Raw genomic sequence first — 70,083 nt, forward strand, 5'->3', positions numbered from 1 at the left:
GTGACCTTCCAAAAGTGGACACTGACAAGCCTCAACTCTCTGGAGCTATAAAGCCGCTTCCAGCTTATTGTTTTGGTTTTCCAGTATCGGACTTTACTGTTTCAGTCGCGTCCGGCCGCAGCAGGTAGCTCTGATGTGGTAAGGTATTTGTAATTGTCTTATGTAAATCCTCTGGCTGCCAATAAAACAACTTATGAAGTAAATAAGATAAACGCACTGCATGCTAACTAACTGGTGAACATCGTGGAGAGATATTTTCCTCAGGAGTTGGTGGTAAGGACCAAAACAGAGGGTGAATATTGTTGCTACATATCTGCTGGATGTGTAAATAAGTAACAGTTTTGCTATATCACCATATCAACTTTTAAAGTGGTCTAATCTGTGCAGGCGTAAGTGCATACAAATATTTGTATAGCAATGCAGGCACACATACCATGTTTACACCTCTAATGTCAACCTAACGCTGAAGCGTTGTGTCAAAGAGTGTGGGAGAAATTGCACTGATCATGCAGAATGTAATCGTATTAACTTCCCTTATGTTTGATCTTGTTGAATCTGATCATGTAACCTTTGATTGAATTAATCGTGGCATGATTACCTAAACTAAGGAATTGTTGCCCACGTTTATGTCATCAGAAGTGGATCAGAAGGCTAATAAACAAACGCATCCAAGAGACCAACTAAACGATACAACAGGATGGGGATGATCGAGCCAAGTTAAACAGAGAGAGAACGACATCCCCTCAGGGTGCACATTTTGACCGTACCCTTGTCCTGTGTGCCATCCTCTGTGCATTAAAAGTGGGATTTGTTGTCTGAGTGGGATTACAAGAGCAGTTATTTATCTGTATAATGATATGATAAGATTTCACCACCTTTTTTGAGTTTTATTATGTTCCTTTTCGAGATCAGTTCTAGTCATTTGTGCGCATTTTCACTTTTCCCTCTCGTCTCTGCTCTCCTCCGTCAGGCTTCACCACACTGACATACCTTCGTGTCCATGCCCAGAAGCACCATGGGCAGGAGTGGAAAGACAGTCCAGGGGGCTTCGGCACAACCTCTGGTGGCATACTCGTCTGCCACCTATGCGGCATCCACTGCAAGACACCCACCCAGCTCCAGGGGCACATGGGCACCCATGGCAACAACCAGGGTGCCCCCAGCCCCATCACCACCAATGTGGCTGCCAGCAGCTCTGTCTCCCTCAGCAACATGGTGACAGCGCCGACTGTGTATGTCACCGGTAACACGGTGGTGGACCTGCTCGTCACAGACTGCTCGAGCATTGCAGCTCCACAATCCCACAGTTAACAGTAGAGAGCTCAGCAATAATAACCTCAGTCTCTTAACAGAGGGCAAGGTTGGAGACGGTTACAGTTGCGCGTAGATGCTGATCCGGTTTCAGTTTTGTAATATCCCCACTTATAGGTATGGTTAGGATTAAAAAGTGGGGGAGATTAACTCCAGTCGGCATTCAAGGGCAGTTTTCCCTCAGAGCTGCAGAGCTGGAGCATCAGTGAAAAGGAAGCTGTATTAATAGAGCAGTGAAGTCATGGAAAGAGGGACCTTTGTGGCGGCAGCAGGTTCATTGACACTCATGACAAACATGGATGTGTTGTCCAATTATTCCTGAATGCCCTTGTGCATTTAAGACTCCAATGAAACTGTGGTATTGTGGGCGTCTACTGTATTACTCTCCCCTCTCTGCCCTCTCTCTCTGTCCCTCCCCTCGACCCTGGCATTGGCTGCTCTCTGCAAGTGCACCAAGTACTGTATATCTCACACCAGCTCTGATCTTACCTCCATTTTTGCAGCTCACTTTCTAAGAATCCAAATGGCTTGCGTTAAGAAGTAGTAGGGAGAGAATAGCTTTCAGAAAACGTAACGAAGAAACCAGTAGAAAGGAGAGTTGTGTGTTTTTGGTTGTGTGTGTGTGTGTGTCTGTGCGCGCAAGTCAGGGGCTCTGCTAGCATGTTAGCTTGTTTGTTCACAAAACTAAAACCATTTGATTTTGCAAAGCTGTAATGCCAGGTTATTAAGTCTCTAGAGGGCTGTTTATTGATCAGGATGGAAGGCCATATGTGTTTTGGTCAGTATGGAAATGTGGGATGTACTTCTTCATTTGTTTTCCTAAAGGTACAGAGATAAGAATAGTTATGTTCAGGAATGTCAAGCACCTTAAGTCGTTATTGTTTGAGATTTCTTGGATTTTCTTGCTCTGAGTCTTCCTCTCTTGGTCTGGCCATTTAAAAGAAAGAAAAAAGAAGAAGAAAAGAAACAACTGCTAATCAACACGACAGCTTTTGACATGGCAATTCTTGTAGTCAAAAGCTACCTTTTGCATGAAATTAGGCTCAGTCATGCTTATTGTTAGGGAGCTGTCATGACAAAAGAAATATTTCGCAGTTCCACCAAGTTAGTTGGCTGTAAACAATAATATTTATAAAAGTCTTGATTTTATTCTGAATATTTTAACATTGTTGGCCATTCATTTGATTGTAACTGTCATTGCCATAGTCCTTTTTGTTTTCTCTATATACCAGTCCAATGAGTGAAACTTATGCATTAGATTTAGTCAATTAACTCTGTATAGCACATAATGCCCTGAAAGCAAGTCATTATCGATCTACATTAATCATGTGAAGAATGGTCACTTGTCAATTGGATAGCTTTGGTTGCTTTGAGTTCTATTGTGAGTGATGTGGTGTTGAGAAAGGGCTTGTAAAGTCATAAGTACAATGGGAGTTGGACAACACCACTTGGTATGCTGTAAACAACAAATCCTGGTTTTGTACTGGAGTGCTTTTTCCGTTTTGTGTTAATGTTAGCTTAAAATTTGTAGAGTTGTTTCTTTCTTCCTTTTCTTCCTTTTTCTCCTTTGGAAATGTGTTCTTCCTGTTGAGAAAATTAGTGATTTATTAAAACATTAATTTGAGTTTTTTTCCATCACACTAAGAAAAAGATATTACCTCTACTCTAGGATTCTGTACAGCTCTTGTGATACATCTTAATGCCTTATCGTACTCAACTGCATTTTAATTCTTTTATGATGAAATATTTCAAATCTTAGTCATGGATTCATTAAGAATATTAATGGGATGTATTTATATTTATATTTTTATATTTCTCAACAGTATGCATGTCTAAAAGGTTGTTAGAGCAAAAAAAAATCGATGATGCTTAATACAGTCATAAATATGTTATTTTGTAGATGAAGTAGAGATCATGTTATTATTTTGTAATTTTGACAATTTAAAGTAAAAAGAGTAAATGGGCTTTGTTTTGTGTGCTGATCTGTTCATCTACTACACTGCAATGTTTGTCTAAGCTGTCATTAGTAACACTTAATAAGGGTACAAAACAAATGCTTCAGTAATGCACAATTAACACATGACTCATGACGATTCAATGTGTGCAATAACGCAGGATGTATCATGGATTGATGGTGCACACCAGTAAGAAATTATCAAGTCCCTGGGAGTGTATTTTATTATCTGAGGCATCAATGAAAGTTAACTCGGTTCTTTTATATGCCACCAAACAAGTATCCAGTTCACCAGAAAAGTGAATTCCAGACCCGTGCATTTGATCAGCATCTCTGAAAGCAGAACAGCTTTTCTCATAGAAATAGGAAGCTGTTTTCATCAAACTGGTAATCGGATGCAAATGTGCAATTTGCTGCATAACCCAGTGACAGATGGAAGCAAAACCATCCTGAAACATATCAACACTGTTCGTGGAAACATTCCCATGACGACGTGACTTCATATTGACATAATTCTTCTATCATAATCTTCAATGTGCTCAATAGATTCTGAGAAATCAAGAAATGCCTGACAAAGGAATCTTGCTATTCAGAAGATTTAGTGTGGACAGAGTGTAGGATCAGTTTTGTTGTTACTTATTCCCTTGTTACTTATTGAACCTGTCTAGATAAAAGTGTGCAAATATCCCCTTTCCTGTGTACCCAATGATGTATTTCCCTATAAATTACTTTAATATAGCATAGAAGAGAACTAATTATATTCATTGGCAGAAGCCAAAATACAGTGCAACAGTGAAATAAGAAAGAATGAAGTCGGTACTCCAAAACAAGTTAATTCTAACATGCATACTAACATTATTACATTGCTTTAAAACAATCATCTTACTACATTTACTTTCCTTTGCATTTTAAAGAAAAATATTTTCAGTTGGAGTAGAGCTTTTGATAGTTTTGTAATTTATGGCAAATTGACCAAGTGTTTCATTAAATTTACATTGAAGACAAAGCTGCTCTTATTCCAACCTCAGAGCTGTATGTCTGGCTGGTACTAAAACTGGAACATTGCTCTCAATTTGTCTTGCTGACTTCTGACGTCATTATAATTAATACATTTTGTAGGATCTTAAACGGACCAGCGGTGGAAGAGGATGAAGACACAATCGTGTGCAACCTTTGCTCTATACTTTAAAAGTTATATCTTCCAAGTTTGTGTACTGAATTGATGATTTTTGTTTCCATATTTTTGTACTGATTAAGGTTTTACTACTCTCCTGCACAAGCTTTGAGTAAACCATTAGTTATGGACACAGTACAGTAAATGGTGTGGATTATACACAGTTCATAGGACCATGTAGTATATGGCAGACCAAAAGGAGATATCCTACTAAATTTGAAGAGTTTCTCCCTAATCTACTTATTGTACTCTTTTATAGATTATTCCAGTTGTAGAAACAGTATACGTTGCTGTTACAGTTTAACTCAAAGGACAGAGCAGGGTAATCAATGCAAAACCTAAACAGTGTTGCATTGATTGGCATGCAATCTGGCAGCCTACAACTATATCAAGGTTTGCGATGCTGTAAAATGTCAGAAGAATGAGCATTCACACATACCAAGCATCTCTGATAATGTGCAGATAAGGACTGATGATTGATCAGTTTATGTGCAAATGCTGGTCCATTCAAAGGTCAAATAACCAACTTGGTCAAAGACAAACACGTACATGAGTCTTTACAGACACAACTGGCATTAATGGTAAGTGGCTGCCTTTAATTATTGTAATAGTTGAATGGTTCTATGAATTAAATACACAAATACAGAATAATCTTGTTGGATGTAATTTTTTTTATTTTGTAAGTGGTCTGATTGGATATTGCAAATTGTGAACACAGCTTGAATAGATGCCCTCCTTGTGGGGAATCAATTCAATGTTTCCCTGTGTAGAAAACGATGAAAACCCAGTGTACAAAATGCAGTGAAGTGACTGGTGCAAATCCCTCGTCATGACGCGAGCTGCTGTCTGGACCTGTAGGAAAGAGCTTGCGCAGCAGTCCACCGCGTTGAGTCAACTGCGAGCCCGAGACAGCGGCTTCTCTGGTCTGCTGCTGCGAGACAGACGAGATGATATAGCGACTGGGACGAGCTAACGTTACCGTGACACTTGGATCAGACCGTGGCGTTGTGTTTTTTCGACCCTTTTTACTTGGCTATTTGCTCAAGCTTGCTTGAAGCAGGCCAGTCACCAATGCTCTCATTGAGCCACCCTCCCATAGATGTCAATCTAACTTGCTGCAAGCTAGCGTTAGCTCGCTGCTGCTATCCGTCAGACACTGAAGTGGCCACATAAACATGCGGATCATCGAGGCGGAGACCCCGGGGACATCTCTAACGTTAGACTCTTTGTGGAGGACGCGAGTTTTCGACTAGCCGCCGATTGGACTCTGCAAAATCTTTGTGTAAATGTTGCTTAATATATATATATTTTTAAATTCTGAACATGTGTAGTTAGCTTGACTCCAATCTGTAAGCCATGGTTAGCTTCCACGCTGTCGGTTAGCTTAGTTGCTAACCGCTACAAACAAATAACAAGCTAACTGAACAGTTTGACGTTACCAGCGACAAAACGTGTGCCACGTTACATTCAGTTATCAGTTATTGTTCATCGGGTGTTATCGTCGTGCTAACTACAGGTAGTGGGTCAAAAGACAATGGTTGTTAACTATGCGGTGACCAGCTGCTATATTTCGGGAGATGCTAACGTTCCTCGCGTCATTGTTAGCGGTTATAAAGCAGGTGGTCACCTCAGGGAGGGATCGTCTCTGTTCACTGCTAATGTTACATCTCACGGTTCAAACGATTGGCCCAGTTTTCTCGACACAACTTGATAACCCCCCAACATTAAAGCTCGTAAATTGGCGTTACTTAAGTTTTCTGGTGTTCTTTATTTTCTTTTTTTGTATAGCTTGGATAGCCGGTGTGTTTTAATGGAAAGCGTTCTGTTTAACGTTAGCTCGCTAAGTGAGCGTTGGTTCAGGCATCAGGTCAATTTGACGTGTGGTCTCGCAGCACAATTTAGACAAAGTTGCTTACGTTAACTTTAACGTTTAACAGTTTGCAGATCCGCGTCAATGCCAGAGTAGTTTAGCAGTCCGTCAACCTACAGTCGGTCTCAATCCCCCTCCGTGTTTAGCTAACGCTGCCGGTCAAAAGTCTATTCCACACAGGTAACATTAGCTCCCGCTGTTGCCTGGAACTATGAGCACCAGCAGTCAATTCTTATGTCGATAGTTTAAAAAAGAAAAGAAGCGCAATGCGTATTTTGCTAATGCATTTCGACTTATTATTGAGTCAGCTAGTCTGGTGTAAGAATACTGCATGGAACGATCACATGGCTGCCCTATGAATCCATGGGGGAGTGAATAAGGCGTACAATGTCAGCCGATAGACAGAGCAGCATGCTGCACAAAAGGGCCTTCTTTCTATCTGTTATCCTGCTCCGGCACTCAGCATTCATATGGTCTCCCTGCTTTGGATCCTGGGCACCGTTCCGTTTCACAATATATTGCCACATATGCTGGACTTTGATTATAAGCTTTGTTTGTTTGTCTTAGTGCTGCTAATGTAGAGACATGGGAGTTGCCACGAGTTATATCAATATGCATTGTTTGTTCACTGTTTGATGTTGTGTGTGTTTCAGAGAGGGGGAAAGAGCCACAGAACTCAAGGACCAGATTGCCCGTTGAACTTTTTGCCTCGGGCAGATTGCCAGGGACCATGCTGACCATTCTAGCTGCTGGGTCTGTGTTCTTTCCAGGCCTTTTCCTTCTGTCCAAACAATGCCTAAGGTCGATCCCAGCTCTGAGATGGAGCGAAGGAGATGCAGTCATTGTATCTGCCAGGTTAGACCTTCTTAAACTTGTTTCTACTTAAATGACAACATTGTTCCTCCAAACACTCCAGTAGTGGTGCTTCTACTCCAGTGCCATCCAAGGTTTTCTTCAATACATAAGCTCATGTGCAGTTTATTTGTATTACTCAAGTATGGCAGGTTGTTGCAGCTGCACTCCAAGATCTTTTATAAGGGCTCTACTTTTTTAACTAAATAGTCTAAACTCTTTCACTGCATTGGCTAATGAGAAATACATTATTTGTAATTATTTTGCCATTTTCTGCTCCCAGGTTGGTTTCATCCATTCAGGCAGTCATGGCTTCTTCAGCTGGCTACATCATTGCTTCTTCCTGCGAGGACATCCTGGAGGACCAGTAAGAAATGCTCACTAGAATATATTCCATACCATTTGACCAGTGTATCTTGTCTTTAGAAAGATAAATATACACTGTATTCATCCCCAGGGGGACATTTATTTCTAGTAGCAGCAAACAAGGTTACAATATATACAGTTAAATAAAATAGCAGCGCAGATCAGGACCTATTAAATTTAAGAAAGATAGAAAAAGAAAAAAAATGCTAAGTGTATATACAGTGTTTATAAGTAAGTATAAAGTGAAAGCGGTGATTAAATTAAATTTGAGGAGGATCTGGCCAGAGGTGATTTGTTAAAGTCTAATGCATGAAACAAATCAACTTTCAGGATTTATACTTTCCAAGGCTTTAAGATGTGTCATTCAGGGGCCCTCTGTGTAATGCATCAGCCACAAATGTTTACCAAATATTGATATTAATAAAGGTATAAGGAGTTTTACATTTTTCTCATTAAACGCCTCTGTTTGAGGGAATTATTTGCTTACACTGTTATCTATTCTTTCCTTTCTGTTTTTAAAATCCGGCCTCTCCTCTTCTCTACACAGGCATTGGCTGACTAGCTCTTACATCATGTTTGCTGTTCCCTACTTCGTGTATGACATCTACGCAATGTTCATGTGCTACTGGTACAAGCTTCGGGTCAAAGGGCATGAGGAGGCCTCGGCAGCACCTCAGCACATGAGCACAGCATTGACCAGCTACTTGCGTCGCGAGTTCCTCATGGTGCTGCACCATGTTGTCATGGTCACCGCCTGCTTCCCCGTTTCTGTGGTAACTGTCACATAGTACTCTTTTCTTTTGGGCTGAGATTTGAGTCAGGCAAGGGAGAAGTATAGCACTGAAATATCTCTTGCAGTATATCACTGTTGCATTCTGCACTCACCATGAGTGCTTGTAGAGACGATACAAATCCATCCACCAGTTTGTCTGGCTCTGGGAAAGTAGAAATTACATCTCCAATGTTTTACTTGTTCCTTCTAGCTAGAGATTTATTTATTGAAGGAATGAATATTGTTCAAATCCACAAAGGAACAAAGCTGTAATTGCGTTCTCAAAAAAGAATCAACCTCTTTTTTCCTCTAGTTTTGGCGACAAGGAAAGGGAGATTATTTCCAGGGTGTATTGTTCATGGCTGAGCTCAGCACTCCATCTGTCTGCTTAGGAAAAATACTCATCCAGGTAAGTGTCTTGGTTTACCCTCAAAGACGGTTTTCGGTGTGTTGTTGCATGTGCATGTGTCACACTAAAGTTCCACTACACTCTTTACTCCCACCCACCACCCCCCCATTTTCATTCAACGGAGAATATATTTTCCGGTCATTCCCAGCATGCAGCTTGTTCATGTCTATCGGCTCCTGTTGACTGTCTTACATGAACAGCACTGTCAGAAACACCAGACATTAATTGGTTACACGGTTTGCTTGAATACACGTTGTAGCACCCCCCCTGTATTTGTTTTAGGTTTATGTGTATAATGTTTCAGTGTCCAGATAAAGGGTTTCCCTCCACTGCTTTCTGCTTGTACCCCATCTGAGGCTCCCGCAGCTGTTAGCCTCTGAATATAGCCCCTAGTATTTTGACTGGATATTTAGCAGATACAATATCAGCGTGTCCTTCTACACTCTTATCACTCAACACCCTGCCCCCTCCCTTCCCTAGCAACAGTGCATGTGGCTGTTTGATAAACAATAACTGGCTAAAAGCTGTGGCCTCGTAGAGCCGTCGTCTTGTACCTAAAGAATAAAACAATAGGGTGAGTATTGATGGGATGCCATGTGTAATTCTAGGATATGCGACTTGTGAATGGGATAGAGGAAAACCTCTTTTCTAAAGGTGTGTAAGGTTGTGCTCAGTGTTATCTCACTGAAGCAGGTTGAATGTTCAAGATGAAAGTTAATTAATCAGCTGGAAACAAATGGGAATGTAAAACAACAGAAGCACTGCTTTAGTAACACACTGTCCTACTGCCTCCTCTAGAAATCAGTGTCCAACCAGCGACATGGCATACGGTGCCCTCCATCGCTACCTGTTCAGTCCATGCAGATATTATTAACAAATATAACAATGTTCGTATTAACAATAAAACAATGGCAAATAAGATTAACACCGTCAGCTTTCACCAAACTGTACTGCTTGCTTTTCTTTCTCCCTCTCTTCTGACCTCTCCCTCTGCTTTTCTCTGCTCTCAGTACAAACAGCAACACACTCTCCTGCACAAAGTGAATGGGGCTCTTATGCTGATCACTTTTTTCATCTGTCGAGTCCTCCTCTTCCCTTACCTCTACTACGCCTATGGAAGGTATGTCTGTCTTTCCATCTCTGTTTTCTCATGTTCTGCTGTCTCGCTCAGCTTGGGTCGGTAACTTGCACAGCCACATGATCTCTATCTAATAGCTTACGGATACAAGACTCAAAACGCGTGTTTAAAATCACATTTATGTCTTTGGATCCAGGTACGCGTCAATTCCCTTCCACATGGTTCCCCTGTCGGTGCCCTGGCACTGTAACCTTGGTGCTGCTCTGCTCATGGCTCCCCAGCTCTATTGGTTCTCCCTAATTTGCAGGGGCGCCCTGCGACTATTCACGGGCTCCTCCCGCTCTCAGAGACCAGGTGCGGCCACAGGCCCAGCCAAGGAGAGGCAGACGGATGGAAACGCACGGCCCCAGCCGGCCAACGGCTACAGTACGTGCGCCTCAGAGCCTGAGCTGGCCACTCACTGAGAAGAGTGGAGGGGAGGGAAGAAAGGCGAATGTACCAATGAGTATGTAAAGGAAAGAAAGCTGTGAGGGAGAAGTGAGACTTGAACCAAGTAGCAATATGAAGAGAGCTACAGACAACGGCCTCAACAAATTGCTGAAATGTTTGTGGCCAGCAATCAAGCTCCTAACAGCGAAATGATTTGGTTGCTGGCCTTCAAGCACTTCAGCTTCTCAGTTTGTAGGAAACAAGTGGAGTGTTAATGCACTCAGTATTTAAAGATGTCATCTGGTACTGTGACAGATAGGAACATGCACTGACCTGAGGAATTTGCCTGGATGTATAGCAAGCATAGGTGGCTATTTCCCTCATGTAGATCAAATTCAGTCCTCTCTGCCTCACGGTATAGGAAGAGTAGGAAAATAGGAATGTATTATATTGTATGTTAGTACATTTGCTGTAGATGGAAGGCCTATTTCAGTTTAGTAATGAAGAAGACCTTCAAAAAAGAAAAAATCCCGGCTAAGCAGTATTTTGACTTGTTAGTGTTTAATATCTGTATCCTCTATGTAGTCACTGTCACTCTAACAAAATGTAACCAACCTGCAGGCTGACTCATCTTTAGAAGGGAGATAATCTCATAAGACTGTATTCTGCTGCCTTATCCCTTTTCCCCATTCTTTGGCGTTTCTTTAGGTTTTTTTAAAAACATTTTTTATCCTCGGAGAAGAAGGAAGAGGCTTCGTCGGACAGAACATTTTTATGGGTGTACATAACCGATGTAAAAATGTCCTTATTTCCAATTCAGTATTAAGTCAATTTTGGGTTTTATTTATTATTTATTAGGTTTTGTCTCAATTCTACATCTGATGTTTTTACAGGTGTTTTTGAACAATGGAATTTCAGCATTAACACAAAACATTTCACTGTTTGCCCCAAACGTTCTGGCAGTGCTTCTTGTTTCAGAATAGATATGACTTCATTCCATTTAATAGTATCACAAAGTGTGTTTAGCATACAAGGAGGTGATGCACAGTAGCAGTCACTTTTTAAAATGTTTTTTTTTTTTTTTAGATTGGTGCGGATATAAATCTAAAAATATCCATTTCATTGGCTGGAATATTTCACTAAGGGATCCATAAGATTTGAGCATTTATAGCTTTGTCAGAGGACTTTTCAATTTTGCCATTTGAAGGGAAACAAAAGTGAACAATAATCTTGTAGGGAAGCGTTCCCTTATGATAGACATGCAGCACATTTGTCCGTGGCAACTTCATTTGATGTCCCTCATTTACCATTATTTAGTTCATGAATTGTTTCAAGCCTTTCTGATTTTATGAAACACTGCCTTTTATTTGAGCCACTGGTTCTATGAACCTCCGATGAACTAACTGGCTAGTTTTATCATTTTAAGTTTGTTTAAAGCAGCTTCACTGTCCTAGAAATGGGTAAATAAAAATAAATAAAACAAAGCTCAGAAACTATCAAGACAGGGCAGCGTGTGCCAAAACATCTGGACAACTGGGCATGTTGAACATCCATTCCCATTCCATGAACTCCTACGGTACTGCTTCTTGACAAGACTAAACATTTCAACTGATGTACTGTATATTCCACAAAATGCTCGTTATTTATTTGTACTTATTTATTTATTTATTTGGTTTGTGGTTTTGAATGCATATTTATGCATACATATACTATATGCTTCTGAGCCTTATGTGAAGGCTGTATTGTTACTCCAACTTAGCTAAAATATACTTCTCTGTCCTGATCCTGCCTCGAGTCTTTTTTATAGTTAGGTTTTGTTGAAATTTACCAAATTACATTTATAAGATCATTAACCTGATTTGAACATCACAGCCCATCAGAAAAAAAGAAAGTGAACCACTAGAGGGAGCCAGAATCCATGCATTGGTGTAATATTGCTGCTTTTCTAGCAGTTAGTCTCAGTTTTGGGGAGTCAGCTTATCACTCTTATCACAATGTAAACATCTTAATAGTAGAAAATCTCCCTTTGATATTTCTGTGTAGCATTGTGGGACATTTAGGTAAATGACACGGCTGCTTTATTTGCAATATTGTTTTTTTATTTTTAATATATGGTTTCTACATAAATGTGATAATATATTTTACTCTGCTTTGTATGTAGTATACATCTGTATCTTGTTATTTTTTCCATAAAGGTTTACAATCTTCAGTATATCAAAATATCACTATGATCGCAATAGTGATTATATATATATATATATATATATATATATATATATATATATATATATAATCATCACCCATCCTTACTGAACGCTGATTACAACAGTTAACATTATCCAGGGTTAAAATGTTTATTGCCAACATACAAAACACATACAAAACATACAAAACTTGTTTGATAAAAAAAAATTCAAGTTTTGAGAGCCTGGAAGGCACTTGGCCCCATTTGCCTGTGAGCAAGTCCTCATCTATTGATACTTCAGTATCTCCTCTGTCTCGGGGAGAAGATGGTGTTGGGGTTGCTGTCTCGTTCCCTCTCCTTCTCCCGCTCCTTCTGGCTGTTTGGAGACAGAGCCTCCTCCAGCTTCTTTTCACTCTTGAAGAGATCTCGACCCGTTCGCATGATGTGCTCCTCAATTTTGCGGTGGCGTTTCATGTCGGACAGCACCTTGTCTAGCCGAGCTTCCCTTTTCACAGAGGAGCGGGCTGAAGATCCTGGAAGATAAGGAGGAAAAAAAAAAACGTCACTTTTACTGTGCTTTCAGAATATAATGGAAGAGCCAAGTGAAGTCAAAACTATTCGTTGACTTTGCTTATATGGCTCATGGTTTAAAAAAAATCAGATCTCTGTGGTTATTACCTGGTGTTCTGCGTCTGTTCACAAAGGCATTTTTTGGAGTGGCTTGCATTTGCTCTTCATCAAAGTCAAACTCAGTTGGAGCTGGAGGCCTGTAAAAATAACAGTAATGAGGTTTCACATTACCTATACACAAACCCAAAATCCTAAAATGAATGAGAAATAGGTATGCTAACCTGCAGTCTCTCTCCTCCCTCCCTCTTTCCTTTGTTGCCTCTTCCTCGTCTTCTCTTTCAGGTGATGGGGTACGATCAGGAGTAGGGGGCCTCCTAGGAAGGGGCATAAAGTTCAATTCCAGCATCTCCCCTTTAGAGAGGAGCTCATAGAGTCTTTTGATCTCGGCAGGCGGGGGCATCCAGTTTTTGGGGTCCTCCATTTCCTCGTCACTGTATGCAAGCTCCCATTCACTGTCCACTCCTGCAGCCTGCTTCCCCTCTCCACCATCCAGCCCTGTGTCTGCCTGAGGCGCATCCTTGTGTACTTCTCTTTCCACTGCATCTGAGGAGGCAGCACAAATGAGCACAAAGTCAGTTGAACAAAAGCAGAATTATGTCACTTCAGTATCACATGATATGTAGTTCCTTCTTTTCATTGGTACTACAGTTAAAGTACACTCTGATACGGTACATACAACTCTATACAGTATTGACCTTGGGTAAAACTAAAAACAAAGGTCACAACAAGAGTTATTGCACATATTTTGAACACAGACTCAGACTAAAGACTTTGTCCCCATATGATAAAATGTCTTACCTACTACTGAGTGTGCTTTCAAGCTGTGTGGTTTGTATTTCTTAATGGAGTTACCCGTTTCATCCCTGGTGGTCGTATCCTCTCCTGTGGCCGCTGTCATCTCCGTGTCCTGTTCGTGTGTGTTGCCCTCTTCCTCTTTGCCGACTGCAGGTTTCTCCGAGTCGCTCACACCCAGAGCCTCGATGCCCTCTCTCAGGGAAGAGTCTGTGGCCTCAGTCTGCATCCTTCCGACTGATGCTGAGGAACTTAGGAGTCACAGATCTGCGAAACACAAGCATGAATTATGAACAGATACATGTCAGTACACATAAAAGTCATCGGTGAGTGAGGGGGGGCATCTTTGAAGAGTGGTATCATGCCCACACCTTTGCAGAATGGAAAGCTAATGAACAAAGCAACACACTAAACGTAATATATTTATTTGACTTAACTATGTAACGTTAGCTAACGCCAGGCCTAACCGTCAGCTATTTCTGAATAGCAACTTACAATAAGATAAGATACGTGCTTTAAATGGTCATTACCGAACGTCCGATTTGTCGTGGATCACCGGTGTTGCCAAATGATCGGATTATCTTTCTGTGAGAATACAATCACCAAAGCTCTCCATGAGACTTTTTAGACAGAATACACGATTATACAGAGATGTAAACATAGCGCCATTTTGGGCTGAGTGACGATCGGCTTGGTTCGGTCAAACCGCGCATTCCCGTGGATTAAACACCATGCGGATGGTCCGCCGCGAGCACGCGTGTGTCGTAGCGATCTACTGTTGGGACTACTTCCTGCGCAGTGCGCAGTCGCACACAGGGCTGAGTGCGTGTCGGCCGAAATTTGATTAAACATATTTCGCTTCACTATTCGCGTTAGCGCCTCAATTAAAATGGTGTTTGTATATATATATATATATATATATATATATATATATAAATATGTGTGTATGCCATATCGTTGACTAAAATGTTCGATGCGTCGTATAAAAGAGGACGCTGGACGTCAAACAGAAGCCGCTGTGAGAGAGAGTTCTGATTGGTCAGCCGTCGTTTCCGGTTGCAGGGCTCCTCATTTGAAAAGTGTTCTGTTAACTTCTGCGGGTTGACGTTACGTTTCGGGGTCTCGGTCGCCATTGTTAAAAGATTTCTTCTGCAACGTTGCCTCAAGATACATTTCGATAACAAGGAGTCCGTAAATAATATTGGTAAGCACAGACGAAACGGTCGTGTGACACTCAGCGACGTTACTAGTGTCAGTTAGACGAGTAACGTTATTTGTGAGAAACAAGAGTGACGTAAACTATTTACACTGTCGTTATTAGAGCCACACTTACTACGCCAATGCTTTGTTTGACGAATAATGAAATGTTATTAAAATCTCCCTGTAAGCACCTTTGTTAATTCTCTGCTACACAGGTAAACAGCGTCACTTGGTCTGTGCAATTATGTAACGCGTGTCCTTTTTTGTTTATTAGTCGGTGAATCATGCCTCAGCGTGTGGCGGTGTCCGATGGAGCAAACAAGAAGACGTCCAGGGTTCGGGTAGCGGTTCGTCTGCGACCCTTCATGGGCAACCAAGATGAGAACGACGAGGGTCCGTGTGTTAAAGGCCTGGACTCTCAGAACCTGGAAATCATCAACTGGAGAAACGCGACAGAAACCGTCAAATACCAGTCAGTGTCCTCGGCCCTCCCCGTTCTCTGTTCTCATTTATTCTCGTTGATCTCTGTAATTATTGTCCCAACAGTTTTGACGCTTTTCACGGTGAGCAAACTACACAGCAAGAGGTGTTCCTGTCGGTGAAGCCCATTCTGCCACACATACTGAATGGACAAAATGCCTGTGTCTTTGCCTATGGACCAACAGGAGCTGGTACGTCACTGCGTTGTTGGTTTTGTTAAATTGTTCTATTGTTTACTTCGTTGAATATTGATTCTAAGATTATAATCAAGGCTCGTCCATTCTCCAATGTCACTAAAGATTGATCTTAATGGTATAAATGTATGTGAAATTAATAGTGGGCTTTTAGAGGGGTATACATTGTGTGAAATACAGTTTGTTAATTCACCAGTCAAAATACTTCGATTTAAGATGTTTTATTAATCTCTACGATGTCGATGTGGACACAGTTTGCTCTTAAAATTAACTCTTTTTTTGTATATGAATTGCGCCGTTTCTAAATGGCATTTATTGCTCACTAACTCACGACAATCTCTCTTTTTTTTCTTTTTTTATAGGTAAGACCCACACCATGATGGGCAGTTCAGATCAGCCAGGTGTGATCCCTCGAGCTGTTCGCGAGGTCTGCAAGCTTGTCAAAGCTAAGGATGACAATGAAGGATGGGACTATAGCATTGGCATGTCTTATTTGGAAATTTACAATGAAAAGGTATAAATGGTTTGAAGTATAGTGTGACCCGGTAGTGTCATGCTTTCTGTCCAGGTACAATAGTTTAATGTTGTAAAAGAGTGAAACAAGGTTTTGGACACTTTACAACCTTTTTTTTTTTTATCCACTTAGTTGCTTGTCCAATATTTGATGGTACATTTCTTTCCTGTTATGAAGCATCAGTTTTTTTTAGTCAAGTGCTTTTCTTTCTTTTTTTTCATGTTTGACAATGCGTAATCTGTGTCCCTCAGGTGCTCGATCTTCTATCGCCGAGCTCCCTGGATTTACCAATCAGAGAGGACAAGGACAAGAACATCCTTATCCCTGGCCTCACTCACACAACCATCTCCTGCTTCTCAGATTTTGATAAACAATTTGTCCCTGCCAGCCTCAATCGTACGACAGCTTCTACCAAACTAAACCAGCGCTCCAGCCGCAGCCATGCTGTCCTCCTCATCAAGGTTTGAAATTTAATCTGATTAACTCAAAGTAAAGACCATTCGTTCATTTACTGTTTTTTTCTTCTGAAGATCTGTGGTATTAAATGCACTGGTTGTCTCATCTTTGTGACTTTGGTCAAGGAAAAACAAATCTCGTTTTATGAATTTGTCATTGTACAATGAGGATTCAAAAACATTACATTAATGCTAAAAATAACTTTGAGAATCATTCATTGAACTAGTCTGTCTGGTAGCTGGGGCTGAAATCAATTTTCTCTCGCAACACTCCCACAAGCAATAACTTTCTGTAAAGCTGCATATACAATGTGTCACATTTATCAAAAACGCCTCTTGCTGCCTACCTTTACCTCACTTAAAGGGACAGTTCACCTCACAATCCATAATGTATAGGTTTTCTTGTTGCCTGTAGTGCTATTTATCAATCTAAATTGTTTTGGTGAGAGATGCCTAGTTTTGAATGTATTGAGCAAAGAGATGTCTGAATTATTTTCATTATAAAGGAACCAGATGGCACTCTGGTTTACACCCAAAAAATACATTTGACTCTTTTCAAAAAATTATGAGCCAGTTACACAAGATGAGATTCTTTCTACTGAACTACACCTACCAACCATAGCACTGAACATAAGGAAGCAGGCATCTACTCATGGACGAGTAGATCGATGGCATAAGATGTAAACATAAATGCCTCAGCTAAGCTGTAATGTTAGTTAGCTCAGTGGTGCAAAGTGAGCTAGCAGAATAGAGGTGTGATTCTTCCTTGGCGGGTGTAGTTGGGTATGTATTTTTAGATATGTAGATTAGATTCTGTAACTTTTTTTTTTTTACAAAGCCTGACCTGTCATTACCCCTTTTTTTTAAAAAAATCTTTTTTTAAAATTACCCCTTTTTGTAAATCTTATTCTTGTCAATTGTCTAGGTGGTTCGGACTCAGCGTGCCCTTCCCCACAGACAACAGACGGGAAAGCTGTACTTGATAGACCTGGCTGGGTCTGAGGACAACCGTCGCACCGGCAACCAAGGCATCCGCCTGAAGGAGAGCGGTGCCATCAACCTGTCTCTCTTTACTCTCAACAAGGTCGTCGACTCTCTTAACTCGGGCACTGCCGTCCGTGTGCCGTACAGAGACAGTAAACTGACACGGATGCTACAGGACTCTTTGGGTGGCTCGGCCCACTCTGTCATGATCACAAATATTGCACCAGAGTACAAACACTATTTTGATACGTTTAGTGCACTCAACTTTGCCTCCAAATCCAAGCTCATCGTGAACAAGCCCTTCACGTGTGAAACTGTGGCAGTGCCTGTGCTGCCAGGTGAGTAAAACTGAGTGAGACATGCACTCCCCTATCTTATTCAGATGGCCATCTGAAGGAGGTATAGAAGGAAATGTAATGGTCCGAGAAGAGGAAGCTCTGACAGAATGAGTTGAAAAGCCAATAGGGGCCACCTGTGTTACAACCCCAGAGGATGGTGACTAAGAGTCAACCATCAGCTGTGTTTGGGCGTGATAGATATCCTTTTAAAATGTGTATGCTGTGCCATCTTCATCTGAATTGCTTTACACTCTAGAGATCTCCCCAAATAGGCTTGCCTGAATGCACTGAATACTAAACTGTTAATTTCACTTCATCTCCAGTGAAGCGGGCCAAAGAAGACCACGAGGCGGGGGGGTCTGGCGAGCCACCGAAGAAGAGGCAGAAAGACGAGAAGAAAACTGAACAGGATGGTTCCTCGCCGTCTTCACATTTTCACAGGTTAAAGATCACACACCTATTATTGTTTGGCTAATCATACTTGGGAATTGAGATGTTTGACTGTGCAGAAAATGACTGCCCAAAGCCACCATATTAAATTTAGTCCACACTACAGCAACTTCAACAAGCCATAGCCTTAATTCAGTGGGCCATAATTGTATAGCTTGTGCAAAAAGCAACTCTCTCTGCAGTGCTCCCATTGGATACAGCTGCTGGGTCATCTGGGACCTCTTTGGGAAAGACTGCTTCCTTGCCATTTGTTATGTGTATGAATCTGTGCCATGAATCTCCTCAACTTGTATTTGTCAACCAATTCTCTCTGTCTTGATTTTTGTTTTGTGTGTTTATTTCAGTTCATCAGAGCCATCAGTGATGGAAAGACTAATAGCCCTGGAGAAGCTGATGATGAACTGCCAAGACAAGGATAAACTCAGCATGCTGAAAGATGTAGCCCAGTCTCGCATGGAGATCCAGGTGAGAACACATTGTGACATTAATCCACCTGGTTGGTATGAAAAACTTCCTTAAGATGGGTTTTAGTCATTTTTATTTATGCACATGGTCCAGCATTTGTGTCTACTGTCTAAGTTATTAACCAAATGCTGATACTGTCAGATCTTTATACCGATCACTCAACGCTTCCTCATGGATATTTGATAGCCAACTTTGCCACTTTGTTATATTTAAACAGGAGCTCAAAGAGAAGCAGAAGGAGTTTGAGAGCAATGCCAAGCTATTCAGTCGTTTGACTGGAGAAGGGTCCGGTGCCAAACATGAGGCAGCCTTTAAGAACAGCACCGCTCCTCTGCAAAGAAAACAGTCAGCTGCCACAAAAGCCAATCGGCAGCAGGCTGTGGTCCAGCCCCTACAAGGTCAGTTAGAAATGTTGGATGTGTTCATTTGGATGTAACTTAGCTTTGCACAATTACATTTGTATTAATTTAGCTGACAGTTTAATTTCATCTAATTGGGAAGACATGTAGAGATTCACCATATTAAGACTATAAACATATCAGACACTGTAGTCTTTAAATTGCCCGAGACTAAGGAAGAGCTATGGGGAAAAAGTGGCCTTGGAAACCCCTTTTATTTTTTTGGGTTCTGTAATCATCTTCTGTTACTGTTTTCATAAAGGGTAGTCACCCACTAATTTATATCATGTTGAAACACTGGAGTTGTTGATGAGCTGCAATGTGATATTAGAGCTCCGTCTACAATATAGAAGCCAGACAATGTATCCAATGACGATGAGGAAGAATTATTTTTAACGCCCTCAGCAGTTAGGGAGTGAGATGGATACCTTTTGAAATCTCACTAGACTCCAAACAACATGTGAAATGTTAACTGTTTCAATGCCCTCACTCTGCTGATATTTTCATTATTAACATAGTGGGTTCTAATGTGTAGCATAGACTGAATAAAACATTAATTTGCGTGTGGTTTCCTCCATATCAGTGTCCCAGATCCAGCCTCTTCAGCAGCTTGTCGTCGTCAAAAAACAGTCCGTCTGTGTCAAGAAGAAAGAGAAGAAGATTTCAGAACTGGTTGAGGTCAGCATTAAAGCCGTGGCTCTGCACTTAGCTGGACACATCTGCAGAATTGCAAGCATCAGATACAAGCTGACATGATGCATTAGGCTCAATTTGTTTTTAGTCTCAACTGATGCTGCGACTTCTCAAAAGTATTGGGTCAAAATGAACCTTCTCTATTGGCCAAAATGATGTATACAATTTGAGTTCAAACATTTTTAAAAAAGCTTTCCATGTTTCATTTTCTATAATTGTGTAAACTGTAATTTAGTCTAACTTTATACTGCGTGTATCTCTTCTCTCTCAGCCTCCAGATGGTAAAGAGAACTTTATGGAGACTGGTTGGGAATTCCAGCTTGACACGTCTGTGCTGGAGCACTCGAGACAGAAAATCCTGCATGTTCTCAATACGGGCTCCCTCAAAGAGCTGAAGAGTCTGCAGCAGATCGGAGATAAAAAGGCAAAGCTCATCCTGGGCTGCAGGGAGATCCATGGTCTCTTCATAAAGGTTAGGACATGTTGAGTGCAGTTTTGATCTTTGTAACACCCACACAGCAATACTTTTTCTGACTTTTTTAAAATTTACTTTAATTATGCTTTGCTAATTTGCAGTTGGAGGATGTGATGAAAGTTGAGGGTATGACGGCAAAGAGATTTTCCACCTTCATGAAGGTAAGCCAAGGGTTGTGTGTGTGTGGGCGGGCGGGCGTCAGTCATAGTTTGTGGTTCTACCTATTGTCGTAGAATATTTCTATGTTCCACCACATTGGTCCGTACCAAAATTCCTCAATAACTATTTGATGGATTGCCACGAACCTCTTGATGAATCCTAATTTTGGAGATCCTGACTTTTTCCTCTTGAGATTGACGTTTGTTATTTTAATTTTTTTTAGAAAGGGTGACCATTTCTGTGGATTATGAAAACTGTTTTCATTAGCGTAGAATCACCTGAAACGATGAATCTGTGCGCTTGACCACGTCACAGCGACCCTTAAACCGCAGTAACGTGAGCTGAATAGTGCAACGCCGTGTGTTTGTGTCATTAAGGGGCGATGACCTCTGAGCGATGACAGCCGTAGGTTGGCTCTTAATGCCTTCAAAATAAATCATGTAATTCCATCAGTCTCATGCTAAAGGTATGTGCAGTGTACCTGCAGCAAGACATACAGTGTACCTAAACTTCAGCAAGTTGTCACTGAGCAAGTTTGCTCCGAAGCCGCTAGCATGGCTGTCATACTAATACATTCAAGGTGGTGGCCAGTGTTTGCACATTATGCAGTTTTTAGTGATCTTGTGTTTTCGCTGTACTAATATTCACTCTGTTTATTTCAACAGGCAAACATCCTGAGCGCCATGGGATAGTGATTTTGTTCTGTTTTTTTAAAAATGTTTTTTTTTTTTTGGTCTAATTTTTATCCAAAAGCTTTTTGCATTGTATGCTTCTTTTTATGATGTTTTTGTAGTTACCACTGTGTTCCAGCTGGTGGCGTACTGCTGCTTTTTATAAACATCTCACGTGTCATTGAATATTTTAGTGTTTATTTCATCGCCATAAAGAAATCTGATCACTTTGCCATAACCCAATGTGCACGTATCGCTTCTTAAATCAACCACTCAGGTGTGTCTGTGTGTGTGTGTGGGGTGTAATTATCACCTATTTCTACCTAATTGGGCTATACATCTATTTTATTTTTTATTTTTTTTATAAATAAAACTGTTCTCTGCGTGCGGACCGAGGCTGATGTGACGCAGCATCGGTGGATAAATATTGAGTGTGAAAAAAGCTGTTTTCTTGGGTTAAGGAGAGAAGGATGCTATAATCCAGCCTCCCCCTCCTCGATTTCACTTTTCATTACACACACACACACACACACACACCCCTCCTCTCTGGCTCCAGCCTGCCGTCCAGGAGACTCCATCCATCCCAACACACTGCGCCGAACGAGCCGCCACACCTCCAGCTTTCACATAGAATAAAGGACCGTGTGGTTGTACTCGTAGCGCACGTCCGTCGCGGCTGTAGACATGTTGGGTCGTGTCTGATACATTTGTGTTGCACCTGATAACGATGTCAAAACTCTGCACGCTGCGTTGAGAGGCACTGGGATAAACAGGTCAGTTTGCTTCATATTCGTACAGCCACCGTCTCTCCCCCTGGTATTGGTTTTAAAATGCTAAATTGATATGCAGTCATGGTTTGCTATACCTGCAAGAATCCAATGCAAACTACGTTTAATTTTTGCTTATTTAAATGGCGAGCAGCAGGCTAATTAATACCCCCTCCTCTTTCACGCATCTATCCGAGTATTTCTTCTTTGTCCTTTTTTAAATTGTTGTTGTTGTTGTTCTGTCCTTATTTCCCATTGTACTGTGCCCAGCGACCGGCCACGATATGCCTGATAGCTCTTGTGTACACACGGTGAAATAATGATATTTACACACCTGCACTGAGATGGCTGCTCCTCGTTTGAAAGGAACCTGCATGCGCTCCATCTGCCATGCCTTTGTGCTCGGTGTCATTGTGACCCCAGAGCTGTTCTGCGAGGCGTGTGTTTTTATCTGTTTGTCTTGCATCTATTTATTTACAATTCCCCATGACATAAGGAGTGATCATAAATGTGATGCGAGGTGGATTTGGAGGCTCTTGGCGATATTGAGACTCAGTCTAAATCGGTTAAAGCCCAATGTATCGTGTGTGTGTGGCTGAATCTTCTGCTTTACTATTTTATAAAGTATAACCCAAGCATTATCTTTTTACTTCCCCTTGTATTGGGGAAAAGGAAATGCAACACATTTCTGAATAACAAGAAATGTGGTAAAACTAATTTGGCCATCAATAACAAAGACTCTTCCGTTGTTGTAGGCCAATTTTATTTTTCATATCAAAAGGGTAGCCTTCTCCACTGATTTAGCGTTTCTCGCTTATTACACTGATCAAAACGGATGGTGAACAATTAAAAAAACATTTGTTGTATTTCACACATTCCTCTTCCTTGTTAAAACCCGGCGCCTACATTACCCATAATGTTATTCGACCACTGGCAGTTCGGTCGCAGACTAGCTGCTAATGCAGATTTTGCGCAGCTCCCTCTAAATCCACATCAGCAGCTTTATGCAGATGTTTTGACATGTGGTCGTATTCCCTAACTGTAAACGGACTTTTAGTTTCCCTTTAATGGAATAATGTTTTTCATGATTATCACATTAGCAATGGCCAAAATTATGACGAACAACACATTGATGTGCCCGGTTTTCTGAATATTCAAGACATTCTTTAATCATGAACCAATAGCTGTCAATGGAAAAATGATAGACAAATTATTAGACATATTTAACTAAACTGTAGATTTGCTTTCTGTTAAGCAGATCAATGTGAAGGTCAGAGTGGCAATAGGCTAGAGAAAAATAACAAGCACGTTAGAAATATAAAGTTAAGTCAGTAATTACAAAGATGCAGGTCTATTTTGATTCTCTAAACATAATCTTATTAACGTCAAATTGATTTTGATGAGGAAAATGAACCCTGATGCTGAGACGCACGTGTTGGCCTCATATTGAAAAACACTCAATATTCTGTGTTGCGTACACTATTCATAATTTAATTTGTTTAGGATGAAATAAAATCTAACTTTGGGTTGAGAAAAAGTCAAACACTGCTATTCCACACAAATTAGAGCCCTTTATTCAGCATACAGAAAAGATGCACCTTTTTAAATACCTCTTTCACACCACAATCATTTTTGTACAGTCCCCAAACTGATGGGAACCATTATCCGACCTGCAGGTGAACTACAGCTAGCACCCACAGGACTGGACCACCAACAACAGTTTAGTTTTTTGCCGTCAGCATGGCTGTGAACATGTCGCCAGCCCCCACCATTTGGTCAGGGGAGGAACAACCGTCGCTGCTGGACCAGGAGGACTCTCTGTCGAGCCAAGCCGCCGTCTCTGAGCCATGCCCAGCAGTCGGAGGGGAACCACTCATCCACAGCAGCAGCAGCAGCCCGGTCTGCACACGGCCTCCCCGCAGCAAATCCAAAGACGAGCTAGTCATAGTCATCAACGAGAAGCTGAAGAATAGTAAGTGAATGAGTTTGACCTCCGGTTAAGGCAGCGGGTGGGTGGAGGAGGGGAGGGTCATACAGCTGCTTAGTCAGCTCACCCAGGGAAAGTCAAGTTCAAGTGCATAAGAGAGCTCCTGGTAGAGCACACACACATGTACCTCCAATGATTTAAACATTTGCCCATCCTTTTTTGTCCCCCATGTGTAGGTAATGGGATCCACCCATCATCCGCGGAGAGCACATCTCCGGTCATCTGCTCTCCTCCCAGAAGACAACACTCCATTTCTTACTCCCATCACAACAAGACCAGGAAGGGGAGCAGGGCGAGCTCCATCGGCTACACCGCCTTCTCGCCCAGGCCGTCGATCTCTCGCCACTCCAGCATCGCCACCAATCCACCTTTGGACCGGACCAAGGTCAAAGACTACCTCCTCCTATCTGTGCTGGCCTGCTTCTGCCCCGTCTGGCCCATCAACATTGTGGGATTTGTCTACGCCGTCATGGTGAGAACCTTTTGACTGTGCCTTTTCTCTTAATCGGCACCTGTATCAAACCACAGCTAACAGATGGTTCAACCTTCTCCTTCAGTCCAAGAATAGTCTCGAGCAGGGAAACCTGGACGGCGCCGTGCGTCTGGGACGTGTTGCCAAGATGCTCTCCATTGTGTCACTAGTAGGAGGGACGGTCATTATCATCGCCTGCATTGTCAACCTGGCTAGTGAGTGTCCCAAATCTGACCTTTAAACCTTAATTTCACCTTTTTACCCCCTGTGTGCAATAATTTGTCCCCTATGAATCTGTAACAATAGACCTGATCCTCCTGGCCCAAACACCTGCTCCTGTCACCCTGTATCCCATCACAGTATAATATGTTGCTCTGTTAGCACAATATTACTGTAATCACTGACGTTATTACCCATGGTTGCACAATATTGCACTAGTTACAATGCATGCACAAGTCTTTAGCCTTTGTAGCACTTTAGAAACTGTGTCAACTCTTCACAAAGATCAGAGCATTTTTATCAAATCTACATCTTCTCTTTCTGTCCCTGTACCATATGTATTCATATGTCTGTCAGTGTGTGAGTTGTTGACATGCTCACAAGACAGATGTACATTTATTGTACCAAATAAAGGGATTATGTTAACAGAATAGTGAATACGACTTATTAGAGATTAAGAAAGAGACTATTTGTCTTTTACAGTACTGTATGTTTAAATGTATACATGAAAGGTCAGTCAGTTAAATTATTATTTGCCTTTTCACTTCAGTTTGAGCAGATATTTATCTGTACTCTTGCTTTTGAATGCAGCCTGTTGGGTCTCATTAAGCCAAGAGATGTCCTGATTAACTTAATGGCTGGAAGGGCAATTGTACACAACTTAAAGGTTCCTGGGACTCAACAACCAGTGTTTTTCTTATTACATAACTTGTCCTCTGTGGTCTGTGAAAGTGTATACATCTATATCAAGTTGCAGAATATATAGATCTTCAACTAATATGCCTCCTTTCCTTTTTTTTTTTTTAGTAAATGTGAAAACCTGAGTTTCATCCCGGGATGAAACTGGATAAGGCAACTGACCGCCTGGGCCGCACCTGCACCACTGTCTTTACCGCCTAGTCATTACCTGGATGTGTGACAAATATGCACCCGATATACAGTGCTTACTTGTATTTCTGTAATCTATATAAATCCCTTTTTGCTAATGGAAGAAAAGAAAATATGCAACCAAGAGGAGGGAGGGGGTTGTCTGTTAGATGGAGCAGGCAGTCTAATCAGGAGGCAGTCTAATCAGCCCCATAGTATTCTGGTCAACACATTCTGAACGATTCTCGAGAAACGCTTCCCATCCCCCCTCCCCCCTCCCCCCACAGAACGGACTCAGACAAGGTGGACCAGTGATTGGGGAGACCAGTGGAGGTGGTCACAGAACGTGAAACGGGAAGGATTGCCTCCCATCTAGAGAGTCACACGCAACAAAATGTCTGCCCTCGTCCTTTCCTTCACTGCAGCCAACGACAGGACACATCAGAGCTTCAGCTAGCTGTTAAATCCCCTCGGATACATGGAGAGGCTCTGAGATTTGTGGTTGCATTGAAATCACTGAGCAGAAATTCCCCCAATTCCCTCGCAGAGAAGAAACACTTTGAATCACAGTATATCTTGTTTCTGGTTCTCCTGCCCATGCAGCTGGTGTCTGAGAGTGAATATGGGTGGCACAAGAGGATGAAAAAGAGGCTTATCAAGGACTAGCTATGGGTGCTAAACTGGAAGGGATTATGGAAAGTCTCACACAGAAGACACAGTCATCACGGCAAGGAAAATGTGTGCCAAAACATAAAATGTAGAAGGAAAGTTCCTTGCTTTGTAAAAACACAAATGATCACAGCAATGTTGTAGAGAGGAAAAGTGTTTTTTTGCTCTGCTGCAATTTTAATATCAATCCGCTGACACCACTGACCACTGTGAGCCGGGGAAGGGTACATGTCCACACAAAAACAAACACACTGCAGCAAGACATTCCTTTTACAGTGAAGCTAATTGTGCCACATCTATAACCTGTCTTTTTATATTGTTTGTAAAAGATCATTTTGAAACAGAACTTCATAATGTGACGCTCTTGAAGTGCTCTGTGCTGCAGTTGACAGATGATGGTAGCATTGTATATGCATATGGAAATCAATATTTGCTTAACAAATGAAATAGCTTGTGATTGCAGTCAAAGTTGATGGCTATAGTCTCAGTCTGCGTCCACCAGTCGCCTGGACTGTCAAACAAAACATTGTGGGTTTTTTTTTGTCCCTTTAAAAAAATCCCTACAAAAGCAACCAACACCTTAATTATGTACCCATTTTCTTTCACATTGAGACGCTGTCTTTTGAATTTGTAAAACACTGGTCCAAACATGTTTTTTTTAGGTGTGAGATATGATTAGCACTATGCTGAGAACTACTTTTAAAATCTGATTTAATGTTATCATTGTTATTATTATGATTATATATTTACTATGTATCCTTAACTAACCTAATCTTAATCTACCTGTGATTCTCACTGTGATCTGAAACCACTGGGTTTCATGGAGAATGGATAAAACTCTCCTCATTTATAATACCTTGGATTTTAAATCATGTACAGAAATCATGAGCTCACAGAGACATTTTTCTGTAAATGATCCTCGGTTAAAACTTAATATGTAAATTTAATTGTAATCAACAATTGATGTATTCTGCAGGTTTAAATCTCAATATTGTGATAATTCTATAGTTGATATGAGTTAGCATTAAGTAGTTATGGTCTAACATAGGCACAGAAACTGACATAATTGTGCTACCACCAGGCTTCTATAATCTTTGTGGTTATTGGCATGCTGTGGATTTTTATTAATGTTTGACAATAGGAAATGAAAATTACAAACATTTGGAATATTATACTTCTGCAGCACATTCATAATAAAGACAAAATGCATGTAACGTGTTTCATTGTATTTTGCAGAGATAAAGATCCACTTGGAGATTAAAGATATTTGGTTTTTGTGGGGGCAAAATAAGTGTCAAAAGTGAGCAATATCCAGAGAGCTTAGCCAGTGAGAAGAGATTGCAGTTTAGCAGATGAGCCCGGGAAGTATTAATATAGTTGTCCGTACTGTTATAGTGCGTAAGCTGAAGGGATTGAAAGTGTATGCTGTTTTCAGGAAGTGCAAAAAGTAATGAAGGAAGAAGCCCTGAGCTGAGGAAATACACTGAGAGCTAAAGTCTCAAATGAGAGCTAAAGTCTCAAATGACTTCAACAAAATCAAAGGAAAAGTAAAGACATCCCTCATTATTTTCTTTGAGGTTTTTTAAACCCTTAGATATATTACTACTTCCTGCTTACACTGACTATTTCATGTATATGCATTCATAACAAGAGCAGTGAATAAGACTGTTTTTATTGTTAGTTATAGATGTTTAGACCCAAACTGAAAGTGGTTAACATTTAACAGTGCTGCACCACAATTGCCAACTGATGCATTAACAACATCATACTTTTTATTTAAACAAGCATTTCCAGGATTAGTCAAGGCAGGAAAAGCAACAGTTTTTATAATTGATTAATCGTTTAAAAAGTACAGGACAGATTAAGATACAGTCATGCTACCCACTCAGTGATGGTGTACTTCGACACAGCAGTGCGTGGAGTTAAATGCTGACGTCATGTTAGTTGGGACCTAACATGCTAACGTGCGCTAACTAGCACTAAACAGAAAGGTCCAGAATTGGGGTCAGAGGTCACCTCAAAGGTCATTTCCATGGTCATTTCAGGAGATGAGAAGACCTTTTGTTTATATCCAGCTATCCTGTGTTTCTCCTCGAGGCTTTTACACAATGGGTTTATAATAAAACAATCACTACCATTAAAATGAATAAAGGGACCGCTATATTTAGGTTAGATTGTTTTGTATTTTCTTAGCTCAGCTACAACATGTAAAAGTTAGCTTAGTTGCTAACAGGAAATCCCAGTTATGGATGCTCTTCACATTCTCTTCGGGGTTGGTTGTCACATGTGACTGATAGTGAGTTATTGACACATGAGTTGAGAGTGTTATTGTTCTTTAATGATAAAATGCACTAACAGGAATGATTTGTTAGGTTTGTGTTCTCTTGGTGCACTTAAGATTGTTTTTTAGTTTTCCCTATTAAATCAAGTAGACGCTACTCTCGTGAATTGTCAAGCTTTTAAGTGTTTTGTTGTGTATGTGCTTGCTAACAAGTGGCTAAATGAGACTTCAAAACTTCATGAATTTAAATATGTTTTTTGTCAATGATAATGGGCTTGATAAAGAGAAGCATAGCTTGGTGAAGTGAGCGCTCTGTTGTAATAACGAACATAAAATATACTGAAAATGCAAAATATACATGACTATATTCAGTATATAAATGAATTCATGTCACAGTTTTCGTAAAGCAACATTTCCTTTGCTCACAGAGATAAAAATGCAACTACCTTTGCAGAAATATGACAGCATTCACAAAGTCTGACAAAAGCAAATTTCCCCACGCCAATGTTAACATTTTGACAGCCAAAGATATTTTTCTTTGTACTCAGCTAATTTAAAAGTAGGTATACAGTGCTTTGTGGCTCGGAAGAGGATCAGCATAGCAGACAGAGTCCCATCCAGATGCAGTAAGTGGGTCAGGGATTATGCAGCTGGGTCACATAAACACTGAGGCTGTGAGTCAGCTTGCAGCGTTTGGATGCATCATGATCATCCTGTCAGTCAGATAATGAGATGTACTGACCTGTGGCGATGCTGTTCTTCTAGTGCCTGTTTAATTTGCAAACCAAACTGGGTCCGAAACTAAAATGATTATGAGTGTGAATAAATGCTCAATGGATTGTTTGGATGTTCTATTCAGAGAGAGGAAAGTGTTTAAAGGCTCACTTTGAAAGAGATCCAGTGACGCCTGTCAGTGTCCACACAGTTTCTATTCATCTTTTAATCATAATTGTGTGGCTCATGTTATTAATGAGCTGGCAGGGCTTACTAATAATCCTGGAATTGAATGAAAACGTAATCTATATTATTTGTTACATCTGTGCCACAAATGTCCTGTAAAATATATCTAAGCCATTCATGTAAATCTACTCATGAGCTGTGTAATAAGTGAGTATATCTACATGAAGTTTAATTTCAATACGATGTGAGCTTCAGGCTCATTTTTGGCCAATTTTTACTGTACATCTCTGCTGCCTGCACTTCCTCTGCTGGCTTCAACTTGTCATCCCATCCCAGGCTAGGTGGCAGTAATGTGCTCATTATCGTCTCTTTAGGGGTAATGGAAACCACTAATCATCACAGAGTGGATTCAGAGCTTTGTGGTGAACTATCACTATAATATTCACATCAACGTTCATAGTTTGTCTCCATTCGGTTGTGTTTTCATTCTACTTTTATCTTCAGGAGCAACCTTTTAGTACACTGAATTGTTTATTGTGCTGCCAGTGTTATTGCTATGAGATGACCATGCAAAGATGACTTCAGCTCAAGCAAATATTTGTAGTTGTAATAGTTACTCAATAATCATTGGCTGAAATAACTAATACATAGTTTATTCTCACAAAACAAAGAATTGTGTGAATGATTATTCAAACCAAATCCGTTTCAGAGCACCGGACAGACAGACAGATGTTTGGGGTTGAAGTCCACTATTGTGTGACATAATGTGCTGCCAGTAGCCCTCGTTGTTATCCATTATGTGGTTTACCATTCAGCAGTAATGCTGGGTGCTCGTCCTTGTAGAGAGTACACAGCTTTGTTTTAAATAAATGTGTGTGGCTTCACAGAAATCTGCTAAACCACCAGATGTTAGATTAATCCATCCAGAGTGAAAATAACTACTATTATTTAACAATTATGAGAGTCTGTCTGAATCACTAACAAGTGAGTTTATTTTGTATATTACTTTGTATACTGAAGTTTTCTTTGAGATAATGCTGCAACTTGATCTTTGACATTGAATTATTAATCATTATGACTGGGTGACCATATTTCGTAATGTTTAAGAGGAACTTCAAAAAGGTTGAAGGGGTAATGTTTACTGTAAGTTTTAACAGTAATCTCAGTTAAGGTCTTTGAGCAAAGCAGCCCAGTCCACCTCCCTGTAGCTTTCTAAAATGTATAAGATTAGATTTATTTTATCTGCAGAGACGCATTCTTGTTTTTATCACAAATGGACCTGGACTATTGCAATGTTCTGTATCTGTGTTTACTCCCACTCCAACCTCCCACTCAGGATACACAAGAAAACCATCAGAAACTGCCCCGCTGCAAAGAGCTTGGTGTGTGTTTCCTTCTTCTTTTTAAAGTCGAAACCAAGCTTCTTTATCGATGTCCATACATTTTCTTCTGACTCACAGCATGATGCTCTTTCAATATACTCTGGGCTTTGTCTTTGTCAAAAACATCCCAATGTCCTGACCTCTGACCTCCTTGTCAAAAGGAACAATTAACAAGTGCAATAAATGTTACAGGATGCTGATGAAAAAGGAATACAGTAGTGTTTCATGTCTGTTTCCTCAGATTTATAAATATAGTAGTCAATGGATGGATGGATAGCAACAGAATTCCTTAGTAATCCTTCCTTAGTAAAATATTTGATGTTGTAAATTCGGAGGCATTTCCATTTCCATCTATTTAAAAGGATCCCCATTAACTGATGTCAATGGCACCAGCTAATTCTCCTGATGGTACATCATGTTCATCCTATACATACTTTATAAACAATTTGAGTCATGCTATACATTTAACTAAGGTTTACCTCTAATTCTGTTATATTAAAATGCAGTACTTAAAACATTCATAACCATTCACTTACCTCATTTGTAATTATTAGTCTATGAATTACTCTCGAGGGCCATCACCAGGGAATAAGAACAAAACATTATTCATGACAAACACTGAACTATTGATCAGCTGCTTAAGTAATGCATTCTTAAATGTATTTTTAATTGGCGTATTGACCAATGTAAAGTGTTTCAAAGCTATTCCAATGATTGATGCCATGATGACTGACTTTTCAAAGACATACTAATATGGATGAGGTGACCTCCTGCTGTTCTAGTGAAATGTTCAACATTTGGAAATTTGACGGCTGGAATACATGCTATTGTTAAAGAGTGTGACATTGTTGAGACATGCTTTTTCTTTACTGGTAATCCTGATAGTTTACAATGCATGCTCTCTGTGTTTGTTCTTATGCAGCTGTGTTCTGCGCAAGTTGTAGTTTACTCGGTACACTTTTTGATGAAGGCCATGCAGGTCAGCAAAAGTCCAGGAGGCTTAAACTGAAAGATTTAACTACTCGCTGTAGAATGTGTTCTGGAGCACAAGGAAGACATTGTGTTGCCATGGAGATGTCACGGCCTATTTTAATAAACATCACGTCAATGTGCTCAACCCATGACGGTCCACTATTTATAATTAATCCCAGTAATTTAACCGTATCCCCCATTGTGATACACCCTTTGAGTTCGGCATGAAAGATAACTCTTCATACGTGAGATGGCCCTTGATCTAAATCCAGAGCATTTTAGTTTATCATGATCTCTATCATCAAAACTAGTAACACTGCACCTGTCATCTGAGAGGTATCCATCTCCTTTAACCAGTAGTTTGTCATGTGTGTTAGGCCTGAACAAATGTGAGTAGTTGTGTAGTTGTGTGTGGAGTAGAGATCTAGTATTTAAACTACTACAGTCAAAGTAATCTTGTAGTAGTGAATGGACTATTCTCTCCATCAGTTTACTAAGTACTGCGAGAATATTGATGGATCTGCTGTTCTGGCAAGTATGTCAATCCACCACCTTTAGGGAAAGAAATGATGTTTCCTTATTACCAAATACTCGGATATACAGTATACTTTCCGTTCGACATATATTTAATATATGACATATGGGACCAGAAATGTAGTTGGCTGGGAGAAAAAAGACCTTCCTGTCCAGTGTGTCAGCTTCTGAGCCATGTTCAGGAAGGGTTTAACTTCCTGACTTCACCTTTGTCCACACTGTTGAATTGAAGTGTAAAACTATTACTAAGCGTCATATTGTTTCTAATAAGTTCAAGAGTATTGGAATCAAAGCTGCCCCTATTCTGCCTTGTTTACAAAAAAAAACCAATGAAATATTAAATATTAAGTAGAGATTCTAATTATTATGGCGTTTCTTGTCATCCATATAAGAGTTTGAAGCCTTAACTGAGTGCATTTTAATCTGACCCATTATAAACATAACAGGTTCGCACATTTGGTGTTTGTTTTCGAGTGTAAAGTGTTTTCTTTTTTGAAGGCTAGGTGGCAGTATTGGCTAGTAGTATTAGTATTATTGGATTGCCACTGAACTGCAGTAAAAAAAACATTAGAGTTTGAAAGAGGCCACTTTGGGGAAAATATAATAGAAATTCAACAATGCACAAGATAAAGCAATAGGAACATTTTATGAAAAACAATCATGCACACCCAAAGCAAGTGAAACACGATATATACTATTTACATATGAACACCACTGGTAATTACAGCATGCCTCTTTAACCACATAAGACCGAGATAAACCTGCAGCTTAGTCAATGCGGTCCACAGTAAGCAGCAGCATGGAGAGCTATCAGACAACACTGTGCTCTATACACCATTCATATTTGTAATTTAGATATCAAACACATGCTGATGATTTTATTCACGGCGTGTCAGAGTATGGCCATGCACAGCTCTCCACAAACCAATCTGCTCTGAAACTTTTCTGTTAATTACATCACTCTTCTCCTACATCCAAACAGAGATTGTGAAGCAAAATTAGGTCAACATCAGCGTGTCACCAACAAGAAACTGACACTGTGATATAAGAGCTGACACATTAAACAACGGAACAACATTAAAAAAAAAAGCTGTTACCCTTGAATTAAATAAAAAATCGTCTTCAGTTAATCAGAGCAATACACCGCAGGAGGATTGGGAACAACACAATGATGAACATCCTGCAGCAGAGCCTGGCACATATTTGCTCCATCAACACCAAACATGCAAATAACTGACACAAGCCATCAACATAGAAGAACCAATTGTTTCTCTTGTTTTCTGCAGGCAGCCCCATGACAATCAGATCAATAGATACAAAATGCCCGACAGTAGTAAGACCACTTGGAGGTCTTCGGAAGCATTAGGCAAAACATTATTGCAAGGGAGAGGTATGTGTGCCGTGAGATGGATGGTCATAATGGTGGAGTTCTAATGTCAGCAGTTAATAACAATAAATAACAGGCCCGCATATACAGGAAGTACACTTCACATGAGAGTTGAACTGCAGAATTCAGATTTCTCCCTCATTCAATTTTTCTTGCGCGATTTCTAATTTTTTTTGTAGATCTGAACAGTTGGAAGCAGTGCAGAGGACCATTTAGATTGATATTGAATCCACAAAAGCGACATGAACCCCGATGAATGTGATTATGAGAATGATCATGCTTTGCGGTGACAACTGTTTCTTTAGATTTGCATCAGGTCTATTTAGATCCGAGATTATAGCATTAATCTCTGAGTGTGACTCCCTTTGGGTATGTTGTTATGAATAATGATCTAATGTATGACAAGGTAAGTAGGATATGAATCCTTCATAGTCATGCAGAAAATCCTCAGAGCATGCGATGAAACGTCTCTCGCCAGGCAGTCTCTCCAGTGTCAGTGCAGTGGAAGTGGATCAGTTCATTCCTGCAGTGTGGATCCAGGCAGCTCGTTAGTCAGTGTGTGCCAGCGCTCCACCTTCTTGCCCTTGTTCTTCAGACAGTCTATCCAGTGCTGCAGAGTGTCTCCTTGCGAGTGACACCCTAAGGACACACCGCCTAACCAGTGCAGAGACAGAAAAGAAAGTTAATGTGACTTGAGAGGAAAGTGCATGTTTTATAAGCAAACAGTGATCATTTCACTTTAAGGGGTGGATTTATGTTGTAGTAACAGTTGTAGTGAGGAACTGAGTCTGTTTCAAAATGGATACATGTAGAAATGTATTCAGAATGGCATGTTATTACTTTTGATGCCAAATAGGTTGTGTATTGTATGAAGAGGAGGCGTAATTAGCTGTAGCTCCAACCTACAACTTTTTGGTTTATTGAAAATCTTCTACTTTGTGTTATTGAGTTGTTTGGTTTTCTACTGTAGGCCTACTGTTTTATGAGCAGAAATAGCTTTTTGTAATTACTTACAGACCGAAACGTATTTAAATTTAAAAGGAAATCGAGACTGATGATATGATTAAATATGGTTTTGGCTTTATGGCTTTAAATTAGCTGGATTTGTTTAAGAGGAAAACAGAATCTGAAACTATTGTGAGTCTTTTGATAGGGTTTGTTGAAAATAGAAAATGGAAAAAATACCAGACGTTACTGTAAGAAACTAAAATCTAGACTTTAAAAGATAAATTAGAGGTGGAAACTGTATTATATATTACAAGTTGTAATATGTTATTCAGATATATAAAGCTCATTTTCAGCTTAATTGTCACTGACATACAGCTGTATGGAAACTAAACCCTGCTGTGCTGCACTTAGTTGAAGAAAATAGGGAATAGCCTAGAATATCTTTGGTCACATCTGCCATGGGTACATTATTGGACTGCTAATGGAGTAGCAAATCCGTAATCCAAATATACAACAGCAGCAGGAAATGATTAGTTGCTTATGACGTCACCTATGAAGTCATTGGACTTTCCCAGGTCGTAGTCCCACACTGTGACCTCCAGCGTCTTGGTGGCTAACTCTGAGAACGTGATTTCATAAAAGAACTCCTGGGGGGGGGGAAAAGGAGAGGCGAGGAGTGAGAGCAAAGGTCAGAAGATCCCACCAGACACACAAGCGATAATTGGCTGTCTTACAAAAAGGTTGCGGCGACTTTGCATGCGATGTCTCTGAGGACTGTAACAATATAAATTAGCTGTCTCTTTACATTCAACTAAATGCGCTCCTCCCCTCCACAGTTATGCACAGACACGAACATGCATCATATCTACCTCATTGAACTCCGGGTTGAGAGTCTTTTTTATCACCGCTGTTTTGTGCTTGGATTTCTTCTGGACATCTGGCTTGAGGTACCTGAGACAGAGGAATGTGATACCATCATAATGAGTTTGGTCATTACCTTTCACAGGTCAAAGTACTGCTGAAAGGAAGAGCAATAATGGTGACCGCACCGGGGATAACTATGTAAAAGTCAGAGTAAGTTCGTGCAGTCGAAAACTGGGGTGGGCTTTCTAATGTGTGAACAACACAACAACAGAAATAAGAAGGTTTTATTTGCCTTAATAATCACTGGTTATGCACCACACGACAGGCACACTAAGTGCCACAAATCAAACACACCTCAACAGGTAGAAGCTAGGTCTGTCTGTCCAACAGGCTAAATGCTAACATACTCTGGTTGGATCCTAATGGCTGTGATTACCTTGCTGGATTTCAGTGTTTGGACCCAGGAAAGAGATTTCTCCTTTCACTGAGGAACTTTTACTTTTAATGAGTGAGAGGACGTTCTGCTGTTTTTCTCAAAGCTGGTTATACTGGAGAGGCTGGGTGGACTAGATCTATTAAGCTTTGAAAATAAAAGAGGATAGGAGATGAATCAGATTTTGGGGGAATGACGTCCAGACACACAAGTACAACAACACACTTGTACAGATGACAACATCAGCTTTGCAGCATGTTTGCGTGTGCGTGCACTGCGACACCTTTGCAGCTTTCCTTTTCCTTTGACATGTGTGATTGTGGCTGTGGCCGTGGTGGAGTTTATACCGTTTACATCTCGGTGTTGTCTGCTTGGTGATTGCTTGGTTGTTTCTATAAGAGGTGTGTCGACTAATTTATTTGTGTGTGGATTAATGATGATTAATGATTCAATAGGATGAAGGATTTTTATTTTACACCTGCTGTGGTGTCTATATAGCTCCTTTTATTTATTTTATGTTATTTAATTGCATTGTCTGAGTGTTGTCCTTTTTTCTGGTTTATTCTACTACACAGAGCAAGGCCGTTGTAACGATGTTTTATTATCTGTTCTAGGAACAGGCTGTAAAGTGAACATTTCTGAGAGACATTTGTGCATGTTAAATATGAAACTACATCCAGTTGTCTATTAGCTTAGCTTAGCACAGCAACTGGAGACAAGGGGGGGGGGGGGGGGGGGGCAACTAGCCTGGCTCTGTAGAAATGTGTTAAATCACAGCTTAAGAGAACATATTTATTATGATATTTAATGTTGGAAGGTGGATTTTGTTACCTTTAGACAGACATTTTAGCTGTTACCCTCCAAATCCAGTTTTTGTGCCAAGCTAAGCTAACCAGCTGTAGCCTCATATTTCCTGTATACACATGATAGTGGTATTAATTGTCTCATCTAACGCTCAGCTGGAAAGTGCTTACGAGTTAGCATATTTCCCAAAATGTCGACCTCTTTAACAGATTATTTGTGAAACTAACCATATGTGAGTGCGAGGACTGATCACCAACACACAGATTGAAAAAGCCCAGCATCCCTTCGTGAGGTGTCATTAAATTCTGAGGATATTTTTAAGCCAGCTGGAAGGAGTGTGGTGAAATCTCTATTCACATTTGCTTTCCACCCACCACCCACAGCTCGGGAGAGCATATGTTCCCACACGCTCTCAGACACAACAAAGCATCTGGGAGAAAAGCTCCCGCCAAAGGGCAAAGATGCGAGCACGCATCCAAAACGAAACAAGGTGCATGATGTACTAACTTGGATGTGTGAGGGATGTATGCGTAGGTTTGGTGGATGTTAAATCATAGTGAGGGTTTAATACATGATGGGAAAGGAGAAGGGGATTGTTGTGTATACTAATGTGAGGCAAGCGTGCCTAGCATTATGTGTGTTTGTATGTGTGTGTGTGTATCTGTGTGATGGCGGGAGGTTGTTTAGTGTTTTACTCATTCCAGACACAAGCTCAAAGTCAGAACCAACACTCAGGAGAACAACCAGTTAAGAAGGGGGATTTTTAAAGCTAATTTGTCCAACTCCTGTCAGGGTGCATCATTCAACCGAGGACCTTGTGACACACACACACACACGCGCACACACGCACACACGCGCACACACACGCACACACACGCACACACGCACACACACACAGTATTGCCTTTCTTTCATCAATGAGTGATGCAGCTCCAAAGAACCTCTATGACACCAACAATAACACTCTCCTCCGTGATGCAGTACGCCATAACTCCAGATCATGTCGCTGCCTTTCAATCCATTTTGAAGGCTGTCAATACACACACACACTGTTACCATTATCTCGGTGAGTGATATATTTCACAATGGCTTCCACTTGTGTGAAAGCTGCTCTCATGTGTCACTATTACCGTGTGCAGGGTTAACTCAAGCCATCTATCACTCATGACTGGTGACAAAAGGTGATTCATGGGGCCAATATGAGTCAACAGCCAGTTAAGACCAAATACCGGTAAGCAGGTGGAGAGGGAGATTGACGCTAATATAGGTCAGGTGGAAATTGTTCTAAAATGAGGTTGTGAAATGTCAATCCGTTAGCCTAAATTGTGTATTCCTTAATTAATCCCTCAGGTAGTAACATTACTCCATTGGGCTTCAGTTAGTGTTTGATGTCATCCTTACGTTTTAACATAGGGGTCTGAGTAGCCGTGACGTCCATGGCTGCCAGGTGGGCGCAGCGTTTGACACCCACACACAGCCCGCCTAGAGCCCTCTCTTTGGCCTCGCCCTTCACATCGCCATCACTGGCCGGGGGGAAGTACTGCAGGCAGAGCAGCAAACGGCCTCTCTCCTCAAGACTTCTCTGCTGCTCAGTCTCCCACTGAAGAGAGAAAAAGGGGATGCAAGAAATAGGAATTTAAAAACATATATTAAAGATGTGTAAGCTGCAGTTGTAGCTGATAAATAGTGACTTAAGGTTCAGGGTTAAAACGCAACCTGCTCAGCCAGCAGACAGATAAAGCATCGACTGGTGAATATAATGGAGCGTTTAGTAAGTCAGATATTTCCCTCAGGAGTTGGTCGAAAAGCAAAACATTGCTAAAAGGAGTGTGAATATTGGACTTGTTGACTCAAACACAACTTCAAATGAATGCTGGTGTTGCTCTGTTTCTGTTAGAACTGGCTTCTAGGTTGGAGGGAGACAACCAGGGGGCTCCCTGGAGAGGGCCAACAGCTAAACTGTTGACAGCCCTCATCTGTCTCAACAACACCTCCCAAACACCTCCCTTCTTTCCCCCCTGGTGAGCTGCACAAAGGCTTCTTCCACCCTCCTCTCTGTGACAACTGACCCAGGTGAGAAAGACAGCTGGAGAGACTCCACCAAGGCAAAGCTGCCAGGACCTGATGGCATCAGCCCCAGGGTCCTGAAGACCTGCGCTATCCAGCTGTCTGATGTCCTGCAGCACCTTTACAACCTGAGCCTGAGGCAGGAGGAAGTCTCTGTGCTGTGGAAGACGTTGTGTCTGGTCCCTGTTCCAAAGAAGTCAACTTCATCTGACCTCAAGGACTTCCGACCAGTTGCCCTCACATCTCATGTGATGAAGTTGCTGGTCTTGGCCCACCTTCGACCGCAGGTAGAATCCTCACTGGACCCACTGCAGTTTGCTTACCAGCCTCGTGTGGGAGTGGACGACGCCATCATCTACCTGCTGCAACGGGCTCAGTCGCACCTGGATGGAACCGGTGGCTCTGTGAGAATCACTTTCTTTGACTTCTTCATTGCATTCAACACCATCCACACTGCTGCTGAGTGAGAAGCTGCGGGTGGTGGGGGTCAACGCGTCCACCGTCTCCTGGATCACTGACTACCTCACAGGCAGACCACAGTATGTCCAACTGGGCCGCGTGCTGTCTGGGACGGTGGTCAGTGATGTTGGAGCCCCACAGGGAACTGTTTGGTCTCCCTTCCTGTTCACCCTGTACACCAGTGACTTCCAGTACAACTCAGAGTCATGCCATCTGCAGAAGTTCTCTGATGACTCTGCAGTGGTCGGGTGTATAAGTGACGGGAGGGAGGAGGAGTACAGGGATGACTTTGTGGAGTAGTTCGGTAGAAATCACCTACTTCTGAACGTGGCCAAGATCAGAAAGATAGTGGTGGACTTTAGGAGGAAGACAACGGCTCCACAACCGCTGAGAGTTCTGGGAGAGGATGCGGACATGGTGGAGGAGTACAGGTTCCTGGGTGTCTCCATCGACAACAGAACTGGAAGGCCAACATCAACGCTGTGTACAAGAAGGGGATGAGTTTCTTGAGGAAACTTCGATCCTTCGATGTGTGCAGCAAGATGTTGGAGATGTTCTACCAGTCTGTTGGACCAGTGCTCTGTACTTCTCCATAGTCTGCTGGGGGAGCAACGTTGGAGCCGGTGACACCAACAGACTCAGTAAACTGGTGAGGAAGGCCGTGTCCATCATTGGCTGCAAACAGGACTATCCGGAACAGGTGGTGGAGAAAAAGACACTGAGGAAATTATTGTCCATATTGGATAACCCGGACCACCCTCTCCACCACCTACTGCAGGGACAGGGGAGCACTTTCTCCAACAGACTGCTTCAGCTTTGCTGTCACAAGGACAGACACAGGAGAACATTCCTGACCACTGCAATAAGACTGTATAATAAATCACCTCTGGCCAGATCCTCCTCAAATTGAACAACATCAATAAACCTTGCACCGCTTTCACTTTATACTTTAATATACACTTTGCATTTTTATTTTTATTAATTTAATTTAATTTTTTAATTTTAATTTCCTTCATTATTTAAATTCTTAAATGTAATATGCCCTGTTATTTTATTTTATTTCATTTTATTATATTGTATTGGATATATTGTAAACATGCTTGCTGCTGAAACAAATACATTTCCCCCTGGGGATGAATAAAGTATATGTCACACCTGTATGTCAAGTTTGGTTTTTGTCCTGTGTCCATGTTTGTTTTGTGACTTCCTGTTTTATTTTGGAAATTAACTCTCCTCTCGTTTCAGGTTCCTTACCCTTCCTCATGTGTCACCAGTCTGATTGTCTTCCCTGATTCTTGATTGTGTCCACCTGTTTCCCCACTTCCCTCATGTGTACTTAAGGTTGGCGTCATCCCTTGTCCTGTGCCAGTGTGTCAGGTCCTTTCACCTTGCATCCCGCCTTATGTCATGGTCAAGTCCAAGTCTTAGTTTTGTTTATGCCGAACCTAGTTATAGAGTATTATTTTCTCCTTTCCTCGCTAAGAGAGTTTTTTTTGTTGTTTTCAGGTTATGTTTAGCATTTCCCCGTTCATCCCTTTTCGGAGGAGTTTTTTGTTTCCAGGAATTTTCCTGTGATTTTTTGTTGAGAATAAATGATGGTTAGGTAAACCTCTTCTCTGCATCCGAGTCCTCCTCAACAGTTCCCTCCCCCCCGTGACAGTATATCTAATCTAATATAATCTAAATAAATCTCAGCAGTTTGCAATTGTGCTTGAAGTATCCTCCTGATAAGGGGATATTGTCAGTCTTATGTGCACTAAGGGCAAAAACATAAATTGATGGAGTTTTAAAGCTGCAGTAAAAAACAACTGGTGCAGTACATTGCAGATCTTCCTGCATGCGCACAGCAGACATCAAAGTAAGCTTATGTAACTTTTTCTGAACAGCAGCTATTGCTACAGGTGACAGGATAAATGTTAAAATAATAGAGTTCAGTGTGGGTCTCAAACATGATTCCAGCCTACTCAACTGTTACTGCCAAATTTGAGGCGGAAAACAAATAGACTCACGGTTATGGTTTTGTTCATCTCTCTTCTTTCTCTCAGATGTAAACACACCTAAAGAGCTCAGTGACATTTCACTTCATCTCTCACAGCTCGGAGACAAACACAAAGTACTACACTGCATTCTCGGACAAACTGAAGCATCAACCTTGGAGACATATTAATGCACTTTGACGCTCCCGGCTCGAGTATTTTCCACGGACAACATCAAACGGTTTGCAAAGCATTTGACAACAAGCGGAACAACCGAGTAGATTCAGAGTGACAGATAAAAGGAAGAGAGAAAGCAGCAGCAGAGGGTGAAGAAGTGGAAGACGATGTTCTCACAGTGACTGTGACTCACCCTCATGGCCAACAGCACCAATACATGTATGTTATTTATAGGAAAGACATGCAGTTTTCATCACTGCAGGTGGCATCTGTTTCAAGTTATCTTTTCTGTTTCACCACCGAAGATGCAAAAGTGCTCTTTTTATTGCCTACAATGTGATGTTAAAGTAAAATAGGTTCCATCACTAAATAGCCTCCTTTATCTCCTCATCTCTCATTAAGTCTTATCTTCAAGCGAGAGGCGGACACAGCCAGGACAATCAATATTCCCACGAGTCTCACACTCCTCCATCCATACTCCCTTTCTCCAATTGCCTCAACAGCTTGCACCCCTTCTTTTTCCCCTCCATCTCTCTTTTCTTATTTTTTTCAACCTCTCCTTATAGTCCCAGATATATCTGTGACTATCTGAGGGAATCATCCATCCTGCCTACAGCCAGTCCGCCATCTGCCGTGACTGAATAGGAGACTTCAAAACTTGCAATTAGTGAGGATCATTTGCACTAGGTATCTGGTGAAAGAACAGCTCAGACCTTCACAGATCGATAGAGAGCAACTCATTAGGATGGTGGAAATAAACAGGAGCCAGCCGCACACTGTGACAGACGGATGGGAAAGAGATAAATGTGTGGGTGGGTGAGAGAACTGGAGAGACGATCGCATTAAACAACCTTGAATGTGGAGAGAAACACAGAAGCGGCAGTTTAGCTCCAGTTATCTTCGTGTAGTTAAAGGACTCCACCAGTCGTCTGGTTTGTTAATTTACCCAATATGTGATGAGAGGCTCTAAAATCATCTCTCGAAAAACATCTGTCGAGACACTAAGAACTAATTAGGGTTAGGTAATTGCCTCACAACAATTAATAAATGCTGGCCTAATGAAATGCATGATCATGTCTTAGGGCAGAAAATATCATGGCAGAAAGATATATGATATAGTGGTTTTAGTTATGGTTTACTGATATGGTTTTAGAATGGTTAGCTGTGATCTGAAGCATGCACTTTGTGGGAAGTGCTTTAATTTGAATGGCACTAATATTAACATGCAGTTATTGGTCCATTGACTGTTCAGTTTATCAAAATGTTGGAAAATAGTGACAAATATGCTTCTTTTTTTTGTCATTAACAAAAGTAAAGCAGCAACACCTCAACCTATAATCAATTGGCTTAGCTAATTAACTGATAAATCAGATATTCGTTTCAGCACTTTTAAAATATAAACTTTTTGCTTTGATCATTCTAAAATGAAAACTGATATTTTGTTTCCAGGCGAATATCATGGTTCGCAGAAGGAAATCTGATCGCCAAATTGAAATATTAACATGTTTATTCTCATACTTTCAAGTTAATGCTTCTAGTCCCACGAGTCTCATGTTGGGTTTCGTGTAGTCCTTTAAGACAGGTTGACAGACGGACTGTCAGGACAGACAGACAGACAGACAGACTAAATAAGACAAGTTGAGCTAAATAAGACAAGTCATGTGGTCACCTCTCTCAGGTAGCAGGAGATTCCTCTCAAAGCAGTGCTCATCGCAGTCGGTGAAGGCAGCTAGAGGCATAAAAGGAGAGAAAGATATAAATGATAAGGGGATATGACTGACAGTAAAGCTGTACAAGCAGGCTAAAGGGGGATGAACAGAAAGGGATAGACGTATCGAGTTGAGGGTGATGCCACTTTGAAAATGACAGGCCTGACACAGCGCCGGGTTCGCAGGATGACAGAGGGGCTTTAACGTTTGATCGCCGAGTGGCCACCGGCTTCAGAGGGCAATCTAATACCAGCAGCCCTTTCCAACTCATCGAGAACAAAAAGCCAGCCTTTTTACACACAAGCCCCCCCCCCCCGGTTTTATTTTTTTAATCCATTTGTTTCTCATCTCTCTCACTTGCGCTCTCTGTCCATTTACGCTCCACCGTTCCTCCTCTCCCCCTCTTCCTACTCTCCCTTTATTCTCCCAATCTCTACGTACCCTTTTCCCACGCGTGACCCAGCTGACATTTAGCCTGCACAAAAAGCTGTTTGTGAGCTATAAGAATAGATATGATACTGTGTCCTCTGTTTACTTGATATATTTTATTCTCAGTATAGCTGGTATTCACTTAATGCTAAATATACTATGGCCAAAAGTATAGGATACAGTCCTTTGGGTAGTCCTTTGGGACTGTTTTTCTTGCTTATGGTTCTTTTACTTCCAATGAAGAGAAATCGATATGCTCTACATCATCCAATGATATTTGAGTCAACAGTTTGTGCACAAAGCCAGACACATATTGTTTTCCCAGTTTGGTGTGCAAGATCTCGACTGACAGAGCCCTGACCTCAACATCATCAAACACCTTCTGGATGTTCTGATATCGCTCGTCATGAGAGGCCAACCTCACTACTGCTGTAGTGGCTGAATGTGAATAAATCCCTCACCCTCTTCCTACAAAGGTTATGCTGTTATGTTATGGCAGCAGATTAATGCCCATGGTCTTAAGGTTGTGGAATGACATGTTCAAAAAACACATCTGGATGTTATGCTGGAGTGTCCGTGTCCACATATCTTTAGCCATGTAACATAACTGCATAGGCTGCAACTGTAAACTGTTGAACTATTCGTTTCTGTTCTTTCGTTTGCTTGTTTGTATTTTAACTGTAAGATGCATCAATATATTCCTTTCCTACAACTAATGAACACTAAATCAATCTTTGCTTTAAATATTTAAGATTGTTTCGGTTTATGTAGTAACCAATCTATCTATGTGCTGTTTACTGTCAAATAAGAATACTGCATTTGGGAAGCATTTGTTTGAGTCTTTTGTTAAAGATGCTACAGAGGTTGTACAGACACACTTGCTATTTTATTCATAATGAGACCCAGGTGTGTGCACCTCACCAGTCAACCAAATGTGGACGTTTTAATGGCTTTCTGTCGGCACATAAACAATTTCTTGCCTTCCTTCTTCACCTCTGCCTCTCTTTTTTCTACTTTAAAATGTGAGGTTGAGTCAGACAGGAAGCCTTAATATATTGAATATTACAGTACTCTCAAGTCATTTATTTCCCTCATACACTCTCATTTCCCCCTTTCTGTCCTTTAAGTCTTTCTTTCCTATCGTCCCTTTTATTCCGTCTGCCCTCCCTCTCTCTCACAGGGGGTGGGTGCTCCAGACAGATGTTAAAGTGTTTAGTCTGGTCAAGCTTCACGCGACGCAGGGCCACCCGCGACTCCCCGATGAACTCATTATGTGTCAGCTTGTCTTCGTCGCACACGGACACCCTGGGAGTGAGAGACAGAGGAAGGAGGGGGAGGTAAAAAAGAGAAATAGCGAGAGACAAATATAGGGAGAGGGGGAAATATGAATAAAAATAAGAGATGCTGATTACTGAGACAGAGAGTAAGACAGATGTGTGTGTGTGAGAAAGAGTGGTGGAGTTAGTTATTCCTAACGCTGGGGCAACATCATAAGCAAAGGTAATTGTTGACATAGATTTGATCTGAATTAATGAAAAACCTACATATAAATCCAGAATCTGTATAAGTAAATTGTACAATACAAGTAATTGCGATGTTCCCTTCCTGTGTAAAATTAGATAGTGTAAAAGTGCATTAAGTCAATCCGTATTCATGAGGCTGGCAAACATTTACACCTGCCATAATGTCACCGGAAATGCATAATAGGGTGGGAGCAGCAGACAGAGGGAAGGAGATGGAGGGAGGCTGTGTGTGTAAAATCAAAACCAGAGGAAGGGGTGGAGTGATGTGGGTGAGAGGGAGAGATACAAATGGAAGAATTCATTTAAATTGTTTGTGTGTGTGTGTGTGTGTTTGTGTGCGTGTGAGGACTCATGTACGCCTTGACAATGTGCATGTCTATACTGTCTGCAGAAGTGGAAAATCAGTATGCTACATCCAGATTGCATTTTTCTGGGCTTTATGTAAATGTAAACGAAAGACATGCAATAAGAGGAAGAAAACTAAGAATACAATCTTTCAGAGACGGCTGATATGAACTTGAAGGCTCTTCGCTCTTGGTTTTATTCAACTTCTAACTAAATTTGTGACCAGAGGCATTAAACATTGCAGTCACCTGCTGCCCTCAGGTTCCGGTAATAAAAACGTTAATGCATAAATGAATAAGGTGCAAGAGGCCAATTGCCTTGGGACACCAGATATTTTGTGAGCCCTTCACAATTAGATAGCAGAAAAATAAGGAAGAATGAAAATGGAAGAAAGAAAAAGTCAATCATGACTTCCTCTCATCATAAGGCTTATTGCCATTATTTTAAAATGGTACTTTCTGAAACTACTGTTCTTCTGATCTGTCTGATGCTGCAGTTTATTGTAGCGGCTGGTTCAAAATTGGATGCAGAAACAACAATACAGCTCTAAAAAGTAGTGGAAAAGAGTTCTGCTCTTTTTAAAGAGTGGCATATCTTGTCGTTACATTGAGTTCTGGATGAATGAAGGGGTTGGATTAACCCTTCAAAACAATTCCATAGGGATGTAAAAAAGTGACGAAACGGTCACTTTAGAGACAATGTCAAACATCTGTGCATTTTAGGCGATAACATGTTTGTATGTTTCGATAGGTTAAACTTCCTGTCTGGTAATATTTAAACGCCTCTGCTGAATTAGCACAGTGTCATATGGCCTGTTGTAGGGCCAGTTTCTCTAATTTCCCCCGAGAGATCAACCGTCGATCCTATTTAAATCCCACTCCCACATGTGCCATGGCAAAGTTTTAGTCACAGACAGAGAAAATTCGCAGCTTTCATCACCTCTGGAGGGGGTCAATGAAATTAAAACACCCCGTGGTGCTTAGTCTGACCTCAATCTGTCACTGCAACTTGGAAAGAGAGCGAGGCAGTGAGACAGACGGAAAGAAAGACAAAGACAGAGGGATGGTTTGTAACGAGTGAGGGGAGATCTTTCCTGATCTGAGTGGACAGGAGAGATGTGTGGATGGGGAGGAATGAAGAAGGTGAGGTGACAGAGGAGGATCAGTGGAAATAGAAGGGGAGTGAGGATAAAGGCCTAAAAACCGAGAGACTGTGATTGAGATGGTTGATAAGACTTCCTTTGTAAGCAAGAGTCAGTTATCTGATGGGCAAGACAGAGCAAAGAGGCCGGAAGTGAAGGAGACAGAAATAGCCAGACATAAAGCAAACATTTACCGGAGTGTTTTGCGGTACATGTCTTCCTCTGTAATTCCACAGTAGGTGAGCGTCTCGTTCCACACAGGGTGCAGCGTGTTGCGAACCGTCTTGGTTTTCAGTTTATTGGCCTGTGCATCACAGCAGAGAGGAAAAGAAAACAATATTCTCAGAAGAGCAAACAACCTGCAACAGGAAGGTCATTTTGTTTTACAACTGATGTACTGGTCTGCACCGGCACTTTCACAATACAGCTCAAAATTACAGCTAGACTAAGTGTGGACTCAAACAGGTTACTGAGAGTCTTTTTCAGTTAAACGCAGGAACAAAACCAAGTCAGTATAAGCAGACCTTGCATGCTCCCGGCAGCAGGTGCAGCTTGACATAAGGATCAGCCAAACCGTTGAAATCCATCGGTTTCAGACCCTAAAAAAGACAGAGTGAGAAAATATAAGGGAGGTATATAAAATACTAGGTGGAAAAAACATTGTGCAAACTGCCAACACCAGTAATACATTGTTAAACAATTACCAGACTGAGAGGTGAGGAGATCATTTAAAAACTGAATCCTGAAAATCCTCTGCTATACACTAATTAGAAAATATAGACTGTCACGACAACAGATGTTCTCTACACAAGAAAATTGTTAGGTTAAAATGACATGTAATAATGTAAAACATTTATTTAACTTGTTTTGGTAGAAAAAGAACTGAACAGCTTTTTTGTGTCACTGGTTGAAGACACAAATATGGTTTATACAAATATAAATGAAATAAAATGTTCTATCACTACAAGACCAACTAGCTGGAGTTTCAGAGGACATGTTGTTTACCTTTGCTTTCAGGACGGTGCAGTGTAAGGAGCTGGATGCTCTCTCATACAGTAGGTCAAACTCTAACGTCCCCAAGGCGGCTGGAAGACAGTTGATTAACATCTTTCAGTTACTTTGGTAATTGCTTTATTACTTTATTACCTTGAATAGAGAATGATGGCAGGAAGACATGTAGACACTCAGAAAGACACTCAGAAATCACAATAAAACATTCTGGAAAATAACTTGAGGCCTGATAAGACAGAGCGCATTTTACATTACATGTCATTTTAGCTGACGCTTTTATCCAAAGCAACTTACAATCATGTTGTAGACACAGCCTGGAGGTCAATTAGTGGCTTATACTCGAGAAGTTGTTTTCATCAATTTAAACCGTGCTATTAACCATTGGGTGGCATAAAGTTCATAGTTTGTGTCATGTTGTGATTGCCTAAAAACAATAATAATTAAAAGCAAACTGCAAAAAAGGTTTGTTCTGATCAGGCAACACGATGGCAGTGTTTTCCATCAGGCCCCTATTCACTCTCTTACTGCGAGTGAGATGAGAAGACCAACTAACTCTTGAAGAAAAGTAATGCAAAGTGTAATTTGCAAAATGTTGTACTTTTCTTTAAAGGCTACTTTTACAGCTGGACACTGTGCTTTAAAACAACTCATCAAGTAAAGTCTGCTAGCTGCAGTTGAGAAAGTTAACTGTTGTCTTTGCTTTTGTTGTCTTGTTTCTTTTATGAAATCAAGGACCCATTGCTTATAAAAATCAAGAATGTTGATGTAAATCTTTTTATAATTACTCTTCTGGCCCAAATCCACCTCTGTGTGAAGTTATTTTCTATTTAATGGGCTCAAGCAGCTTCAGTGAACCCAAGTTGTGAAGTTCAGGTGACTCACTGTTATCATCGCTGTCACAGCTGTCGATCTCGATGGAGGTGTCCATACTGCTCATGGCTGACAGTGAGCCCCCTCCGCCCGCCGCCCCTGGTAACAGCGGTGGCAATAGGCTGTTGCTCCCTCCTCCTACGGCGGCGCCAGGGCTCAGTGCGGTGGGAGCTGCCACGTGATTGGGCGAAAGTGGATCGGAGAAGGAGGAAGTGGGCGACAGGCGAGGGAAGTAGGCAGAGATTTGGCGGATGGGGCGGATTGGGCCCGGGCATACGTCGATGGCCATGTGCTCCTGAATGGAGATGCCTAAACGTTTCCCTTTTCGCACAGTCATAGCACTACAGGGAAGGTGACAGATAGATTGAGGAAGAGTTGAATCACACTTTTCAGCAGAACAATAACTGTCATTTCCGAATGCATCGAGCCGAAGCAAGAGCCAAGGCACTGATCCACAAATATGAGCTGTTGTTGAAATATAGTGAGCTTAGTAAGGTGGTTGGTGATATAACATCCTGTAACGGCCATCACTGAGATATCTTCACATCTAATAGAGTTTTTCATTTGTCATCAAGAAGTTCTTGTGATAGGAAGTCTTTATTTCAAACAGCTCTTGCTCTGAAACCTCCTCCAACATAAATAGAACTCTTAAAAAGAAAGACATTGCTCATAAGATGACAAAATATGTAGAGGATGGGGACACATTTGCATTTCAATTGAACGCATCTGAATAATCTCGAGCCCATCAGGGAGGATAATGCATAACGGACAATAAGGGTCTCCACTGAATCCTAATCATCCTCAATGAAATGACTGTGTGCGTGTGTGCACACATGTTAACTTAAGTGCTTAACAATCTTCCTCAGACTGGCAGGTAATTACGGGAGGAAGTCTTTAAAGGCTGGAGCGCTCTTCAGGATACTCGGAAAGGAGGGACGAGTCCTGGTGATTATATAAAGTTGTGGCAGCAGGGAGTGGAATTGACCACAAGGCTGATGTGTCTGCTCTCTTCCCAAAATAAAAAGAGGGGGGTGGATTGCAAATACCTCACAGCTTTTGTTTTCTAAAGCCAGCAGGCCTTGAGGGGGCGTTCTGTCCTCAATACTGAACATCCCCCCAACCCCCCTTCTGCTCTCTCTGCATTAATCAATCTAAACTGGGAAGTGAGTATTTGCACTGTATGTATTGGCACTTCCTCTGAGTCGTCTGTAACGTCTCTTACACACTACATGACTTTCAAAGTCATCACTTTGCGGTACTGATCACATTACACGACTGGCTGTCTTCTAACAGGGTGTCTTGACTTGTTGTGGTTTGCACATTACACGAGTGATCAGTGACAGCTGGAGTCCCACGTTACAGGACATTTCACGAGGAGGGATCCCTGACAAGTCTGTCTGGTCTCCAAACTAGTCAACGAAACATAAGAAGTAAGAACAAATGTACGAGACGGACGCTTTTTTATCCTTCAATAATGGAAGTCATCATGAAGCGAGCGTTCAAATTTGCTGAATGAAAGCGAGAAAAGAAAACCAGGAAGGAAGAGAATACAATTTTCTTTTCGTCAAAGAGAGTAATTTGAGCGCAATTGAGGTAGCTGCCTGTTTGTATTGTGGCTCGACAAGGACATTTGTTTTGATTTCAAATAATTGAGAAGCTTGCGTGCATGCAAATGTATTCTGATATAAACTATGTTCTCATAGCCATGCTTGCTGATGTCCTGTTGTAGGCGTTACGACTGATAATCCCCGTGTGTTACGCTCTCGTTGGCTTTAGGCCAGTGCTGCTTTCATTGCCCGTCAAAACGATTTTCACACGGCACGATGTGGACTCGCAGATCGGTCCACATTTTTAACGTGCTCGATATCTCTCGATCGTCTGCGATGCATCGCTGTATCTTCCGGATCGTGGTGTAGAAAGTTCAAACAAATCCCACAGGAGCAATTGCAGATTCACCTCTGATCTGGGGCATTTGTTGGCAATCTTCAAAATTAGGGCGAGAATCAGCTAGTGTAACTTGCTATGAGTCGATTGTCTGCGAAGTTTAGAAACATCTAAATGAGGAGAATCTCAGGACACAGAGAGGGACTTATAAAGAAATAATTAGGACATTCGTGGTCATATTGACTTAATTATAGTGACTGGAATCCCACAAACAGAAGTAAGTAGAAAAACAGGAATATGTCATTTTTGACTTATGCAGTCATTAGAGCAGTTTGTCAAACGTGCATCCATATTAATACTTAAACATACACATATTCTCTCTCTTGCAGAGAGAAGATTGATTGTCTCACGTCTGTACAGAGAGACAGGTAATTAATACCCATTTTTAATTATTATGGTCGGTGGATGTTATGTTTCCCTGTGTTTCCAGTCTTCATGCTAAGCTGAGGTAACGGCTGGCTGAAGCTTCATAACGTACAGACATGAGAGTGGTATTAGCTTCTTAATATGTTGAACTAGCTTAATATTAACACACGTTTTACTTAATCTGCTCCTCATCTGCATCAAGGTTGTCAACACTTTAAATATTCCTTATTGTTCCATTACTTCTGTTTCTGAGGTCAAACCCAGTAAACGGCTTAATTCTACACCCTTCAGTCGTGAAGATAAAGTCAATATGGCTAAAGTGGCTCTGACTGTTGACCTTCAGCAGAATTACAGGCAGCGAGGGTCATTTGTCATGTTTGGTCCAGTCTCTCTGCTGTGAGCACAACAGTGGGTAATAAACATCGCAGCTCATACAGCTTTTCCTTGGCTGGAGATGAAACAAACTTCTGAAACATGCTGCAGTGTGCCAGCATGCAAACTTCCGACTTTGACGGACCACTGGCTCTGGAGTGCAACGTGATGGACATCTTTCCTTTTGAAATTCAGCATCAGCCATTTTGGTGCCACTAAGGACCACAATAGGAAGATTGATGAATTCTTAAGCGCTGGTCAGAGTTCATCCCTGCTCAATTAAGTGGCGCAGAGATAACGTCAGACTCCTTCAGGACAAAGCACTGTGGATCTCCTTATAACCAGTTGTTCAGATAAACCCTCAACAGTCAACAATTTCAGTCCGGCACAACAATTACAACAGCGAAATAATCTAAAATTAGGCATAATAATTGCACAGCATTGAGAAGAGGGGGAAGGTAAAAACAAGTTAATGAAACTGCCTGTGATTGTGTCCAGAATTGATTACAAATATTTATGGATCGGTAGTTAGTAATTATTGTGCTTATGAATAATATATTCTATAATCCTCCAACAACCCCCCACACATACATTCACAAAGGCATGCCATCAAACATCTGTGGAAACACTTCTGTCAGATCATTAATTCATCTCTCTCCACACACACACGTACACGCACACACACACACACACACACACACACACACACACACACACACACACACACACACACACACACTCTATCTCCTTCTATGCAGATGTTTTGCAGGCTGCCGAGCGAGTGTCTGTTGATATAATGTGCGCAGTCAGTCGCCTCCCATTCCTGGCAGATGTGTCCATAAACCGTCGCTGCCCGAGCGTCACCACCAGCAGTAGCACCACCAGCAGCACCCACACAGCCGGGAGGCCTGATGGCTTACAGTTCGCGGGGAAGCAGGAGCTTACGGGGAGCTCATGATTGATCGCTCTCATGCTGCCAGCTGGAATTTCTCTCTCATCTTCTCCTTTCACCATCATCGTGTTGCTGAGAAACTCTCAGACTCCGAATAATAAGCAACAGATTTAACCTCACACTTCACAGGCTTTCATGTGCTAAACCTTGTTTACATACACGACTCTGAGCCTCCGAGCACTACTTTACATAATTCCTGTAAACTACAATATAATATTGACCCAACTTGTCAGCTACATACAGTAGCTCAGTGGCTGCGAGTTATTCAACCACAAACGGTACAGTATCTCATGCATGGCTCTCTTCTATATATGTATTATAGTGATGTTACATAGTTTTCCAGCTCCGAGAGGGCTGGAAGCCGGCAGTCAGGAATATCTTTCCGCAACATGCGACCTCCCCCCCTCCTCTTTTAGCTCCTTCACTTTAAATTAGAGTCATATCACAGGCATAGACGCTCCCTCCCTCCACCCACATCCTCTACTGTCTCATCTCCACCTTTATAATCCACCTCTTCTCTTCTTCTCCCCTCTTTAGCGCTGTCATTATCTCTCCGTCAGACTTTCTGAGACACCATTATTCCACCTGTAGTTATGTGAGGATCTATCTCTCCCTCTCTCTTGGCTGATTTTTCTTCTCCGTCTTCTTTTCTTGTGTCCTACATACAATGGGCCCCTGCAGCGGGCACCGTTCACCTTTAAATAACGAGCTGCTGGCTGAAAGGCAGATGGGATGGTACAGTGTAGCTACTCATTAGAGCTTGACAGTCAGCACATCAGTTATAGTGACAGTGAGCACTTGTCAATTAGAGCCGCCAAGTTATTTTCAGGCCGTCAGGCATGAGTAAACTCCAATGTGTGTGAGGGACAGTGTGTGTTGAAAGGTGTGAAGGAGCAGGTAAAAACACAAAAACAGACGGACACATGTTGCACCTGTCTGCTGTGAAAGAACAATAAATAAATGTTCCCATCTGGTCTTTACAGCATTTGCTTTAATTCTCTCATGCCGAGTCAAACAGGAAAAACATAAATGAACCAAACAGATATGTAAAGCGAGGATATAACGATAGCGATAGTGGGTGAAGGAGAAGGAAAGGAAAGCAGAACAATGAAGCAGATTCAACCTGTCTGTATTTCAGAATAAAATAATACAAACGTTGACTTACCTCACTGATAGCGCAAGTGTGCAACTCCTCATAAAAAAAAAGGGGATTCCAGCGCGGAGAGGAGAGGGAGACTAACTAACAGGTGGTGAAGAGAGAAGCAGAAACTAGAGAGGGAAAGAGGAGGGGGGAGAGAAAGAGAGGAAGGGAGAGAGTGAGCTATACGTGTATCATTAGACATTAAATGCATGAATAGTTCAAGTGGATATAAAAATGAGGAGAAGAGGGGGAGAGGACAGCGGCATGCTGGAAGAGGAAGAGGAGGAGGAGGATGGAGGGAGTCAAGAGGAAAAGACAGAGGAGAGAGAGAGAGGCAGTGGGGAGCTATTACTTGACATTCTGTTGTGCATGTGACTGTTTCGCCTCCCTCCTGCATCCCCCCACAATCACCCTACACACACACACACACACACAAACAGATAGACAAACACACACACACCTATTCACACTTGTTTTTCCCACTTAGGAGCACATCGCATTGACTTGCATTCATTCCTTGAAGACTAAAACTAACGATAAAGGATAAGTCGGATGATGCTCCATAATCTTAAAATATATATTTACAACAACATCAGTACCTAATTAGGTCATTTAAATGTGTTAACTTGGAATATTGCATGAACACTCTTGAGTCAGGAGGTTTTCCATTCTGCTAGGTTTGTGTGAATGGAGAATTAAACGTCATCAAAATATTTGGAAAACCATAAATTCCCCCAAATGTTAGGGTTAGCTGTGAGATAGATGTATTACTTGGTAAATGGCAACATGTTGTCACAACAGAGCTGCCATGTTGGTGCCATTGTGTATTGAGACCTGAGCTGAGTGGAGGTAAAGCATCAAGAAATAGTTTCATCCCAGTTCAGTCAAGTATTCTTAGGAATTATGTCCATAATGGGCCAACCTGCGTGCACCACACATTTACGTGTCATGACAGCGTTCAGGAAGTAGTGTGTCCCCTCTAGGTCGCCATACAGAAAGTACAGCAAGGGGAGCCGGTCGTATATGTCAGATTTCCATGCAGGAGATCAGCGTTCCCACCTGCAGTTAGAGTTGACCCTTTTAACCTTTTCAACCTGTTTAACCACAATCTTCCTCTACCCATGAAAGTGATTTATTTGTCATACGTTAACCATATTTATACCATATAGCTTATTTGCCATAACAGTGATCTTTCCCTAACATTATCCACACAGCAGTTGCCATGCAAATATTTTCTAAAAGCAAGAATATTAGATTTTTGGCAATGAATAACATCCTGTAACTATCACAGTTGTAATAGCCGTTCAGCCGTTTTTACATTTGTCTAGTACAGATTTAGAAAACAATTTGGACAGAGCCAGACTATCTGTCTCCCCCAGCTTCCAGTCTTTATGCTAAGCAAAGCTAATTACCACTAGAATCCAGGCTTTGTTTTATTTCTATGGGGGAAAAAGACATCTAATTGAATCTCTCCATCTTTCCGTCCAGGTTAATTCCAAACTAATACACTGTGTCTAAATCTCTCTGCCTTTATCTCTCAAACTTACACAGACTCTTCAGTCTCAGTTCCTCCATATAATTAAGCTAATGGTTCTTGAGTCAGTGATAGACAAGGGGAAACATGCTATTTCCCCTTGCCTCTATTGAAGGGATACAAATTGGTGTTCTCATCCGTGTCTCTGTCTCTTTTTATCTGACTTTCTTTCAGTTTGGAGTCCACACTCTGAAACTCTCTCCATCTATCAAAAAGAGGAGCCAAGAAGCTGTCATGCAGCACAGGCTGTTGAATAGACTTACTGCTGCTTTTTTATGTTATCTACAAAAATTGCTTGATGTCTTTGTTCAGTGATGTTCTTCCTGTCTCTCTCCTATCGCATGCCCCCTATCCAGCTCCCTCCTCTCTCTCTTTTTCTGTCTCTTTTACACACACACACACACACACACACACACACACACACACACACACACACACACACACACAATATATAGTATGTTTTGGTCCCATTAAATTGATGCCATAGCACATATATGCATGAATGCCTCTAGAGACATGACTCCCACTCCTCCATGCAAACAACTATAGTGCTACACACATTTTCACAATCACACACACACACACACACGCACACACACACACACACGCACACACACACACACACACACTGTAATGTAGAGCCACCCCTCTGCCAACTCTGTTACTCTGCAGATATACATTATATAAAAAACCCTTATATCACCTTTATTCCACTTCCCTCCCTCCTTCCCAGCTAGTCATATCCCCCCCCCCTCCGGCCTCCTGTTTGTGAAGACTCAAAATCTCCTCACTACAAATGCATAGTCGTTACGTGCTCCCTCCACACCAATTATGTCGCTGACGGGTGCTTGTGCTTCAGTGTGAAAACAGCTGACCACAACAGAGTCCACAATGGCTCTGACAAGAACAAATGACATCAGTGAACCAGGCGGCCCTCGTTACACACAGCCGACAAACACAGACGGGAATGGTTTCTCAAACCAATTACAGCATGGGAGTCAATTTATGCATATTCTGTTAAAACAACAAATGCAGTGTTATTTGTGTTTCATACATGAGTAGAGCCAGCATATAACGGACATTAAGCAATATTTCTGGACATTAATCAATATTTCTGTCAAGCGTGCCAGAGTTAATTTACGAGGCACATTTTCAACTGCATGCCTTTGGCCAAGTGGTTAAGGTTCAGAAACACAAACAGATAGACGCTAAAGACAACAACGGAAACAAAAACAAGCATTTTCAATCACACAGAGAAAAACATTGATGCGATAATACAACAATACTTTTTGGTGTCGCGATGCAAAGCATGTGTTAAACAACAGAACACATGAGTAATACTGTTTATAACCTTGTTTTGCAGAGGTTAGCTGTCACAGAAAGCCAATACCACATTATTGTGTCAGAAAATGAGTTAAAACAAGAATCAAACTATTTTGGCATGTTAGCATACAATAGCAGAACGTGTCTGTATCGTAACCCTCAGACTCTCAAAGAAACCACGTGATCTGTGGTTCAGATAGATTAAAATCACACATTTAAGTGTATTTAGTTAAAGATGAATTCATCAAACTGAAAACATACAACACAAGCATTGCTATGGTTGTTGATAGCTGCCTTTTCCTTGTTCGTGCAGAATGTAAATGCTTTTTTAAGGTTTTGCCACGTTTATTAATAGCCAACAAATATGGCATAAAATTAACACCAAGGCCTCTCTGTCAGACCGTTTAGGGAGGAGCTTTTCTTCCTCAACTTGACTGGTTCTACTGATCACAGCATCCAAAGCAGCATTAAGCAATAAGACATAGGCAAAGAGATACAATAATGCACACAATACCTATAAGAAATAAGCCAGACAAAGCAGACCATCTGGCAATGGGCATAGGACATGGGACAGTTGGCAAAATAATGATGATTTATAGCAAATCTATTTTGTGCATTCAAGGTTTCAGTTGGCAGTATTTTTTATGTTTATGTATGCCACAAGCACATAATACAAATGTATTAAATAATCAATTTACACAAAAGCTGTCATACTCATGTACGATAAAATAGAAAACATGTTCTAATACAGACCAACATATTGACCTTGCACAACATTACAGAGTATTTTCCTATATGTTTTAAAGGGAGTAAATCGGCAGCTAATAATTAAGTAATGGAAAACATTTGCGAGCAGAATAAAAGAAACAATCTGAGAACTCCAAGGTCCTCTTTTCTCTGACTCTCAGCCGAGTGACTGCAAGGTCATCGTTTACCGATCGGAAAAAAAGGACTTGAGCTCCTCACAACAGTCAACACTGTTCTTGCCATTCACTGAGATGAGCGACCCTGATGAATTGCATGAGTCACCAGCCCATAAACGTGTAAAATGTGAATGCTAGCACTGCGGCTTTATGTTGGAAATGAATAGCGCTTGATGGCAAAATTGTGTAAAGAAATACCGGAGCTATTGTGACAGATAGGAGACAAAACTGTATCCACAAAACAAAGATTGTTAAAATGTAGAAGAGTGTCTGAAAAAGGGACGCAGTGATATACAGTATTAGTATTTATTTTATTTATTTGCAGAGCCCATAACTGCAGAAGTGATTAATAAGCCAAACAAAAGTGGATTGCTAACATTTCCCCCCAACAATAAAAAAAAAAAAAATGCAGGAGTATGTCAGCAGTATCCTGTCCTGATTCAGGTGATTAATGCCACTCAAGCAGGCACTACTCAACAGTTCTACCACTTGAGACAATCAATATGTAAGATGCTGAAGGATGGAAAACTGAAGAATTCACAATGAAGTGCTGACCACCTGAGAAACCGACTGCAGGGTTTGTTCCTTTCGTCTAATCCATACAGATACAGAGGATGCACATGCTTGAGGCAAAGAATATACACACTTGTATTATATTACTTCCTAAATCCAGTCAAGAGAGTGTGAAAGAATAACTGGAACTAAGTGTGCGCCTCAAGCGTGTGCCTCTTTGAACTAAGCAAGCTTCGTACTGCATATGGGATCTTTACTCTTTTCAAATGATCCTGGATGCTGTCCCACTTTACCTTTCTATTTTTCCCAACTCATCCCCTATGAGTCTCTGACTAGCTAAATGAAATGTAATGTTATGTAAACACACCAAACACATTTCCAAAACATGTTGAGAGATGATGAACAGACAGACACTGAGAAGATGTTTGACGGAGGAGTCGTTCAGCGAGCGGCCTTGGTTGTCATGGGGTGCCGAGGACACGTTTACATGGGTGCAAGGCCGACTGTGACGTGTGTAGATGAGTGTGCAGCAGCTTATGAACCTTGCAGCCCAATCTGCAGATCCAAGCGTGCTTGAGTGTCATTCACGTACCGTAATATCAATATCATAGACGTGCTGTAACAAAAGCTTCACACGTCATCTCATCGCTTAGTTTCTTATTGAATTTAAAAAAAGAAAATAACTGAGGAGGGGCATCTTTTGAAGATTATTGACCAGACTTAGTGCACAGTAATATGTTCTTAACTTCCACAAAAGACTTCAAATGTTAGAAAGAGGTTCACTTTCACTGATTCCAAACCAGAGATGTCACAAGATAAACCTGAGATGATCCCACTGTTTATGGAAGGAAAAATAACCATTTGATGTTCCTGTTTTTATAAGAGATGGAAACATACATTGTTTTCTTATCTGTGAAAACTGTCTAAGCTTCAGATTGCAGATTTAGTCCAATTTATCTAGTGCGTCACACTGTCGCCCTGCAGCATATGAACATTGATACAAGGTTATAAATGGTTAGAGGTGTCATTGTTTCAGTCAACATTTTAAAAGGACCCCTTCGGAGGGTTGACGTTAGTTAGCCTCGCTTAAATGGAAACAGACCATTGATTTAAAAAAGTTTATACTTGCAAAAGTTGAATCCAGATAACCTTGAAAAAATAAACATAATTGGAAAACATGTGATGCAACCATCTCTTCAGTTGTTAATAAACATATTTTTAAATATTTTTTTATTTATGTTGGAAGCTTTTAAAACATTATTTTTATTTTTTTATCACAGATGGCTTCAAACTGCAGTTGTGAAGGTGTCAGTAACACGCTCTGTTTAAATCTAATTTAGTCCCGGCCGGTGTTTAAAAACATAAAAGAATTCATATTTACAGCATTCTAGTACTTGCAGGTCAGTTGTAATATTCATACATCTTGAGTCCTGCATCATTTAAATCACACACAGCTTTGCATACATTTACTCACTAAATGCAAACTGACAAGCTTGTTTTGTCAGCAATGTCTAAATCTAGGCTAACGTGTAAAATGTTCTCTTAAAATGAGGGCATGGCATTGACTTGCTTTCTTTTTTCTTCTTCTCAAAAGTGCATACATACAGCCCCCGGTGATGTGCAGCCAACCACATTCAAAACTGGATTCTATTAAAAGTACATTGATATGCAAAAAGGCTTGAAAGGGCATTTGAAAATGAATGTCTGATGTTGTTTTTTAGTCTTCATAAAGTCTTTGTCCAGTACTAGTGCTAGTCTAGATAAGAAGAATTACGATGTTATTGAATATTAACAAAAGGTGTCCCTCTGCTAGAAAGCCTCTCAAACTGAGGCGGACGGCACTTCAAAGTGTATCATTTCACAGGAAATTGAAAAGTTTCACACGGTTTCACAAGGTTTTATGAACTTTTCAGCAAGATGAAAAATAAGTCACAGCTGACTATTAATGCTAATAGTGTTGCATCTTAAATAACTTTTACATAGCAGGTTTCGAGGCTGTATTTCAGTTTGACGCGCTAATCAGAAGATAACATTTGATGAGATGAATTTCATACGGAAATATTAGACACATGATCCTTTTAAATGGTGACGGACAGGCTGCAGAATGACATGGATGAAACACGTCCCTACTTGTGTAAAACCTCATTAATAAACATTAACAACATGTTATTTTGACAGCGATGTGGTTGCTTCATTACATGACGTGACCGCAGGGCTGGAATCAACAAGCCTGTTGAAGTGTTTGAAAGTGCAGTGTTCATTAATTATGATTTTGAGCAGCAGAAAGAAACAGAGACTAGAAGCAGAGGTTACAGAAAGATAAGAAACGGCAGAGAGGAAAGAGAAATGGAGAGGGAGGAGGTCGAAGGGATTGGAAGAAGAGAAGAGCTGTCGTTGTGAACATTTCAGAGAATTTAATAGTTTTTTTATCACCTGAAATCTCTGGATATATACGGAGAAGAGAGGCCTTCACCAGAAAACAGTCAAATAATCAAATCATATAGCAAATGCATCACAGAATAGACTGAAGTTATTCCGGCTCTTTTTGAGATATTGATTTTACATATCAGGGACACCTCCTTCACTCTTATAACGCTTCAGAAATTCCTCAGAGATTCGAGATTTATTGGGAAAAACATATCAGAGAGCTGCGCCTTTGTTGAGGAGAGACACGTCTCTGGTGTACTGGGAAGCATTTTGCTTCACAAAGACAATAAGATGAATATTTTAAACAGCTACAAAATATATTCTTTGCAAACAACATTCAAAACCCTGATTCTCCCAGTACTTAAATAATTACACAATCAGCATCCTCCCCATTTACACCTCATTCTAATCTATAATTAACTTGTTGTTTAACATTTGGCTATGCTAGGCGGGGAAAAAAGAAAAATGGGACGAGAATAACATAAAGCAAAACTTTATCGAGTCAGTCGAGTCATTTCCAGTGTGAAGAGTAATGACTCTTCAAAAACTACTGAATTGGGTCTTTCAGATAATTACAGTTAGAACATTAACTACAAGAGTGACCTTTCATTATCCATTAGTGCACTTGTGCTTTCATAGCAAAGCTCACGGGACAAATGTCTGAGCCAGACTGACATAAAGAGCTCTTCTCTAATAACGATTTTTGTCAGAACTGGAGGAAAGGAAGGAAGGTTCTTTGCTGGTTGTGACATATATGATGGCCGTGTGGGATTAGTTCAACATTTTGAGAAATAAGCTTATTTGTTTTCTGCCAGAGATGAAAATAAATAACATTGATACCACTCTCACGTCTGACTGTTGAACAAAAAGCTACAGTAGTCGGTTAGTTTAGCTTAGCCTTCACCCTATTTTATTGTACATTTTCATATTCATAATTTTAAATGATGTTACGCAGCAAATCACCGAGCCCAATTCTTTGTGTATGTAACACACTTGGCAATAATTAAAGTTTCTGATTCTGATTCTGATTAAACGTCACAGCCACGATGAGTTCAGACATGTTTCTAATTTTAGAGAGAGCTAAAACTCTTTTAGAAAGAAAAACAAATGTGTATTTTCCAAAATGTGGACCGTCCGTGAAATCAATCTGCAACCCCAGCAGCAGTGAAATTGAGTATCTCACATAACACTCACGTCAGCCATTACAGATTCCCGTTACGAATGCACGCACGCACACACACACACACACACACACACACACACACACACACACACACACACTCAAGTTCCCTCTGCCTGCACACACGCACGTATACACGCACGTCGACACCCCCATAAACAGTGTTAAATCTCCACCATGTGCAGCCCCAATTGTTATCTACCAGCCAGTTGCTAGGCAACCGTGGAACTTGTAATAGCACTCGGGTATCATGGCGGTTAGGGTAGGGTGAGGGTGTGATCGGGGGTGCCGGGTGAGGAGGTTGCACTTTTTTTCCTCTTCTTTTTTAGCCTCTGGGGGGAGAATGACGACGGTCGACCACCCAACCGTGTATCGAACCATCGTGGGACTCAACAGTCAACATGACAAGAGGGGTATAATGTGAGGGACAGAACAGCAGGGACAAGTGACCAAATATTCCTTGCATTTATTTTCCCAGTATGTTCTGATAGAAGTGAGGGTGGGAGAATGGATGGCTGTAAAGATTAAATATTTTAAAACCAATCTAGGGCTGCAACTAACAAGCAACTTTTTTAAATATCATTTTTAATCCCTGAAACATAGCACGACCAGACAGCATCAATCTCAAAACTGCAGTGAACATATAGCACACAACAACAAATCACAATTAAAAGTAATGGCGGCACAAATCCTTTGCTTGTTATTAATTAATTAATTAAATTATCGATTCAGCTGCTTATTCTCCATTAATTAATTGATATTTTGTTCTATGAAAACTAGAAAAAGAAAACCAATGCCCAATATAATTTCCCAGATTCCATAGCGATGTTTTATCCAACACTCCAAAAGTATTTGTACACTGGAAGCTGAATTTTTGCCGTAAAAAAGACTTAAAAGATAACTTGGTTATCAATATAGTCAGCCAAGTTAAATAATTGAGTTATCGATTTAACTCTGCTGAATAATAAAATACTGAAACTACTCATGAATCCAACATTGAGCAGTTTGCTACACATCTTTGGGAGAAAGGCTGGATGTTGATAAAAAAGATGACATTTCACAACATTTCTAATTAAACACCATTTATGTTTAGGAAACGGAGAGTGTTTTCCAATTGGAAGAAGGGCATCGCCCATCCACCTTCCAGGCGGACACGTCATCCAACACCCATGTGATAGACTCCATCCCTCATCCCTGAGAGGCAACCTGGGAGCGGAATTGTGAGTCAGGCTTACTGTACCTTCTGCCTGTCACCATGCAGAACTAAACTACCCCCCCCCCCCCCCCCCCCCCCCCCCAGTGCAGAAGGAGCGCTGTTCACTGGAGCTCAACTGTGCCAAAGGGGGCAATTTAAAAAACATTATAATCACATGAGGAGAAATGTCTCTGGCTTGATAATTAGCAGTGGCGAGTGGGGACTATCTTTGATGCTGTTTGGTTTGGCTGCAGTGCAACAGCGTAATGGGCTTGTTCGTTATCCGGTTTCCAGTTGTCTCCAAAGTACTTTCAGGAGGAAAGGAACTAAAGACATTCATAATTTATGTAGGTTTTAGGGCAACAGCTTTTACAGAAATGTATCCATAACCATCCGTAAAAGCACTGCGGTTTTCAAGAGCAGCAAAGATGAATCCAATTCATGTTATAAATGACACAGTTAAAGAATTATTTTATATTTTGTGAAAATCCAGTCATTGGCAAGCTGACTTGCTGTATGGCTCTGTATTGTACTGGTATGAGAATGGTATCAATCTTCTCACCCAACTCTTGAAAAAAAAGAATACAAATATTACTTAAAAATATCACTTAAAAACTCAATTTGGCTGTTTGGAACCCGGACTGAGATTTAATGTCAACAGTCATGACTGATGCAGTCATATGCTTTCTCATCCTCTCTGGAGCACTCACCCTCATACACACATGCTCACAGCAGCAAGGTCCCTCAGACACAACAACGGTGATATAGTGACAAAGTCTGAAACTGTCACAGTTCGCCCAGGCATATCTGCACATGGACCATTTGTTCTTATTGCACCATGGAGCCTCTCTCCGGCTCTGTTCGCCATCAGCCTTCATGACCGCTGACAACTCATGTGACAAATAGCCTCCAGGCCGCCTCTCTCCTGATACCTCAACTCCCCCCAACAATCTGCACTTCCTCTTTGATGATAATCGTCTGTTGGCGAAGACTGACCGTGTGCGTCAGCCGTGGGGAATCACTGTCTGGCAAGGGATCCACCAGCTGCCAGCGTCAATCACCGAGTCTGATTCAAAGCCACTGTTTGTGAAAGCATGCCACCCTGTGGAGGGAAGAGCTTCAGAGCCCATCAGATTGATGAGCAGATCACAGGTCTGCATCAGCAGCTTGATGGAGGATCCACAACTTGATTTTAATGCAATATAATGCTTCATTGATCTCTTTATTGATCAGAGCTCCTGGCCAGATACAAAACAGCCGTGTCTCGCTCAAGGACATGTTAGCAGGACGGATGCTCGCTGACACCTCAGCGTGGAGCCGCATCTTCCGACTCGCATTGACACCCCGCTGCATGGACTGCATACAAAGTTTAGGTTTCTGTGTCTGACATTAAAAGATCACTGTCTCTCTTTCTGTGCAGTGGGTACAACCTGCACTATGCTGAGGTGCTGGGATCTAGTTTTCAGCTGTGTTCTGTGATTCTGGGTTGAATTAAACCATTCCATTATCCGACATTGGGCGAAAGGCGGGGTTCACCCTGGACAGGTCGTCAATCCATCTCAGGGCACATATAGAGACAGACAACCATTCACACCATCACATCAGTGAGGGTATTATCATTTACACCTTGGCTTTCCTTCATCAACAGACAAATAAACTAATCCACACAAATGAAGCACCTGAGTGGGTTTAACTCTCCACAACACACACGTGTCAGGTCTTCTGTTTTGCAAGAGGCCAAATTCCTTCCGCACCCTCCTTATATATTTGTGGTACTGACCTAATCAGGTACAAGGCCTGTTGGACTTTGCCATTATTGGTAATTATTGGCACTTCAACACTTTGTGTGGCCGCTCCGAGCGTTTCTAATGGAAAATCTTCCCAACACCCTGCAAGGTACACAGCTTACAGAAATAATGCATGCAATAGCACACCTCTCTCTCTCTCTCTCTCTCACTCACACACACACTAAATGAGCCCAGTTAAAACGATAGAAGTAATCATTTCCTAAATTCACTGCATGTTTTTTACGAACAAAATATTTGACTTCAATCCATATTTGTTGGCTTTTGCCTTTGAAAAACAACATTTTCAATGTGGCTGCTTGCCACACACACATCAAGGGAGGCTCACCTGAATTAACAGGTATTCAAAGCTTCATTTGAAAACCTCAATGGAGGCTTTGAATGTCAAAATAAAAAAGAAATTTGGTACACCCCGAGCTCAGTCTGATCCACTTTCTTTGCTCTTTACATAGGGTGTTTTTTTACAGACAGCTAGTAGAGCATGAAGAGAGGATCACTTTAGAATCGCAGACTCCACCTTTAAATAGCACTTGGGAAGATTATACATTACAATAAAAGGATGAAATAAGTAAGTAAAGCAAATGTGAGCTAACATGGGGAGCATGGTAGACATTATACCTGCTTGGCATTATATTGCTTTTGTCAATATGCCAACATTAAGAATTGGAAACAGGCATGACTCCATAGGTAACCCGTTTAAAGGAAAGTCAGTTCATTTAGGTTTTAATATTGCACGAATAGCAGAGATATTATTCCAAATTGAGATCATTGTGGTGCAGCTATCTCAACGTGAGGGCGTAGGAATGAGTCAATATGTCACAGAGGAGATTTGCCATTAGTTGTGGGACGTCTCCATCTTGCCAGCTGGAGAGCAGCCTTCCACAATCGCCTTGTAGCTGCGTCTTTTTTTAGCCTCCACGTTGTTTCCAGGGAGTCCAACTTGCCGTCTCGGGTTTGGAAAACCACTTTGGTGAATGAAGGCTGGTGTTTGCTGCAGGCCTCTCCGAGCTAACGGACAACACACCAGTAGAGAGTGAGAAGCCCTTCAGTTCGCAGCCCCGGTGTTAATTTATGTGCAAGGCCGCCGGGTGACGCTTGATTTCGGGGAAAGACGCGCTGCAATGGACCGGTGAGACTTCCACTCACCACAGCAAGAGAGTAACGTAATGTGTAAGACGACTCGGTGAATGCATGGTGACATATGACGGGTCAGAACAGGTTGTCTGTATGCATGTGACACATGTGCATTTATTTCTATTGTTATTCTCATTATTTTTTAAGCATTCCCTTTGCACAGCGTTTTTTTTAAATGTCATTATGATCAATAGAAAAGGTTAACTGGTAGTGTTTTTCTACAAACCAAATCAATTATAAACATTTAAATGTGCAAAACTGCTTAAGGTTAAATTACTCAGACAGAAGAAATTATCTTGTCACCTCTTCTGCCCAGTACTGTTTCCATTTTAAGGACAGTGAAAATAGGACTGTTAAAAAGAACATCGACATTGGCAATTTTCTGGTTTATAGTTTTCCTTGAGTAGCTTAGTTTTCTTATGGCTCACAGGGCATTTCAGAGTGGCATACGTACACTTGTTAACAGAGTGGTAATGGTCTCTTTTGTCCCATCAGATTTGCTACAGTGGAGCACTATAAAGCAGCCATGTTGCTGAGTGGTGTTGGTGATGCTCTGGGATACAGGAACCAGCTCTGGGAGTACAATGAGTCTGGACCAGCTATACATCAGGTCAGTGCAGGACTAATATGAAAGGAACAGGTTGCGATAATACCAACCGACTGCTGAAGATGCATTTACCCTAAAATGCCTGCCTTTGCCCTTTCTGTCCTTGCAGGAGCTGAACGAGCTCGGTGGTCTGACGAACATCAAGGCCGAGCTCCCTGACTGGCCGGTGAGCGACGACACAGTTCTGCATCTGGCAACGGCTGAAGGACTGGCCACTGGTGAGGTTGAAATTACATTAAAACCATTTGTTCTGTCCAGTGTATGTCCCTCCTTGGCTCATTCTGTTTGAAACAAGCAATTTATTGTATTGATCTGATAATCAGTGTTGTTGTGATGAGCCCTCACTAGGACACACGCACCACACCCTCCTCATAACTAAAGGTCAAATCTAATTTCCAGTCTTTCCTTGATTTTCTGCTCTATTACGGCTCTGCACAAGTGGAATAAAATGGTAGAAATTCAACATGACCTTTGCTGTGATAAGGCAAACAGCCCGCCTTGTTAACGAGCCCCTTGCTTTAACAAGTTAATAAGGACAACGTTTGCCGTTTGAACAAGTTGACTCTGCGTTGTCTCCCTCCCAGGCAAGCCGGGGGAGGAACTCATGCATGAGGTGGCTACTCGATATGTGGAGGGTATGAAAGACATGGATGGGAGGAAACCAGGGCCTTCAAGCATTTCTGGTGACACCAAGATCATTTTAAAATCACATCCCATTTATTTTGAGTTCTAGCAGAGATCTGACTTGCTCTCATTTGCCCTTTTTTAAAGGAGTCTCCCAGCTGAAGCCTGGAGAGGAAGGAGGCTACAGAGTGCCCTATAATCCAGAGGGGACGGGCTGTGGAGCGGCCATGAGGTCCATGTGCATTGGTCTCAGGTAAGATGCGTGTCCAGCTCAGCCAGCACTTAACTCTCTAGTACCCATTTGTAGATGTTCTTGTATAAGAAAAGCTTATTTTGAAAAATAATTGTGCCAACTTTCATTATTGTGGCCAAAGGAATTAACGATAAAATCTAATCATTTGTATTTAAAATTGTAATCACTGAAGTGTATTTTATTTTTTTGTTTTAATCAAGACTGGAGTTAACTCTTGAAAGCATTTTTAGGCTTTTTCCCTTGCATATTTATTTATCACTTATCGTGTTTTGTTAAAGTTCTTTTATTTTTGTTATATCAATCAATAAAAAATTACAAAGAATAAAAATAAAATAACAGTCTAATCCGTATGCATTCCAGTTTCAATGTTTCGTTGTTTTTTTGTCCAATTTGTAATTGTCATAATCATATTGTAGTATTGCCTTCTCGAGCAGGTAGAGGGCAACAAAGTTAAGGTCAGAGTCCAAAATAACTCCTCACTTACTGTCTCTGAAAAACAGTAAGTGTGAATACATTTCCTCACTGGTTTTGGGGATCTACAAAAGTATCTGAGTCTTATCTCAGGAAATAATAAGGGAGCTGATGATTATTTTTTCAATTAATAAAGTGGATGGAAAAATGTCCATCCCAGTTTCCCAGCAATCTAATCTTTAGTTTGGAGAATCTGAGTGTTTGACATTATTGCTCAAAATGTGATTCAATTCGAGTTAATCACTTAACAAAATAGTTGCGATTAATATAATGTAGATCAGCTAAGCGATGATTCCAGTCATCGTTTAAGCTCTGAACTCATCACATTTGGTTGTAGAGAGGAATTAATCCGTAATGCGATGGTTTTCATTAGCTTTTAAGTTGTTAAATTGAAATGGTAAAAAGAAATATTCAGGCAGACTCTGGAAAAGGTTAGGATGATGAGGCACACTTCAAATTAAATGCATTATTAAAAATGCAAAGTGCAACTTGGTTTGGTCACCCAAGGACACAAAGAAAACTTAACATTAAGTATTTCATATACACATTTACAGTTGAAACAGACAGCCGCTGCTCTTATTCAAAGTAATTTATAATAAATGCAACAGTGCACAGTCTTTGATCACGAAGCAGAAAATAACCAAAAAAGAGTTCCAGGGTGAAAACATTAGCCAGAACCAATAAAAAAACTGAAGTCATGCATGACAAAAAGTAATTAGTATAAACAGTTTGTATCCAAACAGAATACTAACACAGAAAACATATTTCTCTCCTGTAGGATGGACCTCATTAGGTTCATGTTGAAGCCTTCAGCTAAATATATCTTAGTAATAATAACATAATAAATGCTGATCAGGACCTAAATACTTTGTCCCCATCAGGTATCCAAAGCCTGACCAGCTGTTGTCATTGGTGGCGGTTGCCGTGGAGACAGGCAGGATGACCCATCCTCACCCTACTGGTTTCCTGGGAGCCGTAGCATCGGCCCTTTTTACGGCATACGCCGTCCAGCGCAGGCCAATCACGACTTGGGGTCTAGGCCTATTGAACGAGGCCTGTCCAATAGCAAAGAGCTTCGTTCAGGGCCGAGGCTTCGCTGTGGAGGAGACCGAGAGAGACTGGGACTACTTCTGTGACAAGTGGCAGTGGTATGAGCCGCTGAAATCAGGCTTTGTTACGTTGTCAGGCTGTATTCAGATTGCCTACATTAGCAAACTGTTACTAACCTTTTACAGTCTCAAGGTTAATAGAGAGCGACATGAGATTTGAACTAACACTGGTTTGGTTTTGTTCAAGTATGTGTGTGTGTATATATATATATATATATATATATATATATATATATATATATATATATATATATATATTGTGTGTGTAATGTGATCCTGCAAAAGTGAAAGTGAAGTAATAACTCATTCCAAGGTTCATAGACATCCTGTGTGTGTGTGTTTGTGTGTGTGTTCGTTCACACACATGCACAGTTATAATTGGAGGATATTGTTGATGTTAGTTAAATCTCTTAACTCTATCCACAGGTATCTGGATTTGAGGGGTATCTCTTGTGGAGTGGGGCCTGTGATCTGGCCCTCCTCCTATGGCCCGGCTGAGAGAGACGAAGCCTACAAGAGTTTCAGCCTGTCAGGCTGGGCGGGACGCAGCGGCCACGACGCTCCAATGATTGCGCTGGATGCTCTGCTGGGGGCGGGTTCAGACTGGCTGGAGCTGATGAGCAGAGCGGGCTTCCATGGAGGTCAGAGACTCAAACTGTCTTCTTTGGCAGTCTTCTGGTTTAGCTTGATAATCGCAGCATGGCTCCTCAGGAAGACATACTTTTGCATCCTTTTGAATTATGAAGACAGATGTTTTCATATGTACAGTTGGGGCACTTTTTCTCAGACGGGCCATATTCATTCAGCAGGTAGTGACCAAGCAGTCTTTACTGCAAAGTCTGATATAAACAAATCTGCTAATGAACAAGGTATTTGCAGGAATCCTGAAGTTACATTTAAATCCTTTTTTAAAGTACCCTTTTATGGTGCTTTCTGTACATTTTAAGACCTCATTATCACCTTAGGTTTCAAGGTGATAATTTATCAGCGATAAACTCTCACCAAGATTTACTCTGTATTGATTGTAAGATAGCCCAACTAAACAAAGTAGTTTAGTTTGTGATAACTCGTTGGACCACTGTATTGCAATATAATTCAGATAGTGGAAACAAAGCACGAGATGATGTGTGATGAGTGACCAATCCAATGCAATGTTTATTAAAATATGTAATGTGACATTAGAAACACAATATTCTTCCATATAACACACACTCACCATAACTCCTTATTAGGCTTCTATATATATATTGAATATTTATGTTTTTGTCTTTTTAGAATTTCACGACAGGCATAACCAGTATTTAACTTGATACAAGTTCATATAATGAAACTTTGGTGAGCTTCAGGGGGCTCGTGTAAGAGCTCCCTTTTAACAAATACCCATCATGACGTGCACATGAATGTAGACAAGGGGCCCGATGTTTAGACAAAAACATGCTTGTGCCCTTCACCCACACAAACTGGTATGATGAGAATCTGCATTCCTTACAGATCAGGTGTACACACAGCTGCGGGTGAAATAAGTTGGACATGAAACAAGAAGCGGGAGATGTAACCTTGTAGTAACACCTTGAAGTTGTTTGCCAATTTCAATAATCTGTTATTTTTGCAGTCAACAAAGCCTTCTATAAAATGTCAATCACAGGAACACATGTATTAGTTATTTGAGGCACGTTTTATCACTTTTTATAGAAGTTTGATTTTTTCAATTATCTTTTG

General features: G+C 41.1%; 7 protein-coding genes across 13 annotated transcripts in view; 5 read left to right on the forward strand and 2 right to left on the reverse strand.

Moving 5' to 3' along the window:
- The window catches only part of maz (MYC associated zinc finger protein), a 6,992-nt gene extending 4,745 nt beyond the window's left edge, over positions 1-2,247 (forward strand). For all 6 annotated transcript variants that reach the window (XM_034559563.1, XM_034559560.1, XM_034559561.1 and 3 more), the window contains one exon: positions 971-2,247. In XM_034559563.1, the coding sequence (XP_034415454.1) occupies positions 971-1,311 (341 nt within the window). In that variant the 3' untranslated portion in view covers positions 1,312-2,247. The remainder of the gene's footprint in view (positions 1-970) is intronic.
- A 2,983-nt stretch (positions 2,248-5,230) lies between these two features.
- On the forward strand, positions 5,231-11,998 carry LOC117748775 (ceramide synthase-like). The gene is made up of 7 exons (XM_034558841.1): positions 5,231-5,721; positions 6,963-7,164; positions 7,445-7,528; positions 8,075-8,300; positions 8,613-8,708; positions 9,719-9,828; positions 9,983-11,998. The coding sequence occupies exons 2-7, from the start codon at positions 7,040-7,042 to the stop codon at positions 10,248-10,250; spliced, it is 909 nt and encodes a 302-aa protein (XP_034414732.1). The 5' UTR covers positions 5,231-5,721; positions 6,963-7,039; the 3' UTR covers positions 10,251-11,998.
- A 557-nt stretch (positions 11,999-12,555) lies between these two features.
- On the reverse strand, positions 12,556-14,619 carry pagr1 (PAXIP1 associated glutamate-rich protein 1). 2 transcript variants are annotated; one of them, XM_034558447.1, is made up of 5 exons: positions 14,353-14,619; positions 13,829-14,089; positions 13,252-13,573; positions 13,079-13,167; positions 12,556-12,933 (listed from the first exon to the last, which is right to left on the reverse strand). In XM_034558447.1, exons 2-5 carry the CDS (start codon positions 14,049-14,051, stop codon positions 12,698-12,700), a joined length of 870 nt encoding a protein of 289 aa, XP_034414338.1. In that variant the 5' UTR covers positions 14,052-14,089; positions 14,353-14,619; the 3' UTR covers positions 12,556-12,697. The 2 variants fall into 2 exon arrangements, with proteins under 2 accessions (XP_034414338.1, XP_034414339.1); XM_034558448.1 differs by having other exon boundaries at positions 13,883-14,089; positions 14,353-14,609.
- A 27-nt stretch (positions 14,620-14,646) lies between these two features.
- On the forward strand, positions 14,647-21,536 carry kif22 (kinesin family member 22). The gene is made up of 13 exons (XM_034558445.1): positions 14,647-15,026; positions 15,297-15,494; positions 15,569-15,693; positions 16,059-16,210; positions 16,462-16,671; positions 17,591-17,987; positions 18,311-18,428; positions 18,782-18,902; positions 19,120-19,300; positions 19,884-19,978; positions 20,265-20,465; positions 20,570-20,629; positions 21,293-21,536. The coding sequence occupies exons 2-13, from the start codon at positions 15,307-15,309 to the stop codon at positions 21,317-21,319; spliced, it is 1,875 nt and encodes a 624-aa protein (XP_034414336.1). The 5' UTR covers positions 14,647-15,026; positions 15,297-15,306; the 3' UTR covers positions 21,320-21,536.
- Positions 21,537-21,644: 108 nt separating this feature from the next.
- On the forward strand, positions 21,645-27,491 carry prrt2 (proline-rich transmembrane protein 2). The gene is made up of 5 exons (XM_034558449.1): positions 21,645-22,071; positions 23,742-24,037; positions 24,229-24,524; positions 24,610-24,739; positions 25,551-27,491. Exons 2-5 carry the CDS (start codon positions 23,806-23,808, stop codon positions 25,565-25,567), a joined length of 675 nt encoding a protein of 224 aa, XP_034414340.1. The 5' UTR covers positions 21,645-22,071; positions 23,742-23,805; the 3' UTR covers positions 25,568-27,491.
- Positions 27,492-33,069: 5,578 nt separating this feature from the next.
- LOC117748771 (double C2-like domain-containing protein alpha) lies at positions 33,070-53,348 on the reverse strand. The gene is given in 12 exon segments (XM_034558836.1): positions 33,070-34,389; positions 35,234-35,330; positions 35,553-35,634; positions 38,186-38,213; positions 38,216-38,384; positions 43,133-43,192; positions 44,780-44,906; positions 46,805-46,914; positions 47,135-47,209; positions 47,616-47,695; positions 48,504-48,832; positions 53,291-53,348. Coding segments are annotated over 12 exon segments (1,326 nt in total). The 5' UTR covers positions 53,323-53,348; the 3' UTR covers positions 33,070-34,252.
- Positions 53,349-65,805: 12,457 nt separating this feature from the next.
- adprh (ADP-ribosylarginine hydrolase) overlaps positions 65,806-70,083 on the forward strand; it is a 6,045-nt gene continuing 1,767 nt past the window's right edge. Inside the window, exons 1-6 of the mRNA XM_034559242.1 lie at positions 65,806-65,910; positions 66,017-66,125; positions 66,492-66,590; positions 66,679-66,784; positions 68,137-68,403; positions 68,791-69,005. Of these exons, the coding sequence (XP_034415133.1) occupies positions 65,827-65,910; positions 66,017-66,125; positions 66,492-66,590; positions 66,679-66,784; positions 68,137-68,403; positions 68,791-69,005 (880 nt within the window). The 5' untranslated portion in view covers positions 65,806-65,826. The remainder of the gene's footprint in view (positions 65,911-66,016; positions 66,126-66,491; positions 66,591-66,678; positions 66,785-68,136; positions 68,404-68,790; positions 69,006-70,083) is intronic.

The sequence above is a fragment of the Cyclopterus lumpus genome, chromosome 19, assembly GCF_009769545.1.
Source record: "Cyclopterus lumpus isolate fCycLum1 chromosome 19, fCycLum1.pri, whole genome shotgun sequence".
NCBI lineage: Eukaryota > Metazoa > Chordata > Actinopteri > Perciformes > Cyclopteridae > Cyclopterus > Cyclopterus lumpus.

Coding starts and splice junctions, on each gene's coding strand:
- prrt2 (XM_034558449.1), top strand. CDS start 23,806: ATGGCTGTGAACATGTCGCCAGCCCCCACCATTTGGTCAGGGGAGGAA. Junction 24,038..24,228: donor CAACGAGAAGCTGAAGAATA/GTAAGTGAATGA, acceptor CCCCATGTGTAG/GTAATGGGATCCACCCATCA. Junction 24,525..24,609: donor GATTTGTCTACGCCGTCATG/GTGAGAACCTTT, acceptor CTTCTCCTTCAG/TCCAAGAATAGTCTCGAGCA.
- kif22 (XM_034558445.1), top strand. CDS start 15,307: ATGCCTCAGCGTGTGGCGGTGTCCGATGGAGCAAACAAGAAGACGTCC. Junction 15,694..16,058: donor CTATGGACCAACAGGAGCTG/GTACGTCACTGC, acceptor CTTTTTTTATAG/GTAAGACCCACACCATGATG. Junction 20,466..20,569: donor TCCATGGTCTCTTCATAAAG/GTTAGGACATGT, acceptor GCTAATTTGCAG/TTGGAGGATGTGATGAAAGT.
- LOC117748775 (XM_034558841.1), top strand. CDS start 7,040: ATGCTGACCATTCTAGCTGCTGGGTCTGTGTTCTTTCCAGGCCTTTTC. Junction 7,529..8,074: donor GAGGACATCCTGGAGGACCA/GTAAGAAATGCT, acceptor TTCTCTACACAG/GCATTGGCTGACTAGCTCTT. Junction 8,301..8,612: donor CCTGCTTCCCCGTTTCTGTG/GTAACTGTCACA, acceptor TTTTTCCTCTAG/TTTTGGCGACAAGGAAAGGG.
- pagr1 (XM_034558447.1), bottom strand. CDS start 14,051: ATGCAGACTGAGGCCACAGACTCTTCCCTGAGAGAGGGCATCGAGGCT. Junction 13,168..13,251: donor AGGGAGGAGAGAGACTGCAG/GTTAGCATACCT, acceptor TTATTTTTACAG/GCCTCCAGCTCCAACTGAGT. Junction 12,934..13,078: donor GAACAGACGCAGAACACCAG/GTAATAACCACA, acceptor CTTATCTTCCAG/GATCTTCAGCCCGCTCCTCT.